The 72089-nt window shown below is 41.1% G+C and overlaps 2 protein-coding genes across 2 annotated transcripts; both read right to left on the bottom strand.

Annotated features, from left to right (window-relative positions):
* Positions 1–29114: 29114 nt before the first annotated feature.
* LOC125891239 (keratin, type I cytoskeletal 18-like) lies at positions 29115–32443 on the bottom strand. Its single transcript, XM_049580323.1, has 7 exons — positions 31935–32443; positions 31162–31244; positions 30927–31083; positions 30385–30549; positions 30153–30278; positions 29700–29923; positions 29115–29300 (listed from the first exon to the last, which is right to left on the bottom strand). Exons 1-7 carry the CDS (start codon positions 32352–32354, stop codon positions 29171–29173), a joined length of 1305 nt encoding a protein of 434 aa, XP_049436280.1. The 5' UTR covers positions 32355–32443; the 3' UTR covers positions 29115–29170.
* Positions 32444–34602: 2159 nt separating this feature from the next.
* Positions 34603–40563, bottom strand: krt18a.1 (keratin 18a, tandem duplicate 1). The gene is made up of 7 exons (XM_049580324.1): positions 40031–40563; positions 37853–37935; positions 37321–37477; positions 36003–36167; positions 35781–35906; positions 35352–35572; positions 34603–35231 (listed from the first exon to the last, which is right to left on the bottom strand). The coding sequence occupies exons 1-7, from the start codon at positions 40451–40453 to the stop codon at positions 35117–35119; spliced, it is 1290 nt and encodes a 429-aa protein (XP_049436281.1). The 5' UTR covers positions 40454–40563; the 3' UTR covers positions 34603–35116.
* Between the last annotated feature and the right edge of the window lie 31526 nt (positions 40564–72089).

Here is a 72089-nt window from a genome sequence, read left to right as displayed (position 1 = left end):
CAGCATTACTGTACAGTTAATAGCAGTTGAGGAAGGTAACAGCACTTTTGTATATTTTAGCACATTTGTTACAGGCCTACTTTTGCATGTGTGTCCTTTCTTTGAACCATTTTCAAAGACGTGTATTGATTCAGATTTTTGCATGTGTTTTCCATTTATGTAACAATGAACTTGTAGAGACTTGAATGATGGATGGTAAAGACAATCCATCACAGTGAACATCATCTTTTTGTCATCAAAGTCAAAATGTCCACAACAATCCCATTCCTGCGAGATGCATTGCCGAGCAAGATGTATATGTTGCCCAGGTATGCAGGATTCTTCAATGTACATCGATACATGAATTCTAAGTAACAAATTATGATCGACTCTTTTTGACAGATCTTTGATGTTGCATCCTGATTTGAGTTAGACAGGAACCCAGTGACACTGAAGGATTGGCCAGAACATAGAATACAGCAAAGAGAGGCTGGGAAAATGTGTACAGTATGTGCTTACAGTGGATCCCGGTGCAGACAGTTGGTCAGTGAAAGAAAAAGAGCTTTCTCTTATCCAGCTTTCAATCACTCAAACAAGTATTTGATGCTCTTCTGTCACACAGCCTGAAGCACTGAGGATCTTGGAATCATGGAAATGGAACCACATGCCTCTATGAATTTAAAAAGGCTACTATGCCACACAGTCCACTGTGGTTTTGCTGATGTTTGAAGGGTGACATTCAATAGGCTGTAGCACAAGATGCCTAAAATATGTGGTAGACCCTTTCCCTGAGTTTCTTCAGTGGAAGAGTAAGTAAGAAATTCCTCACATCCATTTTGGTTAACCCGGGCCACTGTAGAACAGCATCACAAGTTGATTAAGAGGATTTGATCCCTTAAATTCCCATAGCTGTCTCGTGGTATGAGAAAATATTTCTCATAAACATTGTAGATATTCTGAATGGTAAAATTAACATATATCTGCACTTCAGCCCAAGCTCATATAAAAAAGCTCAGGGGAAGTGGCTGTGCACTGCTCAGAGGTTAACCAGACTTCCATTTGTCAAACCAACCAGTTAGTCCTGGCATTCTGTTTACTTGTAAAACTGTAAAAATTTCCTAGAGTACAGTATGAAAAGGCGCAAGCATCAGTCGCACTAATAGTGTCAAACCATTCTGCTCAGCACTCCTGTCATTAAACCAAGACTGTGTTGTTTGGATTTAATGCTGTTGGGATATTCATGCCTGTTATGGTCATTTTCAAACAGCTGGTATTTTAGCTTATTGTTATTTCAGCTCAAAAAGAAACCACAGACCAAGGAAACACAACGAAGAATATTTGTATTGAAAAGACTGTAAGTTTTTAAAAAGAAATATGGCTGTACATAGCTCAAAGAAAAAGAGAACTATAGTATTGACAGGGATAGTTTCTCATAAAGTACATTGTCCTCATCAGTAAATGGTAAAAGGTGATTGATAAGTATTTATGGCACTAGGCATAATCTGTGTCCCCTTTGAAGGATATTGGTGCACTTGAGTGTATTTGAGCTCTGAGAGGAGATGATCTAGGATGGGATTCCAGATTTTAAGAAATAAGCCTCTGATATCCCCGTGGACCGCACTTGTCTTTTCATGAGGCAAAACACTAAAAATCTCCCTGTGGGTGAAGTATTTTTAACCCATTTTAACAGGATGCCATATATGAGCAAGAAGCATCAGTTTGTCCAGAAATTCGTAGTGATTATGGGAAAGTAAAACTTCTTTAGAGGGCAAACCTAGTATGAATAGCTCTGGATACTTCGTTATGGTAGTCTTAAAGGGAAATTTCGGTTTATTTCAACCTGTCTCCTATCGTCCTAAATTTGTTTCAAGTGACTAGTGACATAAAACTAATAGTTAGCATGTTAGCCGTTAGCCTAGATACAGCCGGGGCGCATAGTAGCATCAGTCCTGTTAAAACGTAAGTGAACGGGCATACTTCAAGTGCAAAGTTAGTCCACTAAACAAGCTTTTTTTCCACAAAGACTGCCTCATATCATTAGGATAAATGTCAGAGAACATACAGAAAACGGCATGTAAACGTGTTGTCTTACCTTACTGGTGTGTTTGTTTACCATCTAGCTCTGCTTTCCAAAGCGCGGCCGAAATATATCTCACAAGCTCTAAATAAAACCCAGCGGGTCGCAGGGAGGCTGGAGTCTATCCCAGCCGACATTGGGCGAGTGGCATGGTACACCCTGGACAGGTCGCCACACTATCACAGGGCTGACACATAGAGACAGACAACCATTCACACTTACATTCACACCTACAGACAATTTAGAGTCACCAATTAACCTACCCCCAACCTGCATGTCTTTGGGCTGTGGGAGGAAGCTGGAGTACCTGGAGAAAACATGCCAGAACCATGAGAGAACATGCAAACTCTGCACAGAAGGGCTCCCTCCTGGGATCAAACCAGGATCCCTCTTGCTGTGAGGCAACAGTGCTAACCACCACACCACAAACTCCTAAAACGTCATTATTAGCTTCAGATAAACTCTGGAAGTTTTTGTTGCACAGACAGACCACTGTGGATTTTAACCTCAGTCATTTGGACTGCACATCAGAAGCAATTTTATACAGCATATGTTTACCTTCATTCTTCATTTAAAGGAAGTGAGTACCCGATGGCAGACAGTGAATTATGTGCTGCCTTTAATAAGTAAGGAGTCACATTTTTCAAATATTTTGTTTTGCATTCTGATGATGCTGTGTAATGCATAAAACTCCCCTTTGACAGTCCATGTAAAATAAATCAGTAACCAATAAACAATATGCATGTATTTCTGCCTGCAGGACTATTCTGTATGGAAAGAGCACCACCACGTGGTAGATACCTTTCTCTACAAACTTCACACAGCAGCACTGCACTCGTGCACTGCGTAGGACCAACTAAACAGCTAATTCATCTGATGACAGTCATGTTAAATTGTTATACAAATAAAAAATCTTTCTGTGCACATAATCACCCTTGAAATTATGGTTTATCTCTCCCCTGAGCCAACACTAGTCAGTTTAAACTAATGAGAAAAAGGCCCACTTCTATTGTGAAATGCATCTTGGGTTCTAGCCATACAATGGTCATGGTGACCATTTAATCCCAGTGATTTCTCCAAACAGTTTTAGTAATCTGTTCCTTGCTAACCCCATTTTAATGTAAACAGAAATTTCTAGAATGTAGTAACTGTTAACAACACATTTCAGTGAACAAACCATGGACAAACACACATGTTCACTTTAACTTAGTCACACTTATTATTTGGGAAGATAGACACCTGAACAATACAGTGTGTTGTATATCTAGTGGTTTGACATGATAATAAAGTGTCTCTCTTTTAGACTCCTCTCATCTGATCTCTTCCTTTAGACTGTGCACAGATTTGACCTCACCATGACAACTCCATGTACTAGCTTTCCTGCAGCTTTTGATCATGATCCTCCTTAGCAGATGGAGTTTGCCCAGTTGTCATGAAACTCTTCAAATGTTCCACTGATGTTTGGAGCACATTTCAGTCCACCTGGGCTTAAAAGTGGAGCTTGACAGTTCATTCTTTACCTTGGAAGCAGTATTAGAGAAAACAATCTCCAGCTACAGTTTAGTTACAATTGCAGCTGTTAGTTCATTTGTTGCTTAGTAGAATGACACAAAATGAATTGGTCACTGTTTTGATAACTACTTAGTCATTAGCAGTGACGTAGGGAAGTTAGGATGGGCCCCAGTGCACGCCATCATGCATGTATTGTTTCAACACAAATAGAGACCTGACATTGGACAACATCAACAGACACATTACCCAGCAATCATCACTGCATATCTGACAAAAATATCAAAAAAAGTAAGAAATTAGTATATAGTTTGCAATAGTTTTTATAGTATAGTTATATTTATGGATTTTACTGTTTTTATTTTTTAAAAAAAAAAGGCATATAATTTTATTTTAGATAGATTTAGACTATTTAAAAAAGTAAAAATAAAATCATGATGCACCATTTTTGATAATATGCTTTTTTCTTTTTAAATCATTTATCTTCAAAAACTGGTATATTTCCAAGGTAGCAATCTGATTCACTTGCAAGGGCCCGCTTTGTCCAGTACTCTTATTTACGCCCCTGGTCACTGAAGTAAATGTTTAAGGCAAAAACTCTGGATATCCTTTGATTGCAGCTTCTCAAATGTGAGGATATGCCTCTTTTCTCTGAGTTCAAGGTCCGTAAACAAACTACAATGCATCGCCCAATGATGTGAGAGATGGAGTCACTGATGACGTCAATGAATTTATTGAGTCTTTGATGGATTTAATCTGTAAAAAAACGCAGAGGCAACTTCACCCAAAACTACTGTTAAATCATTCCACAGCTAGAAACCATGGATTACCAGAACCATGTGTGATGCCATAAACACATACTTGAAACATGGAATATGATTAGCAACAGCCAACAAATGTAAAAAAAAAAAAAAAAAAAAAAAAGACAAATTGCAATGCACAATTTGAAGGAGCTGACGGTTGACTGATTGTGAATTGAACTTGATTTACTGATTGATCGATTGATATTCCTTGGGTTAGAATGCTGATTGAACCTAATATCACCCTGTGTTTTGGGAGATTATGATGGCCGTTTACCACTGATTTCTGGTATTTTATAGACTTAATGATTAATAAGAAGAAAATAATCATCAGATCAATTAATTATCAAACAAATTGGTAGTAACAGCATAGGGCAGTCTGCCGAGGATGATGGTGTGATATATTCTGAAGCTCCAAAACAGTACAAACGTGGAGCTTTTGGGAAGACTGTTTTGTCAACTAGTGTTTCAAAGTCTAGAATGAATTCAGTGAATTGATTTTCACTCATGCACATTACCAACAGGCCAGGGCATTTGCTTCTTCCTCACCTACATTACACAGTATACTGAGACCATACAACAGTATGTAACAGTGGCCTCTTGTGGTTGAACCCAACACAATGTCCCTCCTTACCCTCTGATGTCATACATCTATACTGAGACATCACTAGGGGGCAGCACAGGCAAAGAAATCTGAAGAGTTCCTCTTCTGCTGCTTACAATTCAGTTTTTAATGTCTGAATCCACCGCATGAATTCATCATTTCATTCATTCGTATCCAAATAAATCTGTGTCTGCTGTAAGCTTTGCACACAACTGAGTGGCTTGATTTTTTCAAGTTACTTTGACCTATTACATTAATAATGATTCACCACACGTATATTCTATTCTTGTTAAAGGAAATTATGAAATGTTGAAGATTTGTGGTTTTATGTACCCCATGACTGATGTGATATTGAGCTAGTACCAGCTGCTGAGTCACTGTGTCACACGGTTGTCAGGTTCATGTCCCTTTCTGCCACATGATGGTAAGGTTTCTGCCTGCGTGAATGTCACACCACTATTTCATGTGGCCATTGTCACACATCCGTTGCCACATCCACCTGGTTCACTGACTGCTCTGTTTTGCCCAAAACCTAACCATTATCCCTATGGCAACAGCTTCTGCAATTCTTTCAGAAAGACAAGGTGTGTTCATGCAAATGGACGTCTGTCTGAATGGGAAGGTCTACAGAGGTTTGCTTATAGGGGCCAGGAGCTGTGTCAACATGAGGGTAAACCTAAAAGAGGGAGAAGAAAAGTACACCAGCTTGGGAGGTTATTCTTTCTTCTCAGAGATTTTTTCCTGCTGGTCATCAAAACTGAAGCCTGAAAGTCTTAGTAACTCCCAAACAGTTCAATCATTGTTTTGACAACAGTGGCTCCCCCACACATTCCTGCAGTAGCTGCTGGACCTGAACTACTGTAGACAGTTTGATATAGTTTTCATTTATGTAAATTTTCTTTTAACATGACGTTACTGGGCTAACCACTGGGCATTACACTTTCTGTCTGGCTAATCATACACTGGGCACGTCACCAGCTGTCAACAAAAAAAAGGAGAAAAAAGGGAACAAAAAAAAAAATACTGTACTGAGAAAGAAATCCATTATCAGCCTGTTAACCATGTGTTTTTGCAACTGTAGTCAGGACGGTCACATGTACAGTACTTCCCATTCATTCATCATTGTCATGACAACGCTTGAAAGCACAAATGCACGTCAGACTTACTCGTCAGTGCCAGACAGGAAATAAGCTCTAATTATTTGTATGAATGAAACATACAGGGAAAGAAAGGCACAGAGACAGAGCTTTGACTCTGATACAGATTAAATGTGTTTTAATAGGTCAAGACAAACTCATTAATTAGCCTGACAATGCTGTGATTTACACAGCACAGAAGGCGACACAGTGAAGCATGATTGCTCTTTAAACACTGGACTTTGGTCCGATTTCTATGACCAGTCCTGGATCAGTGTGTGTGAAACTTTTGTCGGTGTTTCTGGTGCTAAAAGACACTTTCTTCAAAGCTGCGATGACTCAGAAGACATTTCAACTCTCTGTACATTCTGTACTGTGGTGAAAGTGAACCATACCTAACCACACATACATACATAAGTGTGTGGCATGGTTCACAGACCATTTCTAACTTGACGATCTTAATTTTTTAAATTAATTACAAGGACGATCTTTTTTGCGTCATTACCTCTCATCTGCCAGTAAGTTGTCTTACCAAAAAACACATGGAGCCTGGAAAGACATAAATTATTGTACTATGAATAGACCGTGTGTGTGTGTGTGTGTGTGTGTGTGTGTGTGGAGGCAATGCGTCTACTTTTTTATGGAAATTTTCCCAGAGTGGTTTTGACTCTGTCATTTTTTCCCCTGTGCTTTTTCCCCAAAACTGAACGTTAGAAGAGGCCCGTCCTGTAGTGTGTGTGTCCAGAAACCTTATTTAGATTAACGCAGACTAAACTAAATACTAAAGGCTTCTTTAAAGCAGTAACAGTGATTTCAATTTGCAACCATGCTGTGTTAGTAGCAAAGCTTCAGTCATCGCCTCCTAATTTAATTTTAGCCTGACTTTCAGCAACAGCTCATAATCAGGCTCATATTGAACCTGTTGAGTTTAAATCATCAGCTCGTCTCTATTTAGACCCTCACTTAAAAGCTACACAATAGGCTGCGTGACAGTCTATTATAACAGATGTAATGTTGATGGAAATAAAAAACAATGATAAACAGAGGTGTGTTAGAGGCTGTGAAGGCAGAAGGTGGAACAACTGTCCTCCCACAGTTTCAGCTCTGCTCTGTGTACTCTTAATACACCTTTTCATTTTTTAAAGCAATACTTCACCTCTCAAATGACATTTGGTTTTAGATTACTATGTTGCGTTGAATTCGTGAAGATTTAATGTCGCAGGCCTCCACGGTGAACAGAGAATCCAAAAAAGACTAACCTTCTTCATGAATTGTGGTCATAGGCAACCGTCTTTAACAGCAAAAAACTCTGAGCAACTCGTGCAGTTTAATCTGAGTCTCATTTATCCATTTGTGTCCTCAGTACTGCCTTTACACATGCTTTTTCATCAAAACCTTTGCATTTAAAAGTGAACTGAAACTGAAACTTATCTATGCTCTCTTCAAAGCCAGACTCCATTGACAAAAACAGTAATTTTACCTTGCTGAACATGGGAGCTGCTGGTCTACAGCTGCCTCGACCAGTCAGTATATTTGTGCTATTGTGTGACTTCGCTAAATATGAACTAACTCTTTAAAACATCAAAGTCACACAATAACACAAACTTACTAACTGATACAGGTAGTGGTAGACTAGCAGCTCGTGTGTTCAGCAAGGTAAAAATCGTTATTTTTTTCAATGGAATCTGGCTTTGAAGAGAGCATAGATACATGTCACTTATAGTTTAATTCCTTGTTGGAAAGTGCCAGTCTCTTTGGGAAGTACTGAACATATGACTGAATAAATGAGACGTGGATTATGCTGCATGAGTTGTATGAGAGTTTGTAAACTGATATTTCAATATAGTTTCTTGCTGTTAAGCGTGGACCCCTATGACTTCAAGTCATCAAGAATTTTCTGTTTTTGGATTCTTCATTCACCATAGAGGCATGCGATGACACAAGGTTTTCTTTATAAATTCAGCGTAACGCTGGGTGAGTAATTGTTACACACATAGTCATATGAGGTTTGAAGAATTCCTTTAAAGCTGCACAAATCAATATTGTTTATTGAATCAAATGATTACATTTGTTTTAAGAGGCTTCGCTTCTATCACCCAACTGTCCATTCTTTAGTAGTGTTAGTAGTAGAAGTGCCTCTCAGCTCATTGTTTTGGCAATGTGGCCCAACTTTATTTTACTCTCATTAACCATGTTTCCAGATACAGTATTTTTCAGCAAAACAAACTCTGACAAACCCAAGACACGCTCCCTGCATGGCCCTAAATGAGAGACAAAGTTAACAGCTAACAGCTAATGGGACGAATATTTTACAGGACACACCAACCTTATTTACAGAAATCATGACCTGGTTACTCAAGATAATCCACAGACCTTGTTGTGAACAGTTTCATAGGAACTACTGTCTTTCTGCCAAACTACACCAGCCAATCATATCACTGCACAGAAGGAAGCATGCCTCTACTCAAGGAGGAGAGGCTTGTGCTTGTGACAGCGCTAGATGTAAACATTAATGGCATCCTCCTCGGCTGAGCTGTAATGTTAGCTAGCTTAGTGGTGCTAGGTGAGCTAGCAGCAGAGGCATCCCTTCCTGCAGTAAGCTGATTAGGCAGAGAGTCGGGGCAGTCTGGGATCAAACCCCTAGAGCTAGTGTTTGTGCTGGCTGAATTCAATTTTCTCCCAGCAGAGTTTCCCAACGGAATGAGGCAAAGGGAACTGTAGGTGCCCCTCTCACCCCTGCTGGCATCCAGCACTGACTGCAGATGCCAGTGTGATTATCCCTCTGGAGTGTAACACGACTTGATTTGAGTAAGATCTCTGTGTGGTTCCTGGCAGAATCATCTTTTAGATTCCTCAGCGTGAAAACGTTCAGAAAGACTCTTTGGTGAACTTGAACTAAAGGGCTTTCAGAAATTCAGATTCACCCAACCACATTACCCCCTTTCGGGCAAACCAGGCTGCACTCTGGCCGAGCAGTGAAAGAACTGTATTGTCTGCATCCCTTTGACAGCACGTTCAGAACAAATGAATCAGCTAAATTGTTCTAAAGATTTTATTAAATATCTTGGTATTACAGTTTGGTTGGGAGAGTACAGTATGGTCTTTGTATTAGCTGATTTATGGAGTCAAGGGCTATTAATTATGACCCTGGAAGACTCTTAATGCCATGCTTGTAACCCAACTTCCTGTGTGAATGTGGGAATTCTTGTGTGTGTGTCTGCATGAGACTTTTAAACCGGCAGGTGTCCTACATTCCTTTCAGATGGGATTTATTTGCTGAAGCATCATTGTATGAAAGCATACAGAAAGCTGTATTACATAAGGTAAGGAGCCACGGAGGATGTTTGAGAAAAACTTTCCCCTCCTGCACAGAACAGGCAAAGAAAACCCAGCTGATTTATCACCACATAAAAGTGACTTAAAGAGGCACTCAGTAGTTTTGCAGTCATAAAACAGCCCGTAAGTGCATGAATATGAGTTACTGCAAGTTTTGACTAATGACAAACAAAATGATTACGGTAATGACTTGGCAACTGCACAATGTGGGGAGATGACCTTTTATTTGACTTCTAACATTTTCGCTAACATAGGGTTAACTAAGGACACAATGCCAAAGACAGCAGATTGAAACAATTGTGCTTCATTTCTTGTTAAAGGGAATTATCTGCCTTTTGGGAAAATGTGCTTCCTGTCATGAGTTAGAGGGGAAGACTGATATTGTCTTGTGTGTTGTGTAACTGTAGAACTAGAGCCAACAAGGCCATAAAGTGAGACACAGCGAGCATCGTTGTTGTATTTGGTATTTGTGTATTTAAGAGTCTTGGAGTGAGCTAGACGGACAGCTCCCTGTTTTGATGCTAAGATAAGCTAATCAACCTATGTCTAACTCTATACAGAACTGACACATATGAGAGTGGTATCGATGCTTGTCATCTAACTCTTAGCAGAAAAGCAAGTAAGCATATTTTCTTAAATGTCAAACTTTCAGTCTAATCTAAAAAAGTGTATGGTCAAATACAAGCATGTGATAACCTGGGAACTGGACAAATCTGGGAGCTCAAGTTTTATTTGCTCTAGCAGATGTGTCTGGGCCTCCTGCAGATCAAAAGATTTCAACCCGACCTTGCTGGCTTCAGGCCGACGATGACTGACAACTTTAGGAGCCTTTGCACTTAATGCAAAATTCATGATGACATCATTTTCGGCTCGCGTACCCTTGTGCCGGGGATGCTATGATGAGCATAAACCTATAGCTTATCGAAGAGAACAACTCAACAACCAAATGGCTGCAGCTGCAGTGGATTTTCTGAAGCATTATTTTCAAATTCTGAAGGCAAAAGCAGCAACACTTGTCAGACTGTTCTCATGCACTGTTCAAACATATACCTATTACTATTACTTGTTATTACATATTACTTGTTCCGACAAAAAGTAATGCACCCCAATTTGTATATCACACACATTATCATGAGCCAGTAATTAATGTGTGACCCACGTAATCAGGAGAGCTGCAAGGACATGACAATGCACTGACTGATATAAATTAGACAGTCGTCCACATAAAGAGGAACTTTGAGTTATTTTACAGTATGTCATCACCTTATTTCTTTTCCTAAACCTAACCTACGTAACTTTGCATTAAGTTTGTGGTGTAATTTGTGGGGCATCAATTTATTAGGTATCATATGAACCATTGTAGCCTATGAGGATATGTTGTCCTTGTGCAAAGACAAATTGGTGCCACACCATCACAGCTCATTTCTGCAAGCTGTATTCTTGCTTACATTTGTTTGTTACTCAGTGCTATGACACATTCATTGTTGCTCTGGCTGTTGTAGGTCTATCCAAATGTGCCCGGAGGTATTTTGATCTACAGCTCTTGATAACACCCCTTGCAAATCAAAAATAAACAGAGAGGTTCCAGACTAGTTGGCATTTGCGAATTGGTCCGGCGAAGCCAGGCTTAGTATCTCAGTGTCCACATAACAACATTGCCATAGTGCTGATTGGCTTTACAGTGATTCCCTGCAGAGATAAAACTTGTTTGCCTGTTCATTATGCATCATCTGAAGCAGTTCAAGTGAAAGGCTTACCACGGCACTAAGTCATTTTAATTAGCGGCTACCATAATTATATCTTCCCTTATCTCAACACTTTCTCTCTCCCCACTTTCCTCCTCGCCTCTCTCACCTCTGTCTTTCACTCCCACCCTCTTTCTCTGCTTTTTCTCCCATAAACTTGGCAAGCAAACAGGTCTCATGAGGTTTTCCAGAGGTCTGGCTCACGGAAATGTCAGTTTGGTTCATATTCTGCTTAAAGTGAGGAAAGACATGAATCTGTAAAAGGAGGAATTAGATGTCCCATTTATAACCTCGCATTTATTTATCCTTGATTTAAGTCAGATTCCGACTGTTCCTGACTATGCTCTAAAAAAAGCCCATAACAAATTACAAATTCCTAAAGCAGACAAAACATTCCATCATGCCTAGCAAGGTCAACTTAAAAGGAGCGAGTTTAAATATTTTTACAGCTGATGAAACTATTGCCATGTTTGTGGGTTACATCACCTGTAGACACGAAGCATGTGAACCCCTCTGGTCAAGGAAAGCCTCTGGGATTATAGTATTATACAGTGATGTCATTGGGAGGAAGGTGCTGAGTTATACAAACTGACATCATCCTTTGGGAAGGATTTTCAAAACATTCTTGTTATTGTTTCATTAAGTGGCAAACTAATACTCTGTTTGAGATAGGTGCATGTCATGCAATCCAATTTTATAAAGCGTGGGTACACATAAAACTATGCAGGAATTTTGGAGCAGAAAGGTGAGTGTATTCTTGTCTAAATCCATTATTTGTTGCAATGAGACACAGTAGCTGATTTTGTATCCCTCATTTATTTGACATGTCAGCCGAGGCTTTGGACAGGACTTCTTTTCTGCTGTGGATATGGCAGACGGTGATCTCATCTTAATGTTGGGTCGGCATTATCCAGCTCCCAGTCTCCAGATTATCCTGACATTGGGTGAGGTCCCATAAAACTGTGTGTCTTAGGTTTAGACAAAGGGTCCTTTTGTCTTCACAATTTATGGGATGGTGGAAAGCTGTGAGTTCCAATTTTGGGATTTAAAGGGTTTCCATGTAGGCGTGACTGGTTTGAAAGAAATGTTTTCTGGATAATCCTGTCCTGTAATGAAGATGAATGAGAAAAAGCTAGACATGGTGGTAATACCTATAACATAATAACAACAGTGATGCATGCTGAGGCAAGCAGCATTTCAACAAGGTCTGTGTCACCGCAGTGTGGAGATTGTGTGCAGATGGCTTTCCGCCAGGGGTGCAGATCTTGGTGGTGGTAGCAAATATTCAAACGACAAATCTGAAGGCCAAAATGGCGAAGGGTTCCATGTGAACAGCAGTCGAGCATGGGTCAGTTTCTTGTATGAGACTGCCAAAGATGTGAAACTCATCTCATAATTGCTTCATTATGGGGAGCCTCTGGAGCTGGTGGCACGGGAGCACCTTAACATTCATCTGCGCACATTTCCGACACCACGTTTACACAACCCTGGTTGACAATCAGCAAAGTAGCCCTTTAATTGGCCCTCACCCTTTGTTCAAGCATTTAATACAGAGTATGAGTTCTTGCTATGCCAGTGAGCTGAACAACCAGAAAAGCGATTCGCAATTCACGTCTTCATTAGAAACTAGCTGCCAAACATAATAAAGCATTAAGTGACTACAGTGATTTGCCTCATCCTGCCCTACTGTTGCCCTAATCTAACCACCTCAAATCTCTATGCACCAATCACAGCGCAGTAGGGCGGGACAAGGTGAAACAACCCGTTCAATGATTTGGGGAGACCAAAAACAAAACTAAAAGACAGTGAATATTGGACATAGTGGTTAGGTGGACACAAACACTTCCATCAATGCTTTGTGTCTACTGGGTGAGCAAATAGGCAACTGCTTGCTAACTTGTTCACCGTATCAACTTTTCAAGGTGCATATAAATCAGTGATGCAAGTAAGAATGAAAATCATCAATAAATAGGCTACGGGTTTAAGCACAGCGGTGCTTTGAGCTGAACGTTTAAGTCAGCATGCATTAACAATATTTAACATGGTCACCATCTTAGTTTAGCATGTCAGCAAGCTAGCATTTGCCAATTAGTACTAAACATAATTCATGTCATAGCTGTTGAGATACTGTATTTCACTTAAAACTATAAATGTCAACATCCCAGTGGCGTTGGATGAATGTCAGGGCTTCAATAAATCAAAATCAGACAATCACAAATCATTCTCCGGGGAGATTGTTTGTCCCCAAATTTTAGTCAGTCCATTCAATAGGCCTAGTTATTGAGTTTTTTCGGTCTGGACCAATAGAGTGGTGCAGGAATGAGTCCTAAAACCAGGAATTGAGTTAGCATTTTTGCACTTCTGGTTCTCTCATCACAAAGTCAGTGGGTTTTTTGAATGGATTCTGTCTGTGGTTAACATGAGCTTAAGGGTGTTTTCTGGCCTAGAGTTGTCTTGCTTTGGTCCAAATCAGGGACTGATTTTGTTACAAGGTTGCAGAATTGCCTAGAGTTGGTTCATGTTCTCACAGCAGCATTTACAAGTGGACCAGATCAAATGCCTTGCCCGAGAAAGCTGCTCTTGATTGGTCAGAGTTTCCATGTGGGGAAAATTTAGGAATTTAACAAAACATTGAAGAAGAGTACACTTGCCAGATAAATGTGACACTTTCTAATGTCACAATGGAGGGACAACTATGCAGGTTGATTTTAACGCTGGTCATCGTGTACTATATGACTGTTATTGTTCACTTCAGGCAAACCACACAGTTTGAATATGAGGCGCAGCTCCAACTAGAAAACAATGTTCTGATGCATTGGATGTGCTTAATGTGCATATTAAGGCAGTACAGAAGAAGGCGCGCATTAATAATCCTCCAGGACTGTAACATGCTCATGTTTAACCCAAACAATGTGTCATGTGACTGCAGTTGGTTCGGATCGAGGTCAGAACACACTCTCACCACAAACGAACCGCACCAGAGTTTGTTTGTAACCAGAACAAGACTGTTTTGGTTTGGTTGTTTTGGTGCTCACCCGAGTTGTGGTGGTGTCGTTTAAATCATGACTCATCACGTTAGCTTTCTCCCTCTGGCAACTGCATTCATGCTTCGAAAATCATAAAAGTCTGTTCAGTTGTGAAGATTATTTCGCTGAACAAACATCTAAGTATCATAAACTTTTGTTTGCCACTTAACTTTTTTCTGCAATAATCCAAAAATCCAATGGAAAAATACCCTTGACTTTTCCTTGAGGTCACCAGGGCGACGCTAACTTGCGGGCTGGCCTACAAAAACGTCACCCCTACAGCACTCTTTTGTGGCAGACCAACCGAGGCAGCCATACCATATGTAATGTGGCGATAAGTCTTTTTTCTTCTTCTTTATTGTATGTTTTTGCATCACACATCTGGTTCTGTTTTTTGGGGTTTTGGTGGTTTGAAATGGGTCATGGCGTCTACCGCTGTGCATTGAACTGAAAAGTTGAAATGTCAGTGCCGTCATATCTGTTTCAGTCATATTTTGCGTCAGTAGCGAGGCAAATACAAGCTTATTCCTTTCACGCTCTCCCTGTGGGAAGCACCACCGAGCTGGGCTCTTCTCTCTGCTCTTATAAGGAAGGCTTGTTGTTGACTTAGGCATCCTAAATTGAGCAGAGAGGAGGATGTGATGATCTGTGAGCAGAGCTGAGGTGAGGTGAGCCAACTCTTCACAGGCTCACCAGATTAGGTGAAGTCAGGACAAAACATTAAAGGGTCAATTTAGTGAGCTCACTGAACATGCTTTTAAAATTAGATCACTGCAGGATTCCCCCTTACATAGCCTCAGTCCTTCATGTGTCCAGAGTCATAAAGTTGGCCCCAAAGACCACAGGAAGACCAGAGCCTGCTGACGAAACAACACAGCATTTGGGCCAAGACTAAAAGTCTGATGCTGTTTAAGAGGCTGTGATCATACTGTCTAAAGTCATTTGAATTCATTTCCGTTCACTCTGTCTCAGTTTCTCATACTCTTTTGAAGTTGTTCCTCATTATTTTAAGGACTTGTTTGCACAGTGCGATAAAAGAGAGCACTGACCAGAGGAATACATCAGCGCCTGGTTTTGGCATTACCTCAGTTAAGCCCTCGACTCTCTATGTTACAGCTTCTCTACTGTAGCTGTCATGTCAGGGTAATCTCTAGGGCTGTAAATGTTTGCTAGGACAGATAAAATAACTTGTTTTACAGTCTTTTTGTGCCCACATACCTGCACTGTATCAGGTGCATTTGTTAATAATTACCCAAAATGTGTTTAAGTACCGAAAGGTCTCATCATTTACGTACCTGCTCTCAAAGGTCACACAGACACACACACTGTTACCTTCTGTCCAACCCATTTCATCTCCCTGTTTTGTCACAGTTCTTTCCAAAGCTCCCATGCTGACCTTCAGCAGCATTTTGCAACAACTCCATGTGGGTGAGAGATAAAGGCTGGATTCCCAGTAGCAGCGAGCAGTGAAAAGCCTTTTTTGGTCATATCACAGTAATCGGAGGCCAAATAAGCCAGCTGCTGGGAAGGACTCAGCTGTAGACTCAGCACTGAGCTGCATTATTGCTGCTTGACCTGTCACTGGCAAAATTCATCGGCATGCACTGGCTCGTTGAGAAGGGCTGTTTTGGAGATTTGGATCAAGGAAATAGTTTAGATCCTGATGATTAAATTAGGATTTATAAAACAGTGGATTTTCACTCCCAGGGCATGACTTCTTGAGAATTTTATTTGCTTTCTTGTGTCTTGTGTAATGTCTTTGGCAAATACTGTGAAATAGATATGACCAGACCTTTTGCAGACACAAGAGGGGAGTGAAGTGCTAATATTTGCAGATGACAAGCAACTCTGTAAACTAACTTTTGACTACTGAGTTTTAATTATTCACATATAACCTGTCCATCATCTGTCTTAAAGTCATGCCAGAGAAGAGTGTGCTGCCTTGTAGCACTTGTTGAAATCCAGCAGCACATCCTGTATAGCACTTTCAGAAGAAAGGAGCAGACTGTGGCACTTCCCGTCTGTTAGTCATTGCTAAAAGTGACTCCCTTAGGGACAACACTTCCACTGGAGAGGATGTGCTAAAGAATAGGGGAAAGGGTGGACTTTGCCACAAGATGTTGATATGGATATTAATATTTAACCTAACTGTCCCACGCAAATCACACAAATCTTAAATACAATCCCACGTCATGCTTTCACATATATCCTAGAAATCTGGATAAACTGGGACCCTAATAACAGAAGTTCAAGGCCAGAGGTCTGATGGAGTGATGAAGCTCTCCTGCATGACTGGTCTGCAGAGGACTGTGACAGTTTTGTCACGCCCACACACTTTCTGAGGTTATGAGGAGGTGTCCGTGTGATGACAGACACTGACTGGCCTCTGTTAACACTGTAGATGGACCGTCATGCACAAGTGGATACAAATGCAGACACAAAAAGACAAGAGAGGACACACACATACACTTGAATAGACTCAGTTACATGTATACATATCAAGGATGCATTTGGAAGAGAGATATGACACACAGAACAATAAAATAACAATATTGCATAATTCTTAAAACATCATTATCCACCATTCACCTCTCCATATGCTCTGCACCTGTCAGGCACATGATTTTTCTCTCTGCAAATACTACACAATCCCCAAAAGTCGTTATTTGCTGCAGCACACAATCTAACAGTGTTCTCTTGTCACTGTGTTACCACGGAAACCGAGTAAACACAGAGCAACAGGATCCCTGAATGAACCTAACCTTTGACCCACAACTGTACAAGCAGCAGCCAGTAGATTGATTGCTGCTCTTTTCTCACTGTGTCTTTGAGCTAAAGAGCACTAAGTATGTGCCCAAATACTCCCCAAACATCCTGGGCAAACACGATGTCAGGTGAGGGGCTTTTCTTTTCTGAGAATTTATAGCCAAGTAAAATGTTTGAAAGGGATACCTCTTTAGGAGAGGAATGATGAGGGTTTTTTTTAAAGACTGAAGACTCACAAAGAACAACCAACAACGAGCTGCTCAGAGTGTTTTAATGCTGGGGATCAGATGCCAAACCTACTCTGTAATCCGTCTTGCCCACCAACAACAGCAGCGCCTCATGATGTTTCTCAGGCCTACTGTGTGCTTTGTCATACTGACATGGGGACTGAGTTATTTTTCTGTTTTCACATCCTCAGTGGCACTCCCAAGAGATGGTGGGGTCTCCAGCGGGGGCCACGGCCACCCTGCAGGCAGTTTTAATGGAGCAATCAAAGGTATACCTATGTAAAAATTAATGCACTACAAATCATATACCCCACTATCTAAACTACATTCCCCCAGGTGACTTAATTTGACATTTAGAAGGTAACGTGATGAAGCCCAATCATGTTTCTAACCTACGTACCTTTACTTGCCTAAACCTAACATGACATTAAATATGTAACTTTACCTTAAGTACATAATGTGACGACACCATTCTTGGGGTGCTAATTTGTGAGATATCATGTGAGCCGTTCTATGAAAACACATTTCACCCTTACCTGTTAGCACACAGATACTGTAGCAGTGAAACTACACAACCCATGGCATCTATTGGTAGCAACCATGTCGGCATTAGCGAGAGAAAAACTAGTATGGGCATGTTCAAAGGAGTCCCATTAACTCTCACTTGAAGATATCTGAATAAAAATGGGTACCAACGAATCTTCCCTAAACTTGAGAGGGCTTGTTCCAAGCAAATGTTGTGCTCCTTACAATCAATACATTCAATCAAATGTAATCTGTATGTTTGTCGTTTAAGGAAAGAGGCAACCAGCCTATTACACTATCTATCCTATCTGTATTTAACAGCCTTACCAAAAGACTTAAGGACAAACATTTTTTTTTCCCATGCTAGAAATGTGGCTCTAAGGACGGCTGAGTTGGTCTGTTGGATGTTCAGTTGGTTGGTCTGTCCACCACTTTGGTCCAAACCAAAATATCTCAACAACTATTGGGTGAAATACCATGAAATTGGTACAGACATTGATTGCTCCTTTGGGATTGTTAGGATTGCATTTGGTGAACTTTTCATCCATAGCGCCATCATCAGGTCAAAATTCTGATTTGTCTAAAACTTTGGTTTAAGACGAGATAGCTGTAAAACTAATACATTCCTGTCACCCTCAGGTAAACTTTGTCATTAGTGTTAATTAGCAAATGTTAGCATGCTAATATGCTACCTAAGATGGTGAATGAGGTGAATATTATACCAGTGAAACACAAGCATGTTAGCATTGCATAGCACAAGAAGACAAACTCACAGAAATGCAGTCCTGATAAGCTTATCAAATGGTTTGGCTAACAGGTTAGCAAAACACCACCTACACACACATCTAGCAGAACATTATCATCTATCATGGCGACCTCATGAGTGTAAGTCCAACATTCACCCTTCATGTGGCTCTGGGTTGGTCTCTACCAATAAAACAATAAAATAAAATCTTGTTTTTTCGTGTGCAAATGCTCAACTTTCCCCACCAGCCAATCAGCTTTGCTGTTTAGTGCAGGGCAGGTAGTGTGCACTTGATTAGTCCCACCTTGTTTGCTAGAAGCTTTTGCCTGTTTGTAGGCCGGAGAACCAAAACAATGAGCTGAAAGATTCCATAAACTGTAAAGCTATGGATTTGACCAATTCTACTGAAAGTAAAACAAAATTACGTCAACTCAAATGTGCACATGCAATTATAGACTTTTACAGTTTAAAGCAGGCCTAGTTATCCCTGGATCCAGTGTGATGAAGGAAATCATGACCTTTACCAGTATTGAGTTGCATACATTTAACCATACAATCGGATCAAAAACACTATTAAGAGCAAACAATCAGTTTTCTCATTTAGGTATGAGTACATGAACCAGTGTAAGTTACTTAATGTTTATCCATTCCAACCTTTTATGACCCCTGTGTAAGGACAGAATAAACAAACATTTTCCTACCCAGCCTGTTGGGGATGTATCAGTCTGACAAAAACAAATGTACTTTTCAGTTATTATGTGCGAAACCACCAGATATTAACTGATGATTCACTCTGGGTGTTTTTTGGAGACCTCACACTCCTCTTAAATCCTCCTGGTTTTACTACTAACCATTAGATAGAAGCCTCAGTAGTCTCGCTGCCAAAGACACACCCCTCGTGTTCCTCATTCTGCCTCATTTACTTAGATTTAGATTTCACATGGGGAAACAAGCCAAAGCTTTGTCAAGATTAGGTTACACAGGCCTTTTGTATCCTGGCAAAGCGCAGAAAGATGAAGCATGCAGGTGTGCCTATTTGTGTCTTTGAACTGTGTGTGTGTTTGTGTCACCCCCACGGGCATGCTGGTATGACAGAGGGTCATTCCAACCTTTGCAGCTTTTAAAATGCGGACTCTCCCTTCCTGTGGTGGAATTCCTCCCGTCAAAAAAATTCTGCCAAACAATCTCTATAATTAGAGCTCCCTCTCCAACAGCATCCTGCAGTAAGTGGATTATCTGGGGTTAGATAAAGAGAATTAATAAGGAAACAAAGAGGTCTCTGTCCAAAGTGTGATGGCTGTTGAGAACAAACATTCCCATCAAATCTAATGGTGGTTAAATTTTGTTTTATTTCTTCAACCAAACTTTTTTATGGTCCTGAGTTGGCATTGGGAGAGTATTAAAATAATTAAAAAACCACAGTGGGACTTCCAATTACGTAAAAAAAGAGAATAAGGTTTTTTTTCTTTTATATTTATTTGAGAGAGTGTATGGGAGAGTGGGTTTTTGCCGAAGGCCCTGCCAGATTTACAATCACTGTACCCAACCAAGTGTACTCAAAGAATGTCCCCAAATGACCCTGAATTTATTTGCCTCATAACTTATTAGTCTTTTTCTCCAACACAAAGCAATTTTTGATAACACAGTGAACAACAGATTACATATTTATGTATTTCCATATGTTTCTATCAGTGGTATTGGGGCAGCAGTCGCTCAGTCTGTAGGGACTTGGTTACGAGCTGGAGTCTGGAGTAGTGGTTGGGCAATGCCGAGGTGCCACAGAATGCCCAACTGCTCACCCTTAACAGTGCTAAACAACAGCCTCCCAGGTAAAAGTTGGTGCTTGTTGGACCCCTCCTAATCGCCCATAACAGTGACTGGCCGCATGTCATCCCAATGTAAAAGGACAGCATTTTTTTCCATCTGTGACTGACACCGGAAGTCACTGCCCAAGCGCTGGTATTCTACGACTTCAAAGTGAGACCGGGTTGCTATTGTCAGTCTGTCTCTCTGTCCCGCCTCTCCAGCCCCATCCCTTATTCCCCAGACCCCTTTATTGCCATTTTCCATTCATCTGCCTGGTGACCTTGAACTTTATCTTTTTTCCCTATCACCTGAATGCCCCACCTATCTACACACCTGCTCCCACACACACCCTCAACTCATCTGAAGTTACAGTCTACGTGCTTACCTGCATCTGATTCCCTCATTAGATTCTCAGAACATTCCTTTTTTCTTCCAGACCATCAAAGTTGTCATGTTCCTTCATGACTTTGCTGTCAAGCCTTTAGAACTGCCTTAATACATGACATGTTTCGCAATGTCAATACAGCGACTTCTTGCTAAGGTGGACTAGCTGACAAAGTTGGCCCCAACACTGATACAGCAGACAGCCAACATTATACTTAAGGACCAACATTAGTGCTGTTGTTTAACATGTTTGACAGAAGCAGCCCATTGTAGCTAGTGGAACTGTGGCTAATGTTAACTCATTAACTGACCAATTTCTTTCTTTCATCTGTCATATGCTGGCAGTGCTGGCTCCTCACCTCGCCAGTGTACTCACCCAGGGCTGGAGTGGGACTCATTTTCAGCCCTGGAGTTTCATGCCTCAGGACGGGCCACTTTAGATCACAACCTATTATAACCTTACATGTTAAGTCTACAATAGCGCACTGTTCTCTAAAGCCTTGTAATTCAATGTATTTTTCTAAAATATTTCCAATTCAGTGCAAGTAAGGGTTGCTTCACAATGTAGATTTATTTCAACATGAGTGCACAGCTCCGACATTATTCTTTACAGCACAACATCCTTTTCAACAATATCAGAATCTATATTCTGATCAAATAGCCTGTGTGTTCACAGATATACATCCTGACAGCTGAGAATATTACTGTCAGGTATTGTCCCCGCTCTATTAAATATGAAAGGAGGCTGAAAATCACAGGACATGTCTGTTCTGATTATACAAGTCAGCGGTCCTGAAATGTGTGTTTCTCTTCTATAATACACATTCTACATCTAGGAGGCGACGTCTTTCCACATACAGGCTTCCTTTGCCTTTCAAATGGGGCAGAGCGTGGAGCGTTCTGACACAACACTGGAGGGAGAAGCAGGTCCTTGGAGCTGTGTGCCGGACGAAAAAACAAGCGCGTCACACCGAATGCACGCCGCTACGGCTTCACTTTGGGCGCATGACATGCGTCTGCATTGAAAGTAATGGGTTTGTGCACGCAAAAGACGCTACCCCTGCACGCCCCGCATGCGCACACGTCAGGGTGCATCTGCAACAAAAAAAAAAGAGCTGCCAGTGGAGGCAGCGCAGTTATACCCAGTGCCATGACTGAACACCGGCCCAATAAAAAGAAATAACTGAACACCAGCCCTCACGGCCCAAACGTCAGACTGGTCCAGCGGGAATTGTCCTGATCCTCCCGATTAGCCACTCCGGGCCTGGACTCACCTCTTTGTCAAGATGGACCCGCAAAGGCGCAGGCCTCATGGGAAACGGTGGTGAAGACAGCTAAAAGCATACATATTGAATAACCTACAATTTTAGATTTTTTGTAAAAACATTACCATCCTTTTCATATCCTCATCTATATGGAGAGAACAACGCTGTATACAGTTGAGTGAGGTGAGAGTTTTAGTAATTTGTCTTATTACGAATGTCGGTGGAAGGTTAAATAAGATTTTCCTGCTTCTGGAAAAAAGCTGGGACCTGCTAAATCCCCCCCCACTCACCCACACACATGCTCACACACAAATTATAGCTATGAATTATAGCTGCAAAAATGGTAATAAAGTCAAAGACATTAGTTGCTTGTGCACTTATGGGTAAATCTTGTCATTCCATACATTTTGCACCAATGAATGAACTTCTGTGGTCAGCATTTTTTCCATGGTGTTACAATATTCTAGGCTATGCAATAAAACGGCCAAGCCTAACCAGATATAGAGCCAATTACTGTACAGTTGCTAGTAAACAGCCAAGGTATTTTAACTGGGTAGATAACTTTGTGATGGCAGCTTGACAAACCAGATCTCTGACTTAGCTGATAGCTAAGCTTGTAGCATATTACACCATGATGTTATCAACATGTATACACAAACAGTTTGTCGTGTGGAAATGCAGGATGGTACGCTCTGTCACTCAAATGCCACAAAACTACCGGCCACCCTGGATCTTGTGGATGGGAGGGTGTGTGAGGGAGGCTGGAGGGAAAAGTTAGGGTGGAGCTGGGTCTGTGGTGGAAGTTTATAGTTCCTACTGGCCACTGTGTGCTGCTAAAAACTCCACATGGCTGAGTTTACACCTTTCACTTGTGATAGTGAAAGTTTGCTTACTCTTTATTTCCTGCAAGAAAAAGACTTTGTAACCCTTGTGTTTAAACGAAATTAGAGTTTTGCACAAAAGGTCCTTTGTCTACAGTATTATGCAATCGTTAAAGCATGGAAATGTAATGAAGCATTCCCTCCTGTATGGATTGGTAGTATAAGCCCATATGAGCTGTGCCTTGGCCTGCATGACAGATGAATAGAAAGCTTTTGTTACTCTATCCTCTAAACTTTCCAATCATTTACCTCAGAACAGAGCAGCACAGTTCCAGTTGCAGTTTTAATCATTTACCCTCTGCTCTGGAATGTGAGTTAGTTACTCATTGAAAAAAATGTCAAGGTTAATGAAACTTCTTTGGATAACGTGAATCAAAAAAGTTCACTTGTCTGAAAGGGGAAAAAGAACTCTGCTACTTCATAAAGGTTTTGCTTCATCACAGACAAAGCTGGACGCTTTTAACTTGTTGCCCTCAGCGCTGGAAGAAAAATTCTGCAGGAGTTGTTTCAGCCTTGATTCATCCACACCAGAGCTGCACCGCTGTATTTTTAGCAGAGCACAGGCCGTAATCATCTTACTCCTTTGGGTGTAGAGCTCGCGACTTTCTGGTCACAAAGTTCTTTTTGGTTAGTTTCCACGGAAACCAGACGAATGAGTCATTCAACAAGTTCAGCCAATTCAGCTCCTCAGTTTGGATTTCCAGCTTACTCTCTCTCTCCCCATGCAACTGGACTGGAAAATGAAAATGGGGGAGAGAAAACAGTGGCTGGATGGTGGCATACTGCCCAGTTCTGTTCTTACTTAATCTGCCCTCTGCTCCTTCTCTGCCTCCTCCACATCTCTGCTCTCCCACACTTCAGTTTTCCCTTCATCACTTGCTTTCAATTTCTCCCTCACATTTTTCTCCTCCACTGCCCACAAACTCCGAAACTATTAACTGGCAGCTCAAAATAGTGGCGAGACTTCCAGTAACTGTTTAAAAAAAACGTCTGTTCCCAGAAGTCATTTAAGGTGAGATTAGTTTGTTTACTAATCTGTCGTGTCTGCGATGTTGTTAGAGGCCAACAATCTCATTTTGGTGAGTCAAGATGTCAGTAAGCAGAGCATTTACTCGCCACTGTTTGGATTTTGATTGCAGCTTTTGATCTCAAACACTTCCTCTGGGCACTCTGTTACGTGTATCCAGCGTTGAGTGTTTATTCTACCAATTAGAGTGAATCTACTACAGCTTTCATCAATTATTTGTTTTTCCACCAGTGTACTTCCTTTGTCCTGTCACAGCTTCCATTGCTCCCCGCTTACTTTCCCATCACTTTATCCCACCCCTCAGTCTCGATGTCCTTATGTCTCTCTGAACTTCTCCTGTGACACAAACACACACAGACACACACCACACCCTTCTCCTTCCACCACCGGCCCTTCACTTTTCCCCCACTTTTGCTCCCATTGGGAGGAGGCCCAGCGAGTTGGGAGCACTGGATGACTGACTGACTCACACCCTGACACACCCAACAGATGTGTGGGATTGAGGGAAACATCCAGAATGTGTGTTTATTTGTGTGACAGAGAGTGAGAGATGATTCACGGTTTATCTATGTTAGGCCTGTTAACTGTTTTACAAGAGAAAAGGGGAGCAAAGATGAAACAGTGGCCTGTCTGACTCATGCACGGCTTGGAGAAGGTTCTGAATAAACTCCTGCGTTCCATCTAAGTGTTTATCTCAACTCATGATAGCTGCTGATAACCCTTTACAGGCCTCTTCTCGTTAACATTAAATAACAGGATCTACGTTTCTGTCAAAGGAAAAAGGAGGCAGTTCATGAATTACTACACTCAGGGTGATGCAATGTGCTTGCAACACTCGGTATGTGGAGTTCATGTTTAACATGTCAAATGTATTCACATTTTTGGGGGATTGCGACATTTATCTGAGACTTGGCTGCAGACACTCAGGGACAAACACATGGGCGGCACATGAAGAATCACATGTCACCACCCTTACAGATTATAAGATTACTGTCCTTTTTAATAGGAGAGTTAGGATTGGTTTGGGATTTTTTTTTGTCTTTTGATGAGAGCTTTTAATGATAAAGTTCATTTTTAGACACGACTGTGGAATTTGTCCCCCATCTTTTACAGTGTAGGGATCACTTCAGGACGAGTCTAGAGAGGAGGAACAACTGCAGTATCATACATTTTAACATATACAGTAGTAAATTTTGTTATTGCATTTAGTGGACCATCACCTAAAGTTATGGATGAGAGGTAGATGTTATAGAACAGAATACCATAAGAGATTTGAAATACAATTATAGGTGCTGTATGTAACTCTGGAGAAGTTGATCTTGTAGGATGTCGACTGTTTGGGTTGGTGGTCGGACCAAACTACAAACCAAAGTGTTAGTATTTGATGCTCTGGGAATGAGACTTAACAATCAACTTTATTTCTCCCGAGTTACACACTCAACTTTTACTGTATGTGCAATTAGGTTGCTATGAATTCACTTTGACATAGTACTGTAGGGACTTTTTGGGCAAGTAATTATTTTTAATATGATTAAAGTATTCCTCACACTCTACAGAGTTGAAGTGCATTTAGTGGACATGTTTCCCCTAAACAATTCTTGGACTCTCTGAGACATCTTCAAAAGCTTTTTTTTAGGATTGCATTCACAACACCAATACAACCTGGCCCCACTCCCATCTCATCAAATACTGATGCTTGGTTGATGGCCTGTTGGTGTCAGATGCCAACACACTGAGGCATCCTTTAGTGGCGGTAAGAAATGAACTGGGCAGCTACATTTTATAATGCTCCAGCCAACTATCACAGTATAAAGAGCGAGGATGTCTGCATAGGGTGGGCAGTACAGGTGGTGGATAGGTCCAACAAACTCCAGACTTTAGCCCACTGTTCATGTTGCATGTAAAACCAACTTACTCACTTACTCAACATAGTGTGCTAGTACATGTAGCGTGCTAGTGAAGTCATGTGACTGTAACAAATGTAGTTATTTTAAGCCAAACCATGATGATTTCTTCTAAACCTAACCACTTACTTTTGTGCTTAAACCCAAGGAAGTAAACCTAAAAATGTGAAAAAAGTGTTTTACCTACATTGTATGTTTATTTTGAAAAAACTGCATTAACAAGTAGAAACTGTACATTTCCTGTGAAAACAGAATCATAGTTTGAAAAGACACAATGCATGCAGTGAGCATAAACTGAAATGCCGTCCCTGTGCGTCCAAAACTGACCCAAGAGGGGTACCTAGCGCATCATATTTTGATGTGTAGTACCACTAACCAAGCGTTTATATTTGACAAGTTGCGAGTGAGAATGTGCTCACCAGTAGTAATGCTAAAGTGACATAAATCATCGTACATCTATCAAAATTGTCAGTGTATTAATGTAATTGTGATGTATTTCCTCTATGCTGGAAATTAAAAAGATTCCTCTACAATGTGAAAAAGAATCAATGGGCAGGGCAGCGAGGGAGGGCTAAGACATGCCCAGTAACTCTTTGTTGCTGCAGAGGAGAAGAGGAGTGGGTTTTGGTTTGTGATGAAAGCTACCACCATACGCCACTTACCACCAGATCAGCCAACAGAAATATTCAATTGCAATAGCCAAGTTTCAGTCAGTAGTACCACAATATGTAGAGTTCAAATACTTTGTACTAAAATGTTGGGATTTGGACGTGAATCAATTGACGACATTACTAAATAACCATACACACTGTTTTGTTGTTGTTGTTTTTTTAGTATGTAACAGAATCACACGAATAAATTTGCTTCTCAGGAACAAAGTAAATCTGCAAATTACGTATGTTGAGTGAATGCTAAGCTAGCTTGTCAAAAATGGAGGAAGCCCTTACTTAGGTTACTCAGATTTTTTGGTGTTAAATAACTATGTGAATCCTCAGAGGGCCTCCTCTCCCATGCAAAGAGAAAGATATTGTTCTGCAAGCTATCCGTGGGGCCCAGGAATTATAGGCATGCAGCAGAGACATGCACTTGTGTCCTTCTTTCCCCATATCTATCCCCCATCTTTCTCCTATGTCTGTCAGTCTCACCACCCCCTCTTTTTTCCACTCTTTCTATGAAATCTGTGCCTCTGGTCAGTCTGCCCAGCATCTGTCAGCGAGGCCAGAATACGATGGTTCCGGCTGCAGAGGGTGGTAGAAACCAGCTGCAACAAAGACTCTGAGTGTGAGGGAGGACAGCTTAACGACTCCACCCACGACAACAGATAGCTAGACTGGCACGAGGAGTCGCTCACAGCAGACACACTGTCACACACACTTTACACAATAACAGCTGTAGGGCATACAAATTGTACTGGAAACTGGCACAAATTAGGAAACTATTGCTTGTTGTCAGATGGGGTTGGGAAACCAGTCATGATTTGAATTCGGCTGATTGATAAATGGTGCTGTCTGTTGAATGTTGCAATTGAAATATTTCCGAAAAACACGACAGTGTGATGATGAATGGTGGATTGATTAGTAAAAGTTCAAGTTGTATAATCATCCCCAACTGTCCAGAAATGTCCCAGCCAATTACCAAAATCTGCTGCTCCCCACATCTGTATTAACAACACATGTAAGGCCTATTAACATAAAGTTATGTAATGAGTCAACTGAAACCAAAAGAGGTCAGCTTGTATCAACGAGCATACAGGACACAGACTGACTAATGTGTACATAAACAGAAAGCAGAGATGCAGTACTGCTTGAACATGGCATGGGAATAGGCGCCCTCTGCCTATTATGGGACAAGGCTAAAGAGCTACAGGTCAGGATGTGAATTTCTCAGAAGCTGGAAGAATTTCCCGCACACACAGCAGACATGGGTGTGTGGGGGGGATGATGGCAGGAGGCCAGACAGACATCTCAGTGTATGTGCATAACAGAGCAGTTGGTGTGTGCAAGTTGAATCTTTAGAATGATATGTTATCATTGTCAGTATTTGTATTTTTGTGTTTTATTATCAGAGTCTATCCAAATTCAAGGAGTATTATATTTGGAAATCATTTCCCACCAATTTGGGAAAACAGGCTTATTTGCTTTTTTTAAACCAAGAATTAGATGAGAAGACTCTGCTGCTAGCAGCTAGTTAGCAAAGCCTAGCATAAAGACTGGGAGCAGTGGAAGCAACTAGCTTGACTGCAGTGTAAAAACAGTGAATAGTGGTTTTACTCAGTGTTATGCATGGGACTATTTCTTCCTTGGGTCTTGTGAGATAGTCAGGCAACCAGCAAAGACTCCAATAAATAGTCCAGCACATAACTTTTTAACACAATTTATGTGTTACCCTTTGTTTATAAGCTTTGGAGGCAATGGTAGGCACATTTTGTTAGCTTTGGACAGCTAGCTAGCTAGCTGTTTCCCCATTTCCAATGTTTATGTAGAGTAAATGGACCCGCTAAATGGACTTGCATTTTTATAGTGCCCTTCTGGTCTTCCAACTACTCAAAGTGCTTTTACACTGTGTCACATTCACCCATTCACACACACATTCCTATGGTGGTGGCTGCGGCTACCGTACAAAGTTCCATCTTTCACACACATTCACACACTCACTATGGCACAACCATTGGGAGCAATTATGGGTTCAGTATCTTGCCCAAGGACACTGCAAACAGGAGGAGCTGAAGAATGAACCGCCCATGTAGGCCTACTGATTAGTGGATGACCTGTTCTAACTCCTGAGCCACAGCCACCCCAAAGCTAAGCTAACTGCTTACTGTAGCTTCATATCTTATGTAGAGGCACAAGAGTGGTATGAATCCTCTCATCTAATGTTCAAAACCGAAGCAAATAAGCATATTTGCCAAAAATGCAGGCTAGGCTATGGTCCTGTTAAAGAATCAAAGGCCCAGTCTGTAGGATTGGTGGCATCTTGTGGTAAGTTGTGCCAAGCATATAGGAGAACTACAGAGGCAAATGTGAAATGCGACTGGCCTTATCTAGAGCCAGTGTTTGATTTGTCTGTTCTGTGCTTCTGTAAAAACAACATGGTGGACTCCGTGGAAGGGGACCTGCTCCGTATTTAGATATGAATAGCTTATTCATTGGTAACAAAAACCCAGAAAGTCTTAATTTTAGGTGATAATAAACTCATGGAAACACAGTTAAACATAGTGTGCCAGTAGATACCCCTAAATCCTACACACTGGAAATTTCAATGCATAATTTATGCCTAATATTCAGCAGATAGGCTATGAATGCATAACTGTTTTTGTAATGATTGTTTGGCTCCTTAACACGAAGTTAAAAAACAGTCACAGGCATGACGGTACACTTTTTGTTGTTCATTTTATTTTTGTTACAAAGGGTTTTTCCTGCCCTTTGTTTTTAATTAATAGCCAGCTTTTCGCTGGATTTGACGTCCTTGCTCTCTGACACCACTTTTCCATCCACCAGAGTCTGAGTGACTGTCACCACTTTGGTCTGGACTGTCTTCGAATCAACTGCATCCTCTAGTCTGGAAAAATGAACAAGAAGAGAAAAGACGAGGTTAATATGAGTCAGACTACAGTTAGTCCTTGATTATACACTGGAATTATTTTTGGCATGGAATACACTAAATTGTGTCTTGAAGTGATCTTGTAACCACGTGCTGAAATTCAGCAGTTGAAATGAAAATGATGCAAGAGTATTGTATTGACATAGGCGCGCTACTTTTACTTTCCATATCAATGTCACGTCATGTTTGCATGACGCTAATTTGAATCAAATTTGCAAAAGCTTGAGATGAACAAAGCTGTAATATCATTCAGCTCACAATGCAGAGCTTTGAATGTCTGGCGCTCAGCATGCTGCATTTTTACAAGCAGCTTTTTAGCCTTAACCTAAACTTCTGGCCTTGTCTCCTCATACTTACCTCAAGTCTGCCTCTCCGTCCAGCAGCCTCCTGTACTCAGCGATCTCTGCCTCCAGTTTCACCTTGATGTTGAGCAGGTGTTCGTACTCTCTTGTGTTGTGCTGGATGTCTGTGCGGATCTGACTGAGCTCCTCCTGCAGCTTCAGGATGGTCGCGTTGTATTTCTCCATCTCCATGTTGTAACGCATCTCAATGTCACGCAAGGTTGCCTCCAGGGATGCTTTCTGCAAAGAGGCGAAGAAAGAGTTTGATTACCTATGTGACTGATGCAGAAGAGAAACATTATGACTTTTCTTGGCTTTCTTGACGAGAGTTGGATGAAAAGGTTGTCATATCTGTAAATGTGAAATGTTTGTAGTGTAGAGGATGCTGATAAAGGCTTCAATCTGAAATCAGTGGTGAGGCTATGAGAGTTTATATTGCACCACTGTAAAGCAGCACAAATGTTCTTACCAGACTTAACGCAGACTGCAGTTCAATGTCCAGGTGCTGATACCTCCTCCTAGTTTCAGACATCACAGTTGTGGCTTCCTTCAGAGCTGTTGTGCTCTCAGTCACTTGGACCTGCACCTCTGTGATCTGGATACAAGAAAAAAAAATACATATAGTACATAGATAAGGTACTTAGGAAACACAACAGTCGACCAAAAAATGTGTTTGGCGAATATCGACATTGACGAATTACCTGAGATTCATGCCATGCTTTGAGCTCCTCCTGGTTCTTCAGTGCTATCTTCTCATACTTGGCCCTCATCTCCTCCATGATCCTGGCCAGGTCTTGTCCTTTAGGAGCATCAACATCCACATGGACGCCAAACTGACTTATCTGGGCTCGCAACTCAGCAACATCCTGTTGAGGGGGAAATAGACAGGGAGTGATTTCCTGAGCTAGGTTAGTGGGGCTATCCTGTGCAAAGAGGTTCAGAGATAAAGTGACTGCCATGATGGTGGGTATTTACGGTAGTCTTGTGATTGCTGAATAGGTTTTTCTCTTTGAATTACTATCCCATTGTAAGCCATGTTTCCATTCAACTGTCAAAAAATTTGAAGCAATCCATCAACATCAGCTGGTTTACACTGAATAAACTGGGCTCGGCAAAGAAGTTGGTGATATAGGCTATGCTGTATGCATGGCTGCTTTATCGAATATTTTGGTTTCCATACAACTTAGAATTAGGCCTGATGCCATTGTCTTCATACAGATAATTTCTGACCATTGTCCCTCACCGTCTGATGGGTCTTCTTCAGGCTGATCAACTCTTCCCTCAGAGACTCAATATCGCTCTCCATGTGCAAGCGAATTACATTGGTGTCATCCAGGAGCTTCCTCAGTCCGGCCACATCAGCCTCCACCGTCTGACGCATGGACAACTCATATTCCATCCTAATGAAACATTATGTCAGATATGTTCATTTGGGAAGGAGACCCTTTTGCATTTTGTATACAAAGATGAACACTCACTTGACTCTGAAGTCATCTGAAGCCAGTCTTGCATTGTCAAGCTGGATAGCAAGCTGTGCATTGCCCTTGTGCATGTCAAATATCTGAAAGAAATTAAATAGTTTTTGTCACTTTCAGTGTGTAAAATACAGACTGCATATGGCACTCGGTGTTTTCTGTTCTCCCACAGTCAATTTGATGGACGGCAGACTGTAATTTTCTCTTTGATATATTTTGCAGATAAAAGAACTGCCTTTGATAACACGCTGTAGGTCATAAAAAAACAGAGCAGGTTATCTTTCAGAGCCCTGACATGGAGGTAAAGATAAGAGTCAGACTACAGGTACGAGAGATACATAACCACTTTGGCGAGCAGGAGGTATGATGATAAAAAAGTGTCTCTGCCCCACCATTATGTGACATTTACGAGGGAAGGAAAGTGGACTGAGATCTTGTTCGAGCATTCTTTTAAAAAACACAATGTAACAGACATTTTTGAGCAATAGTTTGTAGTAGCTACCTCACCCAGTACCATATCAGAAAAATATTTTGTGCACCAGTGTGAAACCTTATATTCATGCTATATGACCATTTCATTCAATTGAAGACACTGCAGAGACCCAGATTTATCACTCGGCCATCTTTTTTATGTGCTTCCTTTTCATGTTTTGGCATTATGTTGTAAAATACTATGATATAAAGAAATCTTTTTGCTTTCTTTTTTTTGTTTTCCATTAAGTGACGAGACTAAACAAGACACATTATTATTAAGACTCACTGACTGATTGACTCACCTTGGCTCTCAGATCCTCGATGATGGCCTCGTACTTGCTGTAATCCTTTCCCTCCAAGGGGCCTCTCTTTTCAATGGCCTCTCTGATCTTGATCTCCAGATGGTTGTTGGCCTTCTCCAGACTTCTCACAGTCTCCAGGTAGCTTGCCAGGCGGTCATTCAGGTGCTGCATGGTTGTCTTCTCGTTCGTGATGGCAAGGGACCCAGAAGTGGACCCAGAGGACAGGGACTGGTAGTCATACCCACCCCCGATGCCGCTGCCAACCCGCACGCCATAAGCAGTTGAGATCCTGGTCCCATGGCCACCTGCCCCTCCGCTGACACTGTGGGCATAGGCTCTATCCATCTGTAGAGGTCTGTGAATTGGTGTTGAATGGCCACCAAGAATTTGAGAACTCTGGCGTCTAATCAGGGGCTCCATTGCTGAAAGTAGTGTGCTGATCAATCAGAGGAAGAAGCAGTGCGTCCTGGCACAGAAGGGGTCGGCAGCCGAGAGTGAAGAAGGGAGAAGAGTCCTCAGGTCTTATATATCACTCTGAAAGATAATATCCCTCCCTGCCACTCCTCTCATATCTATGTTACATTTTTACCTTTAGCCTTCTTGCTTAGACTTTGTCCCCAGAACACCCATTATGAACAAAAAGGTATGCTGACATTTCTATATTGATAGTGTGTAGTAAATAAGCTGTCTCTATGGTAACCGTGATATCAACAGAAGCTTAATGATGAGGCCAATCATGCTCTATATTTCTCTTACTGTCAACAAACTCATAAAACAGAAAAAGAGCCTGTTAACAAGTATTGTCTTCTTGAGCTCCATTGTTGTCCAAATACTATACTCATACTGAGCATGGTTGGCACTGGATTTTTTTTTTTTTTTTGCAATTTTGAGTCAGCACATACACCATCCTGATACTGTCAATACTCACCAGAGCACTAAATGTTAATTAATCCGCAGCTGAAAATAGTCCCCAACAAATTCACTATTTACTCAGGTTTACATAAAGTGTACTGAAAAATACAGATTTATGTATTGGAACCAACAGGCTGAGAGCCACAGGCAGGTTAGGGGATGTCAGAAAGTACTGAGTGCCAGACTGGTTTTGTTTTTGTTTTTTCACAGAATTTGTTGGCAGTAAGAGAAATACAGAATTACACCAGCCTTATCCTTTAACTGGGTGTTGACACAAACATGCAAGAGGAAGGGGCGTGTTGCTTCACGTAGGATACCTGTGAGACTAACATGATCCAGTGACAGGAGTAATAAATAGGGCCTATCAGACATTAAACTATTTCACAGTGGTTTATGATAGTATGAGGAAGTATGGAAAGTTATCAAGGCATCATTTTAACCTTCATTCAACTGCAAGGTAAACAGCCCTGTTCAGCTTGCAAAATAATCTACCAGGAATGTGCACTTGCATGTAGTTGGCTGGTCTACACACTGATCCTGCAATGGCACCAAGCGGCAACCTCCAGGGCTGAAAAATGAAGCCAACACAAGTGAAGTGCCTAAAACTGCAGTTCCTCTAATGGCCACTTGAAGCTGCATCCAGAAGCGAGTCAGTCCCCACAGACTCTCATGTTAAAATACAGCAGGCATAAATATGTTAGCAGGATGGTACAAATACGAAATACAAACAATTGTTTCTGGTGTCTATAGCTAATTTCCCGTTTATGATAACTTTACGGGGGGGATTTTTGTATTCTATTTAAATGTTATTAAGGCTTAAAGCTTTGCATAATTAAGGGTGTAGTCGCTTTAAGTGACAGGTGGGATCCATCCATTGACAAGTTGCTACCAACCTTTGTAACGTAATATGACAATGATGAAACCCCAGATTCACAGAGGTGTAGCCATAGCTGTTGCTACTTTAGTGTGTTTTCAATTCATGAAAGTAAACTGTAATGTTTTGGTTGCCGAAAAAGTCTTGTTCAGAATTTGGTTGCACTCTAAGGAGTTAGATATTACACTTTTCAATGTAAGTAAATATGGTTTTAGTGGGTTTCAACCTGTTTTTGCTAGCAAAAATTAGCATTAGCATTTGTATTGTCACAGTTGACCAGAGCTCTAAATGCACAGTAGTAACCAAGCTAGCAGCTAGCGTTAGGTTGACGGCCAAATGTCAAACCCGAAGCTTCAAAGCGTGAGCCCACAAACCAATGGGTGACATCAGGGTGGCTACATGTATTATTTTATACAGTCTATAACTGGCACAACCACTCTGCCAAAGAACTGGTCACACTGAAATGAATGAGGAGGCTACATTTTTGTACAAGTTGTTAATGTTGGCCTGAGCTCTGCAGGGAGGTAGCAGTGCACCTTTAAAAGTTGAAAGATAGATGGCTGCAACCCAGAGCTGCCAACTGATAAAGAATGAAGGATGCTAATGCTCATCATACATGACCTCTGAGGCCTAATTTAGTCACAGGGTTAAGTGTTCCTGTTATTTATAGCTGTCAGTGTGTCATAAACTTTATTATTCAAAAGAATACATATTTTGCTATTGGGAGGAAAAGCATTCACTATTTATAATTTGCTGTCATAATGTGCTTGATGTATTCATTTGTTCATTTTATTCCTCCTTTGTCATGTTATGATGGTATAATCTAACATATCTGACAAAAAAAATTGTAGTTTGAAAGAAAACACCACCTTTACACCATGATGAATTTCTTGCATGGACTTTATTGAAATATCTGAACATCACAGCGCAAGAAAAAGAAAGAAAAACTGAACATGATGAAATATGTTAAAAAAAATTGTTTTGGACTCTTTTATCACTTTGAAATATTCAATGTCTTCAGTTAGTTTGTCTCCGAAATAAGCTCACAGTTCCCCAATTCTGAACTTTTGTAAACATCTGCAGGTCAACATACAAACACATAAATAAATCATGATGAAATAAATAAAAAGATGATTTAGTTTTCCTTCTGATCCAGTTTATTTTTCATTAGCCTGTGGAACAGCTGCATACCCAGGAAGTCAAACTACTTGGAGCATCAGCTGAGACTCAGATGGTTAGTGCTGTATGACTAAGCAGAAAGGGGAACCCACAGTGTGTGTGTGTGTGTGTGTGTGTGTGGGGGGGGGGGGGGGGGGGATTTTTTTGCCAATCAGATGTTAGTGTTAGGATGCAGTGACAGTGATAGTTGGGAGTGTCAGATGGCTGCTTCTTGTGTTCAAACGTTCTTGGTTTCTGTGCTGGAGGAAACCACCTTGCCGTCCACCAGGGTCTGTGTGACAGTCGTCACTTTGGTCTTCACTGTTTTCTGGTCTTCCAGAGCGCTCTGGAGCCTGGACAGAAATATCAAGAACAGATTAACTGACAGGTAGTTTCTATGAACAGATTTAATAATGTGCTTTGTCTTCGCAGGTTTGACAACTCTGTCATGATAGAATCATAAATCTACACACGAGAAGTCTTCCCCGTCCAGCAGGCGTCTGTACTGGGCGATCTCGGCCTCCAGCTTCATCTTAATGTTGAGCAGGGACTCGTACTCCTGCGTCTGGAGCTGGATGTTGTTACGCAGCTGTGTGAGCTCTGCCTCCAGACCCAGGATGATGTTGTTGAGAGACTCGATCTCCATGTTGTAGCGCATTTCTGTGTCCCTCAGTGTGCCCTCCAGTGAGGCTTTCTATGAGCCAACAATGGGAGAGAAAAGAATGGGTTAAAATTTGACAGTGAACCCAGTTCGCTGATGACGGCTCCATAGCAAGGGGTCACCGGAGTGTAAAGCTTGAGTCAACAAAGTAAATGCGAGAGACTTGAAGTGAGAGTGCTGAGTTAGGCACTGCAGCGTGTGTTGAGGTAAATGAAGTGTGCGCTGACTGAGTGCTTCTCACCAGGCTCCTCTGTGACTCCAGCTCGATCTCCAGGGTCTGTAACTGTCTGCGCAGGTCGTTCATTTCTGTCTGGGCACCCTTCAGGCCCTCTTGGCTCTGGGTGACCTGTGTCTGCACTTCCGTTATCTGAAATAAGGATTAAAAGATAAGTAAAAATAAATCAAAGACTTCACCAATTTTTTATTTTTCTTTGCAGATGATAGCTTCTTGTTAACCCTTTACCTGTGATTCGTGCCATGCTTTGAGTTCTTCCTGGTTCTTCAGTGCCATCTTCTCATACTTGGCCCTTATTTCTGCCATGATCTGAGCCAGGTCCTGTCCTTTAGGAGCGTCGACATCCACGTGGACTCCTGACTGGGCAATCTGGTTGCGGAGCTCCATAACTTCCTGAAGAAATAATAACAAATAGGAGAGTTAATAGATGTAATCACAGATCTTAACTTTAATTTCGTCGTCTAACTGAACACTAATGAGAAAAGGAGCCTTTGTGCAGATTCTGGTGCACTTCAGTCAAACAAGCGGATCAAGAACAGCTTACATCTTATGTTTTATTGAGCTGTGACCTCCTCTGACTCCTAGTTTCTTCCAACCATAATCACGTCACGGTCAGCTAAATATATGAGAGGCTGTATCTTAACCTGTATCTGGGGATCTAAACACTTAATTCCTTCAGTAAACAAATGGTTGTGTTTTGGCCTCTGCATTTAAATCATAGTCATTTGAATTCTTTGGTGTCGCCAAATATGGATGGGAACCATTTTTAACGATGAGGCTTCCCACAAAATTCACATGCAGATATTTCAGATTTCTTAACAAACCTCCCTCTCCCCGCTCAAGTGTGTTTTTTAAAAAACGCCCTGCAGCCTGACAGGATGTGTCGGCTGCAGTCGTGGCGTAGTGTGTAACATACATATGTTGGTGATGATGTTGAAGGAGATTATGGAGAGTTAAGTCAATATTTTCTCAGGTCTTATAAAGGTGTGGCTGTTTGTACAAATAATGTCCAGAGGTCTTTTGAAAGTCGCTTTTGTTTGAGATTCATTCGAGCTTGTTGAAAGTAGCATTAAAAATGTCAACACAGAAGCAGAACAGACACAACTAATCTTTGAATTTCAGGAAAAATGTACAAAACCAGAGCTTAAGCTTATGTTAAAGGCCCTGAGAACCTATTTTCTAAATCAGGTTACTAATGTTGGAAGAGTTGTGGTTATTTTACAGAAGAGATTTCTGCATTTCTGTATTTTTCCCATTGATTTCTGAAGTAGACAACTGGCAAAATGTGATGCCACAATGTGCCAATTACTGTAGGTTAACACCATGTGAATCAACATGTGACGATGTGGCATCGGTCAAATGTGATTAAACCACACAGTCCTGACAAAGCAGATTAGCTATGATTTTGAAAGTAAAACTCTTTATAAGTGATACCTCAAGATGATTTTTCCTCTCAACTTTACCAAGGGTTGTTAGGGTTACACTTAAGATTTCAAACTCAGGGGCTTTAAAGTCGAGGCTTGGATTTGAACGCTATCTTACTCACATTTTCATGGTTCTTCTTGAGGTGGATGAGCTCCTCTTTCAGGGATTCGATCTCGCTCTCCAGGTTCATGCGGCTCATGTTGGTGTCGTCGATAAGCTTCCTCAGACCGACGATGTCTGCCTCCACAGACTGGCGGATGGCCAGCTCGGACTCGTACCTACACAGCACAGGGTACGGCAGTTAGACTTGTTCAAACTGAATATCTCAATGACTAAAGTTACTGAATGGACCTAATCACCAACAATTTTTTTTAAGGTGTCTTTCCTTTAGGTTTAAATATACATGGCCAGTATTTGGTCAGCTTAGAATATTCTACTCAGTATTTGCCAGCTGTGTTTTCTATGACATGAACTTTATGGCCCTACTGAAACGTCTCCACCAGCTATGATGCAAAGGTGCTGATTTATGACTACAACACAGATCATGACACTGTGTGTTCATCCTGCAAACCATTCAGCAATAAAACAGGGTGTGTCCGCAGCTGTCCGGCTTAGTGTTTGACACCCTTAACAGGGCAGCGGATGGAACTTACTTCACTCTGAAGTCATCGGCTGCCAGACGAGCGTTGTCAATGTTCAGAACCAGGCGGGCGTTGTCGGTGGTGGCATCAAACACCTTAAACAGATTGACAAAAGGAAAAGATTATTCACATTGCAAAGTTGGAAAGATGGATAATCAACAGTTGGGTGGACATTTATACTGAAGAGCTGTAAAAAATGTTGAACTATTCCTTTAATGGAAGTCTACTAGCTTTTAAAAAAAATTGCGCCACTGTTTGAAAAATTAAAAGTTCAGATTTGGTTAAACATGTTTTTTAAAGTGCACGCACAGTTCACTGACACATGCATATAGTGGGTGTTTATTACAGTGTGATAAGCAGTAACAGTTTTACTGTCAGAGTGAAAGTGTTAATGTCTTTGTGTGAAGACAGTGCCAGCGGTCTGCTTCAAAAAAGACAGGCGGTTGCTGTATTTGCTTTAGCGGTCACAGTAGGGTAGATAAGGGCAGGGATAGGTGGTGGGGAAGGCATCCAGGTGGCAAAGTCCATGAGCCAATCAGTGGCTGCCAGGCGGCAACTGTCCTGTCGCTGCTAAGGAACAGGAACTAACCTGTCAGCAGGGCCGAGGCAGGTGATTTGCATGAGGATGGTGGTTGTGTTTGCGTGGTCATGCAAGTGCATGTGTGCTTTTGCATGGGTAGTTGACTGTGCGGGCTGTACCGGATCGGGCTGTTTTAACGTTCGCCTGAGAGTCTGTGTTTCCTCAGATGGGGGGTTTTGGCAGACAGCGTCATTTGAGTGATTTTTGCATCATGCCAGAAGAAAAATGAGGCTGCTCTGACCCTGGACTGTTTGGATGAACTCAGGCCGTCGGCTGTTAGTAGAATAAACAAAACCTCATTTCAAAGAGTTTTTGCGTAATGTCTTATATAATGTTTTGAGAATGATAAGATATTGGGAAATAGATGATAAACTCCCTCTTCCTCTTTGTTTGCCTCCCATTTTGCCCATTTCATTTGTGTTATCATTTCAAAGAAGGGTGAGCTGACATTGATGCTGATATCTGTGCAGCTCCCACAAATAAAAAAAAAAAGTTAAAAAAAAAAGACGTGCTCTTTGTGGCCACTTTCCCACAAGGACAGCATGCAAAAATAACAGTTTTCTAATGTTGAACTGCTACAGTAGACACACAGTATTGAGAGTTTATCCAGTTGCTCCACTGGGCCCAACTGGAATGTTCCGTTTGGAAACTGCACCTGACTTAATTATCTGAAAAGAAAAATGTAGCCTTGAATGAAGAATGGGAGCAGGGTGAGGGTTACACAGTTCACTTCTCTTTCAGTCAACCCTGTTCTTTTTTGTTTTTGTCCTTGCCATTCAGTGGGGCAAAACCTGGAGTGAATGATTTACAAAATCTTCCTGGTTGTGTAATGTCTCCATTTACTTTCAGTTCTAAAATATTCCTGCACTAGTTGACTGTGCTGGATGTGTTTGTGTGGGGTGTATCAGGAAAGTGTGAAATTAATCAAATTAATTACTTAAAAAGTGAAGAAAAAAAGAAAAAATAAGCTCCACCTTGACAGGTCCTATTCACATTAAGTGAGTTTTCTCTTTAACTCCTTCACTTCCTTATCAGCTTCTGTTTTATGTATACACAGTTGTAATGACTGTACTGTGGGTTCAGTCCCATTGTCCTGCGAACAACACACTGTTTGTGTTACATTAAACAAAAAGGAAAAAGGCAGTTAAAGTCATGATGTGTGGACCTGTAAGTTCAGCCTGTAAAGTCCCTGGACTATTGTTTTTTGTTTTTTTCTCTGCTTTCCTGTCTCTCTGACCCCCGATGCTCCAACATTCCTCCACCATACTGTTTCCGGTCCAGCCCAGGGCCCCCGGAGTAGCAGCAGGCACTGCCATGCAAGAGCCCTTAGTACTGATGGGATTTCCTTCAGGTCAGGGGGTGCAGATTATATTGCTTTGAACACAGTGTTCAGGATATATTGTGCCTTAGTCTGTCTGGAACATATTTCTTGTTTAGTCACACTTCCATCTCAATTTCTCAAAACATGTATCACTCATAACTCTCTGGGTTTCATCTTTTATCCACATTACCTCCCTCCCTTCATTCAACTTCCCCCTCACACCTAATAAGTCAACACATGCACATTTCCCCATCTGCTCCCACCATCCCCCTCCCAGTCCCCTCCTTACCTTCCTCCTCAGGTCATCCAGGATGGCCTGGTACTTGCTGTAGTCTCTGAAGTCAGGTCCGCTCTTCTCCAGGGCCTCCTTGATCTTAATCTCCAGCTTGTGGTTGGCCTGCTCCAGGTTCCTCACTGTCTCCAGGTAGTTGGCCAGGCGGTCATTCAGGTTCTGCATGGCAAACTTCTCATTGCCCATGATGTCGCTGCCTTTCCCACTCACCTGGACGCTGCTGCTGAAGCCCCCTGCTCCAGAGCCCACTCCCATACCGGCTCCCAACCTGGAGCCAGAGGAGACGCTGATTTTGTACCCACTGGCCCCACCATGGATAGTGGAGGCCCTGTAGACAGGAGCTGAGGTACGGCTGACTGATACAAGAGGAACTCTGCTGCTAGTGGAGGACTGCATTTGGAATGATTGCTTGACGCTCATTGTGGCTGGAGAGAGTAAGACTCAGTGAGAGAGACTGTGAGTAAGAGAGACCGGCACAGGCTAGGCAGGCAAATATGGGAGCTCACAGACACAAGGCAGGACGAGAAGGGAAGCTGCTAAACTATATAAACCTTGTGGGCCCTCAGGTCCGCCCCTAAAACCACTCCCCCTCACACTGAGTCACCTCCTTCTTTTCCACAGGCCGAAACCACAGGCCCTGCTCACAGCATGCCTTTGTCCTTCACAACCTTCCTAAGTTGGTAAATTCTGCGGGCTGGGTGGAATTCAATAACTTGAAGATTTGCAGAATTTGGAAAATAAAAGCAGACATTTTTTTATTAGACATGAGTAATACTAAATATTACTGGGACTCTACTGTAAAGTCCATGAAAATCATTTTATTTTTGTTTTTTTAATTTCAACATTTCCCCCAGAGACATTAAAAAAAACAAAACAGTTTTTCCTCTATGTGTTTTGATCATTTTTGGACAACAGAGGAGCTGTGTGACACTGAAGCATAAATTATATCAGCTACACAGATGATAACTGTTGGTGGGATGAATTTATTATCCGTTTTCTTGTAGGGAAAAAAGTCAGCTATAATCTTTCAGGATTGTTACCTAAATATGAAGCTATACTGTGAGAATAGATTTTTTTTTGGTTACAGATGGGCGAGGTATCCAACATCAAAATTAAGTTGCATAAACAAATATTTGTTTTGTCACATCACATTAGACTCATCATAAGACATTGCGTCACGCTTCCCATCCCTAAACACTGTGACATCTCAATGACACGTCATCACTTTAGAGAATGTCTCGGGTTCAATTCAATCAGTTTACTCAAATTGTTTAATCATTGTCTTTAGTCAGTTTGGGTGGGTGAGATCAGGGTCGAGACGTGTCACAACTGGAGAGACAGGACATGTCATTTCACTGTCGTCGGTTGATGAAATAATTAGTTGCATCATCAGCATACTGTATTCCGGTAGTCTGGTCGTGGTGGTTGCAACATGAATTTCAGCTTCTATATGTATCAGCACTGTCAGGTTAATCATGGTCAAAATACTTTGTAGATACACTTTGTGTGAAAAAGAAACATCTGCACTCACAGATAATGTTTTTATGGGCAATAATGAGTGCTTACATATTTGAGCCAAGGCATCCATTGGTTTCCACTCATTGTACAACATGAAAATGTGTCCAGAGATGAATGGAAACTAATGGCTTCCTGGGATTGTAGGTAAAGTACATCTAAAGATCTGAAACAAGAAGCACGTACAGTGGAAACCTGTTAGAGTGAGACGTCTGTCTGGGTCACATTGATCACCATGAGCACATGATTTGTTTGTTTCTTTGTCTTCATTTCTCATGCAGATTACCATCTTACAATTTAATTGATATTTGTACGTTTATTACATGAATATAAAGTTCATGATTAACTGAATTTTATGAATTGTGTCAAAATAAAATACAGCTGTTTCAAACGCTTTTCAAATTACTGTACTGTGTTTAATTCAAATGCACTAAATAAAAAATGCTTATTGAAATTCAAATATCCCTTGCCTGTGGAGTGCTTAGTGGAGTATTAAATGCACCAACATTATCAGTCCACTTAGCGAGGACATTTGAGTAGACTATACTAGGTAGCCTGACGAACACCAAGTTTCACTGCTTCATCTCGTTGGCTCTTTTTTTGGTAGTTCGTCATAAGCTTCGAGGAAACGTCTTTCTCACTGAGAGAAAATGGCTTCCTTTTCCCCGTCATGATTTCAATGTGCACGTAGCATGGATGTATAAAGAGAACTGGATACGGTATCCCTGGAAGGGCCCTGTTCATTCCTTTGAAACTAGCTCAGTGGCACTGGAGACTTCGCTGATTGAGCAGCTAACTTCCAGTTTAGCCCTCCGTCAATTTGAATGGTTATAAAATGATTTATAAGGGAAGCTTCTTTAGATGTTAGAAATGTTATCGGACTAAATGGATTAAATCCTGAGATTGAAATTACTCTTTTCATATGGATTGTTACACTCAAAAAAATGTATCCACTGATTTCCAGAAGTCTCTTTCCCAATCTAAGTCAATAGGAAAAAGTCTTTTTGGGCCAAATGGCATAACCTGATGGACCATGGAAATTGCACTTTCTTGGGGCCTGGCGCACAGCACCGGACTCAGGTAGCAAGCCGAAAGCAGACGGGTTTCCATGAAGCAAATAGCACATAGAATTAAATGGTAAATGGACCTGCACTTGTATGGCACCTTTCTAGTCTTCCAACTAAGCAAAGCGCTTTTTACACTACGAGTCACATTCACACATACACTGGTAGCTGAGGCTACTGTACAAGGTGCCACCTGCTGCACAGTTTGTAACACACTCGTACACCAATGGAACAGCCATTGCCATGCCCAAGGATACTTCGACGTGCGGACTGGAGGAGCTGGGGATCGAACTACTGATCTTAGTGGACGACCTGCTCTACCTCCTTTATTTTTTTTTCATATGTTGTCATGTATGAAAAGACCCAAAATAAACACTACCTGATAACCACACTATAACTGAACTCTTTAAACAGCATTTGCGTAGGAATGATTCTGTCCCGAGCTGTTTTATCCACATAAGCAGTTCATCACTGTAACTGTGATACCTATAAGCACTGTATTTAAAGGATTAGTAAACACGTAAGGTGCATGATTTGCAGTTAAGCACATAAACTCGGACCAAGCATAGACTTAAATCAGATAAGGGTTTTTAAGGCGTTATGTAGTTCCAGATGTTATGTACTGTACAGTATGTTATCTATCCTACGTAGCCGGATGTGTGTGTGATTGTCCCACTCCCATAAAGGATATGGTCAAACAAAGGAACAATTCCACAGTCTCCTTAGTAGATCTGTAGGAACAATAAACCATCCAAACCAGTAAACATATTCCAGAAGCCCCCCTGCAGGTTTTTTACACAAGCACATTCCTCTTAACTTTAGAGGTGGAATGAGCCAATAACCAGAAGCTTTGGAGTCTAAAACTACTTGTTACTGGCATATTACAAGGACAGAAAACCAGCTTTTCTTTTATGTTGGTTTCTTTGTGGTTTAATGTTTTCTTTTGTTCATCATTTGAAGTATAAGAAATAAAGGTATGAAAGCTTGTCTGTCATTAAAGCTTACAGTTCTGTTTTCCAGGGAACAAACTATTAAGCAACAACCACCAAATCCCATTTACAAATCTTATTTTATCTTCCCACCCACAGTTATCTGTACCAGCACTGACTTGTTTGCAGATAGAATTCTTGGTCATCCGTTTGTCTGTAGTCTTGTTCAGTCTCATCTTCACTCCAAGTTCTTTGTTTGTTTTTCAGGAAGGAACATGCAACAGGATATTAAAGTATAAAGAGCTCCTGATGTAAAAACAACTCGTGTACTGTCACTGAGCTTGCAAACAAAGGGGATTCCTGCTAATCATAGCAATAAAGTGGCCTCATAAGAGGTTGCCTCAAAACATGTGTTTATGTATGTATTGGCTTGGCAGCCAATTATTAAATCCAAAACAATTTGCAACTTCTCAGTCTATATCCATAAGGCAGATGTTTTATCTGCATAAATCTAGACAGAGAAAAAGCGATAGGGAAAGGAGAAGACATAAATAAAGAGAAACAGAGATAAAACTCAAGATGGAGTGACAGACAGAACACAGAAAGTATTTTGACTGCATTTAAAAGGAGATAAAAATCAGACATCCTGAGTATTTTTCCAAAAGTGAGTAATCCCAAATATAGACAAAAACAGCGCCGCAAACACAGAGCCTTTTTATGGTTGACCAGTTGTGGAGTTTTCGTTTGTCTAGCAGCTGCAGTGATGACTGGAGTGTTTTGTCTGACTCTGGTGTTGATGGCCGCCACACCCGGCAGAGAAAACAAGGATTAAGGTACAGAGGTGATGGCCATATAGATAAAGGTTTAGAGTTTAAAACTCACGCAAGATAAATGATGGAGATTACTGCGGGCTACAGTCTAAATGCGTTGCCATGCTTTCCCAACAACAAAGACTGAGGGCCCTATTTAAATGATCCAAAGGTGAATGGTGCAAGTACGTTTAGGGTGTATCCAACCATTTCTGCTGGTTGAATGGCACATTATCTTGCCGCAAAGTAAGGCGCAAGGGGCAAAGAGGTTGTAGGTTGTATTTAGTTCCTGAATTAATCATAAGTGTGTTTTGGGCATAACTTGAATTCAAGTAATCAGAGTGTCATCTCTCATTCCCCTTAAAAGCCAGCACCTGGTGGATTTGGAAATTGGAGAATGAAGAAGTTTTCTGCTGAGAGTAATACAGTAAGAGCAGTAATGCTCTGCTCTCTGCTATGTTCACATTTTAGAGAATGTGATTAATATTTTCCTCAATAATGTTTTTTTTTTTTGTGAACCTGCCTATGCAGGCGCATCTTACAATCTGAATAATGAACTCTTTAAATAGCAGGAATACTATACTGCACCATTCTGACTTTATACCAGGTATTTATTGGTCAGTGGTGCAGTCGCTTTTGCAGCCTCAAGGTAATGCATCTGACCACGCCTCATTTTAAGACCTACTCTAATGGATGCAGAGATATGATCTATTTTCAAAACATGGCCACTGGCTGTGAAATCAGTCTCAAACTGTCAATGACAGTTGTCCTGCACTGTGTGCTGCTTTGCTTTGTTTATTGCTAACATGAGGTTAGTTATAATGAAAGTGATTATTTTGAAGGAACAGTTCCACATTTTGTGATAATAGCCTACTCTCATTTCACGTCACGTATTAAGTAGTGAGCTGGAGCAGGAACATGGCTAGCTTCACTCAGCTTAGCGCTAAGACTGGGGGTCTGGTGGGAAGAGCTAGCCTTTCTATATGTTGTCACAGTGCGGCTGCCAGGTATGATGTCATTGTGCCTGTGGAGTCCTATACTTAAGTCTGAGCTCACTAAATTCTTTTGGAAACCAGCTGTTCTAATAAGTGGGCTTTAGCTGTGTTGTAAGGCGCATTATTAAACTTTGGATAAAGTCACGCTAGCTGTTTTCCCCAGCTTCCAGTCAGTTGCTGCTAATTGCTAAGCTATCCACATTCCTACTCCTGCTCAGTTGTATTAGAGGTATTCAGTGTTGTGAAGATGGTCTTTTTAATAAAACAGGACTGTATATGAAGTAGAAAGACGCAAATACTTATGAAATTGGTGCTGCATGACCAGAGAAAACAGAGGAAAAGGGCTACGGCATTCACTTTTGCTGAAGAACTAGAAAATCTAAAGCTACCAGAATGTACTGTGCCACGCCGGACTAGTAAATGCTCCCGCTGGTGGTGAAATAGTGCGAGTTGCTTGTGTGTTAACTAACAATCTTGTATTACCGTTAAACAGTAAGCTAAAATATGTTTCTGAAGACAATTCAGGCGAGAAATTCAATTTAACAACGGATCAATTGGTGCCTACTTTTAGTGTTTGGTCTGAGTCTGAGAGCAAGAGACAGGGGTGGCTCTTTATCTCGATCCCCTTCTACTCTTTATGTCTGCGGTGGCGACAGACATACAAGAAAATCAGAAAGTAATTTGCAGTTCGAGCAACAGCTCTAGAGCCAGCAAACAAGAAGGGACATCTGGGAGCTGGCAGATGATGGGAAGGGAAGGTGTGATAACATGAGCACCTTTGATCGAGGTGTGTGAATTAAAATAATATTTTCCCTCTCTGTTAGTGTTTTATCTTGGTTGGACATATGTCAGATGTCAGTGAAGCATTCATTCCACTGAAAACCAACATGGTCACAGTGTTGAGAAAATTAAATATGGACTAAGATGTGCGGGTCTGTTTCATAACCTTTTAACTTGAATTTCATTTGCATAATAGTATTAAATGGTACTATTTGATATGAATGGTAACTAACTACCATTACTTCTAAACTGGCAGAGATCTGTTCACTTCTTGAGCTGACTCTTGATGGATTTCCTTAGTTTAAACTCCATATTTCGGTAATGATTTTAAAATACAAAAGGGAGAAATACCTGTTTTTGCAGACATCCTACTGAATGGTTTGATGTAAAACTGTCCCTTGTCACAAGTTTTGGCAAGCTGCAGTGCCACCTAAGACTCACCTCAAAGGTTCTGGCTCAATATCAAGAATTTTTGTCTGTCATTACTGTGATAGTCATCACCCACCATGAATGATTCCCCTCCCAGCTACAGTCTAATCTCTGATCTTTCAGGGGAAAAACACAGCTTGTTTCCATATGTATTAACAAACTGTAGAAGGCTTCAAATTTAATTAAAGTGTTCTAAATTTGTCTTTATATTTTCATAGGTTTTTGAATATAAAAGACCTAGATTATAAAAAGACTGTAGACAACACCTTTAATTGTCTTTTTTTTTGACATTCTTTGAGGGGCTTTTGGGAATAATCAGCAAACTTTATTTTCTCTTTCGTTTACTGCAAACATTTTGTCAGCTGTCTTCACTTCATTTTCTGTAAACTGTAATGAACAACAGGAAACACAACTTGCGGCAGAGGAAAAAAAAAAACATCCGATGTCAGGTGTTAGGGGAAATCAAATCTGTGTGAAAATCAGTTTATACTGAAAAATATGGGCACATTTTGAAATTACTATTAGAAAAGACTGAAATATTGAGACAAGTTTACAAAAACAAATGAAACCAAGTTATTATTGAGGGCATTAAAATTATCAAAAATTATGAATGTTTAATTAAATATCTGTCTTGTGGAAATGGGGATTTCCATATGGAAGTGAACCTTTAACTCTGATAAAACCTCACCACTCTTATCAACTCCATGTAATAAGGCCATTGACCGCGATACACGCTGAGTCTGGGAAGTCACATGACAGTCACACCTACAGTATGACAAATGTCTGTCAGGCGATACTTTTACTTTTGGTAGATATGTGGGCTGGTTAAAGGGTCAGATGTGAACGTCTACATAAGGTATTTGTGCCGTCAGTGTGAAAGCCTCCAAAAAAAGTCCTTATCTTTCTGTTTGGTCAGTGCTTTGTTTGGTTTCAAGGGTTGTATTTGTTGTTAATGCTGAATTAAATCACTCATGACTTTGACTCATGCTCATCTGATTATGTGGTGAAACTCTCCTTTACTGGGATAAAGAGCTTAACTTTGGCTGGCTGGAGCTGTTCACTGAAACTGTGGCGTTCTTGTTCAGCCGGACCATCCTTGCTCTGTTCTGACCTCAGGGGTCAGAACACCCACAGAAAGTGCTAAATCAGAGCTTCCCTGACAGAAGCAGAGGACGACCACTGAGAAGTCCCATTTACGGGCCTGACCATGGGATCATCCAGTATCTGACCTCAGGTCAGATATTGACCAAGCCCTTGGCTATTTATCAGTCATTCAGTAGGCGGACAAACCACCATAGATGATTTCAGTGGAACTCCCATTAAAACTCGTGCTAATACAAGGACCTCCAGTCACAGCTTACTCACACATTACTCTCAGTGTACAGATATCTGATAGCACTCTATCTGCTGTATGTGACACCTCTGACTGAATGTGAGAATCTGCAGCACTGTCCATACAGCTCATAATGCCATTGTGAGATTGTAACATCAGAAGCTCACAATGACTCACTGGGGGCACACAGATGGAAAACACTTGCGTGCAGACAATTTACAGGTGTGTGGAACATTCCTGCCAGGTGCAGTGGCCCATTGCAGACACTGCTGAATCACAGATCTTGTGTGAAGCAACGTGATATTGGGAAATGTCAGGGTTCCAGTCTAAGTGTGAGAAAATGACAACAGCAGACGTAACATCAGAGGGTGTTTTCTTATGTTCCTGTTAAACCAAAACAATGTGCAATGAGTGTGCTCATGATTAAAGGAATGCCTGCTGCTGATTCCAGGAAGCCAGACATGTAATTGTTCAGGTCTGCAGGGGGCGGATAAGGCAGCAGATGGTCAAGATGAGGCAGAAGAACTTATGAGGGTTTTAATCAAAGTTATACGTGAAGAGGCTGCAAATAAAATGAGATGTACAAATGTTTTTGAGGGCTGAAATATGAGTTAAGTATAACAGTAAAACCAAATAAGTGCATTGGTGCCACAGGTAGGGGTGGGGCAAGAGTCAGAGATACACAACAACCAAAAAGAAATGCAAAACATTTACATGCAAAACAACAATAACGACAATCAAAACAACAACAGAGAGATGCAAAACAACCACAAAGACATGTGTAAAAACTACAAAGACATGTGTAACAACCACAAAATGATGTGTAACAACCACAAAATGACGTGTAACAACTACAGAGACATGTGTAACGACTACAAAGACATGTGTAACAACTACAAAATGATGTGTAACAACCACAAAATGATGTGTAACAACTACAAAGACATGTGTAACGACTACAAAGACATGTGTAACAACTACAAAGAAATGTGTGACAACCACAAAGATGTTTAACAACTACAAAGAGATGTGTAACAACTACAAAGAGATGTGTAAAAACTACAAAGAGATGTGTAACAACCACAAAGATGTTTAACAACTACAAAGAGATGTGTAACAACTACAAAGACATGTGTAACGACTACAAAGACATGTGTAACAACTACAAAGACATGTGTAACAACTAGAAAGACGTGTAACAACCACAAAGAAATGTGTGACAACCACAAAGATGTTTAACAACTATAAAGAGATGTGTAACAACTACAAAGAGATGTGTAACAACTACAAGGAGATGTGTAACAACTACAAAGGGATGCAAAACAACCACAGAGAGATGCTAAACAAAAAGCAAGGAGACATAAAACAACCACAAAAAGATGCACAACAAACACAAAGAAATGCAAAGCATCTACAAACACATGCAAAACCACTATAAAGACAGTCAAAACAACTACACAGAGATTCAACACAACAACAGAGAGATGGAAAAAAATTACAAATAAATTCAAAACAACCTCAAAGAGATGTGTAACAACTGCAAAGACACACAAAACACCCACAGAGAGATGCAACTGCAACTACAGAGAGACATAATTACTACATGTCTGTATCCAGGGGTCTGTAGTCTTCTATTCTATATTATTTTACATTATATTATTTTGTAGTAGATTAAAATGTTTATTTGTACATTAAATTACTTTACATTACTATCAGTAATGTACAGTGGAAGTGTAGTCTCAAAATATTTCTGCTCATTTAGAAATGTTTCCCCCTTTTTGATACAGTGCCCCAGTCTTACTCCCACATTGAAACGTTTCTGTTAGTCACAGGTCACATCAGGCTGTCATCACTGCTGACAGGCTCTAGGTTTACTGGACGGGAGGGGTGGATAGTTTCACTGATGGAAGGTGAGGCCAGAGGTCACTGGCCTGGGTGGAGTGAGATCAGATATTGGGTATATGGTCTTCAGGGTGGAGCACTGGAAAAAAAAACTAAATTAAAAGGTGCAAATGGTGTGTCATATGTTGTGTGTAACAAGGTTGTGTTGCTAACAGCTGAGCTGAATATTGCAACAAAGAAAATAAAGAAAAAACAAATAAAATGTAGAGCATAAACAAACCTTTAACATCTGAAATGTGAACAGACTGAACGTTCTGACTGAATGAAGACTTGGCATCAGAAAGGGACGCTCCATCAGGAAGAGTGTTATGAATATGTATCCCTTGTGTTTTTCAACCGTCTGAAGAGGAAGTACAACTTGTCCAAAAGCATTTTGTTTTCTGCAACTCAGATCCTATGATAGAGCCACCCTGTGACCTGACTTTACCTGTGCTGACTGACATGGAGAAGACACGGAAGTTCTATATGTAGATTTATTTTAAGAATGTACTCTTTATTTGTGAAAGTCAAACAATAGCCAGACTTGTGTAATATAAGAGGAGATTACAATCATACATAAATGTCACAACTGACGCATAACTTTGAGAGGTGAGCCAGTTTGTCAGGTACTAACCACAGTTTTTGCCATCAGTTCTATCTCATACCACAACGTTACCAGCATGCTAAACTGAACTATAAGACATCTTGTAAATTACTTTTGTCTCCAAACAATTAATACCAACCAAGTGTGCCAAATACATTTTTCAAGGTAGATGGTAAGTGTGCAAAGCACAAGATTTGACACTGGAAATGTGAGTTCTGCCCATGGGTTTAGTCAATAAAAGCATTTAGGCTACGGATCACAGAGATCATGGTTCAACCCAGTCTCACTTCAAAGTCAATGAAAACTGGTGCTTGTTCAGTGACTTCCGGCGCCAGACACTGAAGAAAAAGATATATTTTGATGTCGGCAAAATACATGGCCTGTTGCCATTATTGTTTGATGATGCCCAGCAGTGTCAGGAGGAAACATGGCAGGACAACAACTAAAAGTCTGAGTGGGTGGGTGGGAGGGGTGGTCGACGGGACCAACAACCACTGACTTTCACCCAGGAGACTGGTGTTTGCTTCCCGTTTTAAAAGCTAAACCAAGTTTTTTTTTCTTAAACCCAACCACGTGTGTGTGTTGGCTATATGTTACCACGTGCATTTGTTGTTAAAAATAAAAAACGTCAATTAGCGGTGTTGTATGGACATAGTGCATTTATTTTGAAAGAGACTGTATGCAAACAGTACATTTCCTGTGAAAATGGAAGTGTATTTTGAAAACAGACAATGCATGTAACAGGCAAAAGTTGACACAGCGTCCCAGCAAGACAACCAACGCAGCATGTCATATGTCAACGTGAAAAGTCCATGACCAAAAGTTGATATGTGACGAGGTCAGAGTGAGAATGTGTTACGTGGTTTGGTCCATTTGAAATAACAAACACTTCCTGCCTGAACTTCAAGCAAGCGTTGATTCTTTAAATACCTTAAACTACCTTTCCTTATTTTCAACCAAGCGCCTTAAGTTGCCTAACAAAACTATAAACATGCTATTGTGCTTTAGTTCCTGTGAGCAGTTAATGTAGGAAAACAAATTAAATATGTTGTAAATGAACATTTTGCAGGGGAACACACTTTGCGGATACGTTCAAAACTCATGTTTCTTACAAATAAACATAATGTTCAGGAAACAAGTTCCAAAAGTGAGCTTTGTCTTTCAGGAAATTCTTCAGCTGCTTGTACATGTTTGTGTGTGTGTGTGTTTATGCTGACTATTAAACCAGAAATTTGCCATTTTTCATAAATGATTGTAAATTCATGTCAGCAGGGAGGACACACAGTATATTGTTTCACTAATGAATCAAGGTGGAGAGTCAGGTTGTACAGTGTATTTGAAGGTTAGAAGAGTTCAGAGTAGACACCGGGTGGAGTGGAGTGATTAACATGTCAAGGATGGGAGTGTGTTGAGCAGCTGTGAAGACATTCTACAGAGGAAGACTGATTCATGTGGAGGATACTGGGTGGAGAGGGGAAAGGTTAATTTATGTAACTTTAAGGGAGGAAGAGTTCTGAGTAGGAAATTTATGTTTTCCTTGTGCGGATTGTTCCTCTTCATAGTATTAGTTCATTCAAGTTGATGTGTGTAATGTAGATTTACATGTAAATGTATGGAACTTTTTGAGTTTTTAGACCTCTTGCTAAATATAGTGTCATTTTTTCTTTGATACTCTGTGATAGTACATGCATGTTTGACAGCTAGTGCTGCCCGCCCCACAAACCTTCTCTTCGATGTATTACCCGTCATATTGTTTACGTCTACAGCAATAAAGATAAAAATATTCCTTTTGATGCACTGATTCAGTATCCCACTTGTATGTAGTTAGGCTATGATCACTGACCAATGATCTATAGTTCTTTGAGGGGAAGAAGCTGACGTCCCAGTTACCCCAGGAGCCTTGTGCTGCATTCATATGCTGCCGGAATTATCTGAAAAATGAGTTCCCAATCATATGTCATGGCTCACCTAAGCCCTTCCCTTTGCTCTTCATTAACAATGTGCTGTTTATACACTCGGAGGCAGAAAAAATACAACACATCTTCTTTCCACAGTACAACTTAAAGCTCATGAACACACCAAACTCTGAAGAATGACCATCGAAGGAGCACATGAGTGCATGACTGACCGTGGTTGGCAGAGGTCTCGACTTGCTTCTGATTTAATAGGTCCCTGCTCACTCACCGCAGCTGGCAACGTGAGCAGTACTCTACATTAAGTAAGAGGGTGAGGAGGAAAAGCATGGAAAAGAGTCATTCGAAAAAATGTATTGATTCATTTTTGTCCATCACTATTTCCTTGCAGTGTGCAGACCTGTTGGTAAAAGGACTTGCAAGGATGCTGCATGAAAGGGCTATAGGCATTGTGACAGGGGGCCCCTGGGCACAGATATACAGTGAGACACACAGTCTTTGTGGTAGTTTTGCCTCTTTTTTTATTGCTTTGTGTCTCTTTGTAGTTGTTATGTGGCTTTTGAGGTCATTGTGCGTCTCTTTCAGGTAATTCTGTATCTTCTTTTGGTTGTATTGTGCCTCTTTGTGGTTATTTCACCTGGTTTTGTAGTTATTTTGTGTCTCTCTGCAGTTCCCTTGCATCTCTTTGTGGTCATTTTGAGTCTCCTCCTGGCAGGTATGTGATCATTTCAGTGACATATTTGCAGGTTAAGGCCAGGGTGGCCCCTGACACTTTGGGCCCCTGGCCCTTGGCCCAGTAGGCCCTTTCAGTAATCCATCCATGGCTATAGGTTGGAGGTGAGTTCAGTGAAGATGATCATTATATCAGCAAGTTTCAAAATAAGTTTCAAAATAAGGCAGTTCCACATTATGATTATGATTTTATGAAATGAAACTTACAGCAGATGTAATATCTTGCTTTCTTTCTTACATGCACACACACACACACACAGTGGTGCGTACACACACTGTCTGAATCACGTTCTTTTTCACTCCCTCCGTTCCTTTTTTTCACACACTTAGACATTCTTAGCCGCTGTGTCTCCTCCTTCTCTTCCCCATCGCAACCCACACTCCCGCTCAGTAATTGCTCCCAGAATCCCTCCCTCTGACGCAGAGCGCTGCGAGGGAAAGAAAGTTCCAAACTGGACTCTTACCACATTACCATGGCGACGAAAAACAAATTTGCAGACTTCATTTTGGGAAACTGCTACGCTCAGGCCGTTATTTTATAGCCCCGCTGGGCATGCATGGTGGGCCTGAATAGAGGCCTCTTGGCAAATCCCTGGTGGAGTCGACACACCACATTTCACAAGCGTGTGCAAGAACAGTGCAGCAGCCAGGGTCCAGTTTTTCAGAGCTGTTCCCTGCTCCCCTCTGTGTCTGAGCTGCTGTGCTGGATGTTTTCAGACACAATGGGCTCATTTGAGTGGACAGGCACAGTGTGAAAAAAGTTCTCCAAAGCGGTCTCAGTCCCAGTCAAGGATAAAAAGAATGAGAAGAAGGGGGAGTGAAAGAATGATCACTGTCTGGTCTCAAGGAATGTAAGAACGGGCCAAGTTTGATTGTTAGAAGAATCAGCCATTGATTGAGACGTGTGTGTGAGAATCAAGTGTTCCTGTTCACAGCACAGGCCTTTAATGTGAAGCCAGTGACATGCTTTTATCCATGTTGGACCACTTGGGGTTATCCTGTAAATGATAGCGAGATTATGTAACTTTTGTAACAAGGAATAACAACATTCTTCCTCTACTGTAAATGTTGAATGTGTAAGCAACAAAATGCACCTGAGTCAGACCTGTTCTTCCTGTCCTGACCCTAGCAAACTGACTGTGATTGCCACTTGTGGTACAAATGGTTACTTTCAGCAAAAGTTACACAGGCTCCTTTCAAAGTGACCACAGGTGGTAATTATAGGACAACAGTGACTGCAAAAACCAAAATTATCAGGAGCTGAAGTACGGGAAAGTCATAAAATCAGCAGAATGACTCAGTAATATCGTTAATACAGCACTACCTGTATACAACGTACAATGGTTAGCCACCATAAGCTACCACACCAAGACAGATGTTTTGAACAGAGAGTGTATGCTTTAATGCTTATGAAGTTAATTTTAAATTTGGGAGAGGTAGAATGTGCTACATATTCTGCAGAAGTTACTAAAAGTTACACAGCCTTTCTTTGTCTAGAAAATATTTAAATTGAAATATTATTGCTCAAAGTCAAAACGAGCAGCTGTCTGACATCATTACAAGAGGTGTGGACTCAAGTCACATGACTTGGACTCGAGTCAGATTGTGGTCAGAAATTTGACTTTAAACTCAACTCGACTTAAACACCAGTGACTCCTGACCTCACCCGGACCTGAGCCTTTTGACTCAGAAGTCGCACAGAAGGTCAAAAGGTTGCTGTAAATTTTACAGTAACTTCATGACAGCTTAACGCCAGTAAGTTACTTTAAAGGTTTTTTACAGTATCATTACTTTATTTTAATTTAACAGTGTCATCACTGTGTTTTCATTTACAGTATCATTACAGTATTTTTATTTACAGTATCATTGCAGTATTCTTCCAGTTTTTAAAACTGCAGTATTATTACTTTTCTAAATTTACGATTAGTTTCATTACTTCGCAACAAATTTATAGTACGTGACTGAAATCACAATTTCTGCTGAGGAATTATTACTAGCAATATGGTCCTTTAAAATAAAATAAAATAAAATGAACAATTGCAACAGTCTCAATAATACATAAAATGATAACAGAAATAATATACTTATGGTTTTTGTTGAGGTAGGTTGACATAATGCTTGGCTGCTCCTCCACCACAATGGTTAAAAAAAATGTCATCAAATTGTTTTTGCCATTGAGCTTTTTCACAGCAGATATTTAGACTTGTCATAGTAGAAAAAGCACAGGTGAAATCAGTAACATTAACGATGGCTCAGTTCCATTAAGTTTCCCAGTAAGGTATTTCAGTGAGCCAGCATGGGCAATATCAGGGCCTCCCCTAAGTGGAATGTGGCAATCATTAATGTTATTGAATACACCTGTACTTTTCCTACTGTGACATGTTAAAAAATCTGCTTGGTTAGTTTCTTATAGGCAGGCATACCACTGTAAATTTAGATTTAGATTTATTTTTGCAAGTTTTAAAAGACACAAAATGGCAATAAAAAAAATGCAGTATACAGTACAGGGAGAGGCGAAAAAGCAAATGGACTTTTTTGAAGTCTTCATCCAAACATTAAGATTTTGTCACTAAGTATTTTCCCACAATGTTTCGCTATACACAGTGACATACTGTCTGCAACGTTCACAGTATCTTACTATACATATTACAGTAAAATACTGCTCAGAATACAAAATATGGTTACAGTGCAGTTAATGCCCTAGATCCGCTTTATTTGAACCAATCAGACAGCATCCAAACAAGCTGCAGCCAGGAGATAACCATGAACGTTACATTACTGAGCGCCAGTTGGAACAAATGATGCCAAACATAATTTAATTTGCATACAAAAACTATGCGGTGGTCAACAAAAAAATGAACTGCAGTATGCAAAACACTGAGTGGAAAATTACAGACACAGACAACAACTTTCAACTACGTTTGACATTTAAAGTTGCACAAAGAACCGTGAAGTGGAGGGTAAGATTAACATAGTTAGCAAGCTAATGCTAAGCTAATGTTATTATTCTGTTTATAAAATGGTACAACACTTTGTGAAGAGCACATTATGACTTGTTTGGGGCTTGAAACTCAAAGTTCAGGACTTGGGACTAGAGTGCAAAGACTTATAGCTGACTTGTGACTTGTGACCTCTGATGAAACTATTTGTACAGACAGTCAGTTTTGAGAAACAGATTGATTCTATCCCCTTAAATACTTTCCTCTCTTCTTATTGGCCCTCAAAGCCTGCAGTTATATCTGTCCCATCTGTTAACATCGTTTTTCAAGCTGTGTCTATTTCAGGTACAGTAGCTGACTCATTCGTCCCGTGTAATTACGTCCTGGCTGCCGCCTTGTTGATTGTACAGTAAATGGAACTTGCAGTGAGGGAGGCCACTTCAGGGAAATCCCTCTTAAAAGGGGGTATCCCCATACCAAGGAAACCCTCTATATCCCCTCCTCCCCTTCCTCCTCCCCCTCAAACGACCATAATGAAACCATACCATTTTCCTACAGCTTTCCACTCCATTTCTGTCAGTCTTTCCATCCTTTTTTTCCATGCCACGCCACTGTGGCCACGTATGGTTTCAATTCACTCCAAATGGCGGGAAAAGTATTGCTCTCTCCTCCCCCACTATTCCTCTTGCTGTGGCCTTTGTCACCTCTGTAATTTGCAGGCAAACACATTCAAGTGCACGTCCACACGCTTACTCACTTAGACACACACATAGATAGACCGTGAGAAGAAAAGAGGGGGCAGCGGAAAGAAACAAAGCTGGAGTGAAAGATAGGAAGAGCCAATTTGGGGAGCTGAAAAATTTTGCATATGTTCACTAACTGCAGCATGTGAGTATGAAAATGCAGGATGACAATCTGCAGCCACCTCAGTGCCCCTTGGGTGGTGCTAATGTCTGGTCTGAGAGGAATTTGACTGTCTGGCAGCCATATGTTGGCATGTTGGGAAGTCAGCCAGTAGGCCATTCACTGACCTTTCCAGTCGCCCCTCCCTGCTCGCAAGAGTTATGGAAACACTTTGTGGCTCAATAAGATGTGACGTCATCATTGAATGCTGAATATTTAATGTGAAGGCAATGCTTTACTCATGATTTTCTTCAAAGTAAAACTTTAATATCTCTCATTCTCAGTGTAGAAAAAGCACAGTGGCTCCATTATAGTCAAGTGTCTCACTGAGACTGTCAGTCAGTCAGCATGCACAATACCAGGACATCAAAGAATTCAGCCACCATTAATTTCATTATTTACACCTCTGCTTTTCCTACTGTAACATGCCAAAATGTCCTCTATGAAAAAGGCCTATTGTGCATATTTTTCCATTTTTAAAAAGAGGATGAAACCATGTCTTGACTTAGTAGAAGCAGCGTCTGAGCTTCAAGCACATGCGTGGGTGTTTCCCATGGCAGTGGTTAACAGACACTTGGATTACAGAAGATCATAACCCTGTTGCCTACGAATGTTGATACAAAATGTTTTTCCCATGTAATGTTGGTCATGTGCCTTCGGTAATTTAGGATGTATGTCCTTTAACATTTAACATTTGGAAAGACCCGTGGTCCCTGTAGTCATTTAGAAAGTGGAAACTAGTTTGCTTAACTTGCAAACATTAGCCTCAATGACTTCCAGTAACAAAATACTTATTAATGCACTACATGATTACAATTTGAAATTTAGGCATAACAATACAATTTTTAATCCCAGTAACACTTTGTCAGTCAGACATTTTGCGAGGTTGGCTTGTTCACCTCCACAAAAAAAGGAGCTTCTGTAGTTTTATTACAACCCCTATTCCAACATGTCAGGACACTGTGGAAAACATTAATAAAAACAGAATGCAATGACTTGTAAATCCTTTTTGACCTACATTCAATTGAACAAAACACAAGATATTAAATATCAAATGTTGAAAGTGATAGACTTTATTGTTTTTTGTAAATATATATACTAGGGATGTAACGATTACCGATATTACGGTAAATTTTGGTTAATTTTTACATGGTAAGAATTACTGTTTATGTTTAAATTAATTGCATTATCGCGGTGGATTATCAGGATATGTAATAACAGCCTCATTCAAGTCTCGCGATGCAGACGCTGGGTGAATGCGTACCATGTGTAAACACAAAGAATGAAAACATGGCGGAAGGTGGTGATAGCAGCACTCAGGACGTCCCCCCCCCCCCCAACTAAACGCACAGAGTCTGAGGTCTGGGCGTACTTTGGGTTTCTGAAGAATGCCGACGGACAGCTGGTGGAGGACAACTAGCCTGTGTGCAGAACATGCAGAAAGAAAGTTGCTGCGAAGGGTAGCAACACTACAAATCTACTGGCTCACCTCCGCGACCATCATCCACAGCTTTACAGCCAATGCAAGTTATGCTATGCAATCATCAGTTATTGTGTGAGGGACTTCGGTTTTACTAAGATTGTCATAAGGTGTAACTCTCGACGTATACGAGACATTTGAGCTGTATCTGTCCTCCTAAACGGCGACTAGATTTTCCGCATTAGCTCCTAAGATACTTAGGAGCTAATGCTAGCTGAGTAGCGAATAGCTGTATTAGCAGCTATGTTGCTAAGTGTTTCAAAACGAAACAGAGCTGTAAACATTGAGCGGAGCCGACAGAATATAAACCGACGTAACGTAATGCTAACTGAGATCAACTATGATTTAATCACTATGATTATGGTTATTGTATGGCGAGCTAGAATCGATACAGACGGCCAGTTATGCTTTCTCGACATCAGCTCAAGGAAACAACATAAAACCTTAGACCTTAACCTTTGACCGAGAGCCTTAATGGGGGCTCTCGGTTTTATAAGGTTGATTAAATTCACTGCTCATAGTCTTGACCTAACACACACACACACACACACACACACACGAGAACATGAACTCCTTTTCTCATACAGGCACTGACTCCTCTCACTCACATGCTCACATGCACACTTCTAATGTGTGAATTATTCTGTGTAATGATGACCATTGCCCTTAGGGTTTTTTTGGTTTCTCCTGCACATTTGTGACATCTATTCTATATATTGTATGTTTTTTGTTCTACTCTTGCATTGTTTTGTTTAATATATATTTTTCCTCTCGTGCTATATAAATTGTTTACGTATTTTGCTGACTGTTAAAATGCACCAGACAAATAAGCTTTGTTCCTGTAATTTGTTTACATATTTTGTTCATTTAAAATTTTCTGTTGCTGTGCCAATCCCTTGCCACTTTAATGTGAAAGTTTCATTTTAATATAAGATTTTGGCTGTTAACATTTTAGTATGATAAGGAAGTTACAAGATTTAGTGAAGTTATTTCAATATATCTATTTTTTGGACATTTTACAGCGCTTGAAAAAATATCGTGATATTATCGTTTACCGTGATAATTTGGTCACTATAATTGAGATATCAAATTTTCCATATCGTTACATCCCTAATATATACCCATTCTGAATTTGATGCCTCAAACACGTTTCAGAAAAGCTGTGACAGAGGAATGTTAACCACCATGTGACATCATCTTATCTTTTATCAACACATGGTCAGTATTTGGGAACTAAGGACACTCCATCCATCCATCCATTTTCATCCGCTTATCCGGGGCCAGGTCACAGGGGCAGCAGGCCAAGCAAGGCACCCCAGACATCTCTCTACCCAGCAACACTTTCCAGCTCCTCCTGGGGGACCCCAAGGCGTTCCCAGGCCAGACAAGTTATGTAATCGCTCCAGTGTGTTCTGGGTCTGCCCCAGGGCCTCCTACCAGTGGGATGTGCCCGGAACACCTCCAGTGGGAGGCGCCCAGGAGGCATCCTGATCAGATGCCCGAGCCACCTCAACTGACCCCTTTCAATGCAAAGGAGCAGCGGCTCTACTCCGAGCTCCCTCCGGATGTCCGTGCTCCACATCCTATCTCTAAGGCTGAGCCCAGCCAGACTTTCATCCCAACTGCTTCACACTCGGCAGCAAAACACTCCAGTGCATGCTGGAGGTCATGGTGTGATGGAGCCAGCAGAACCACATCATCTGTGAAAAGCAGGGATACAATTCTGAGGTCCCCAAACCAGACCCCTTCCTCCCCACGGCTGTGTCTCAAGATTGAGGACACTAATTGTTGAAATTTTGAAAACGAAATTCTTTCCCATTCTTGCTTGATATATGATTGTAATTATCATTCAAGGTCTCAGTTGTCTAATTTTGGGCTTCATAATGTACCATACATTTTCAGTGGGAGACAGGTCTGGACTGAAGGCAGGCCAGTCTAGTACCTGTACTCTTTTATTACAAAGCCACACTGTTGTAACACGTGCAGAATGTGGCTTGGCATTGTCTTGTTGGAATAAGCAGGGACAAAAATATGTTGTCTGGATGGCAGCATATGTTGCTCCAAAACCTGTATGTATCCCTCAACATTCAGGGTACCTTCACACATCCATCATTTCCAAAAAACTTTGTGAAATATGGACTCATCAGACCATACTTCACTTTTCCACTCTGTGCTAGTCCTCAGATGGGCTCGGGCCCGGAGAAGTTGGTGGTTATTCTGCATGGTCGAGTCTTAACCTGCATTTGTAGATGCAGCTATGAACTTTGTTTACTCACCATGGTTTTCAAAAGTGTTCTTGAGCCCATGTAGTAATATCCTTGATACAATCATGTTTTATAATGCAGTGCAGCCTGAGGAGTCAAAGGTCACTGCCATTTAATGTTGGTTTTCAACCTTGTCCCTTGCATGCTGAGATTCCTCCAGATTCTCTGAATCTTTTGATGATGTTATAGATTGTAGATGGTGAAATCCAATAATTCCTTGCAACTGTTCATTGAGAAACGTTGCTCTCAAACTGTTGGACTGTTTGCCCACAGTGTTAGTAAGTAGTAAGTAACCGTTCTTGCTTGTGAACAACTGAGCCTTTGGAGAATGCCTTTTTCAGCCCCAGTCATGGTATTTAAACCTGTGAACAATTAACCTGTTTGCCTGTAAAATGTTCCACACAGGTGTTGTTTGAGTGTGTTGTTGCCCCAAGCCCAACATTTTTGAAACCTGTTGCAGGCATCAAATTCAGAATAAGTGTACATTAACACAAGTCAAAAAGGACTTGCAAATTATTGCATTCTGTTTTCATTACATTTACACAATGTCCAAAGTGTTTTTTAGAATTGGGGTTGTCTGTATTTATCTGTTTAATACCAGCTGCGACAACACTGTGATAGCTGGCATTGTTTTCATCTTGTGAGTTTGTGTGTGTGTGTGTGTGTGTGTGTGTGTGTGTGTGGTCATGGCAAAATGTGGTCCAGGTGACACCAACGGCAGCTGGAACTTCCACAGAAGCTCTTTTGATTATTTTGCCAGGTGTTTTAGCTCTGTCTGTGGACAGAATTTGTCAACACGATAGCACCACAACCATGCAAGATACACTCACAAAACTTTACAGGTGAGTAGTTGAGATCAGAATGACGGTAGAGTTTGAAGACGGGTGTGTTTTGGGCAGGGGTGCTGAAAGTAGGGAAGGGGCCACTGGCTGGCCCAATTTAGTCTTAAGGCTGCTTGAGTTGGCTTTGGTTTGATGTTTCCTCATCTCAATGATTGACACATCTGGGTGATGTCATCAAATGTGCGTTGGCATGTTGGATGTTTTTCTATTCACATCACCTACAACAGTGGAGCAATTTCTCCTTCTTAAAGGGCCAGTGTGTAATATTTGGCATGGTTTAGTGTCAATCTGAATCTGAATCTGAATATTCTACCCATTAATATGTTTATACAAGTGTATAATCGCTATAAAATAAAATTCGTTTGGTTTTTGTAGCCTTATAATTATGCTTATATATATATATATATATATAGCAAGGGCCTTGCTTTAGAGAGGTCGCCATCTTGCGCTGCCATGTATGTACGGCAGACCGAGCGGACAATCCAGCCAACCAGAGAACGCGTTTCGTGTGTATAAATAAACCAACGAAGACAGCGGAAGGAAGGAAGGAAGAAGGAGGACACAACAGAGAGTGTTAGTAGTTTGTCGATAGAGAGTAGTGAAAAGTTTTTTTAGTTATAAAATTTGCGAATGGACCACACTTACCATGCAACAGGAGAGAATGAACCCGAGCCGTCATCTGCGAGGAAAAGAAGAAGACTCTCTGTGGCGCTTTTCCTCCTGATGATATATCTCCCCAACGATGGTAGCAGTAGCACCGAATCCCATTCTGTGCATTCAGCCTCTCTTCTCGCCCGTTCAGCATCAAACACATGGAGTTCCTCATCTGTATGGAACACCTGTATCAAACAGGTATGGCTCTGGGTCTGTGTCCACTACAAGAAACTCTTCAAAATCGCATTCAAAGTCTTCCATTGCAGCTACTATAGTCCGGAGATATTGCTAGGCTAAATAAACAGCTGAGCTCTGTTTACAGGCTACGCTGTCAGTCAGTGTGCGGGCTGGAGATTGGTGGAGCAGAGAGGGGAGGGGGGTCCCCACTCAGTATGGTAAACGAGTATGTGTGTAAAGTTATGAAGTGTGTGTGTTACGCTAGAAGAGTCAGAGTTTGGGATGGAGTCTTTTACCCCCTGGAGTGTTACCGGAGTTTTTGGAGTACTCAAATAAATGGACCTTTTTCCTGAACGCTCCTCTGGACTCCTGCTCGTGAGGGATTCATTACAATATCGTAACATGGCTTAGATTTCTAAATAAACATTCACCTCGTCGCTAGATAGACCTACTCCTGAAAAACTTGTGCGCAAGGCTTTTTGTCCCTACGAGGCCACCGTCATTTACCCGACGGGAGGGGTGAGTGAGTGAGCCCTGCAATCTAGAATTTGACCATTGATGTCACTGTTTTCAACCCATTTTACACACTGGCCCTTTAAGGCGGATTTATGCTTGTGCGTCATCTCTATGCAAAGTCTATGCAGAGCCTATACACGTGGCCTATGCCGTTGTGAGCATTAATACTTGTGCGGTGGTGTGTCACTCTGCAGTTACACCTCTAAAACACTGCAATGGGGTTTTTGTGAAGTGCTGTAAAAGTTTAGTTGATTCAAAACACACTTTAAACATGGCTTAATAGAGACAGTTTCAATTACAAGTACACAAATCGGCTTTATTATAACTCGCAGCAATCACAAACAAAACACTTGTCTTTATCTGGACACATTTTCCCCTCAAATACAACATGCTAATGTTATTATCACAAGCCTATGGCATTTTACATTGTATAAATTAGGGATGCACCAAAATGAAAATTTGTGGCCGAAGCCGAAGCCGAATATTATTAAGCGCTTGGCCGAATACCGAGTACCAAATACGGAATATCATTGTTTAGTTTTTCATTAGTTTTTGCAGATGAGCCCCCTCCAGATTAGTGTTGTCACGGTACCAAAATTGGGACCCACTGTACGATACCAATGAAAATATCATGGTTCTGAGTAGTATCACGATACCACAGTGAAAATGAGACAGATGTGCCTTTTGTCATTTATAAAAAGATAAATCACTTTTCTATAATACATCACTGATATTTCAATGGAATAAATTACTTATTGACTTATTTCAAAAACAGCATCAATCAGTGATTAACACAGGGGGGATCAAAATAAAATAAATAAACAAAATAAGAATCAACCAGCCACCCTCCTCCCCTGACAAGTCCCTTCATAAGTAACGAACAGTCCCTAAAGTGCGGTGAGGTTTGTGGACTGTTACTGACACAAAGACAGAAATGTGAAAGGCTCGTTTCTCCTCTGACACATCACATACCTCTGTTTGGCTTGCTCGGCTGTTCAGGTACTTCTGGGCAGTCATGACACCAAGAAGAGGATATTATTGGAACCGACTTCTCCGTCGCCGGGTAAGCCGATGGCCGCCGTATTTGACAGGAATGCATTACTGTCTGTGTCTGTGACCCCCGTTCAACCCACAATCGGTGGGATTCGCCTTTCGTTTCTGCTGCTGGTTGAAATCTGGAGGCTGCTCGCACAGCGTGCTGAATGATTTAAGCCTATTTTGCTCGCTCAAAACTATTTTTAGTCGCAAATGCGAGTGTCGTGACGGGCGGATCGCCACACTACCAACATTTTATTCCGCCCGTCACGGCACGCTGTTTGATTGTGTTATCAAAACACGCCGCTATTATTCGGCCTTGCTTTTAACTTATTCCACCAAATACAGAATGTGTGTTTTTTTGTAATATTCGGCCAAATATATTCGGTTACCGAATATATTCGGTGCATCCCTAGTATAAATTAGCCAAGTGGCTGGCGGACTTTTTCTCTATTCATTTAAAGCCAGGGACAACAGTGACATTTAGGTAATGTTACAAAATTTGGCTCAATTACAACTCACAGGGTTCAGCAGCAAAACAACTGTCTTATACTAAACATGTTTTCCAAACAAAGATAACATGCTAGCATTATTAGCACAAGTTTGTGGCATTTTACATTGTATAAATTTGCTGAGATTTCCTCTTCATATGAAGCCAGGATAAAATACACACAAGACTTTTTTGTGGAGGCTTTATTGTCTTCACAATTCATTTTTTCTCACTCGTGAAATAAAAGTAAATAAAAACGTAATTTCCACTGAGGGAAATGGTTTTCAGCTTACAAAAACAGACAGGAGGTCTCTTTTGGGAGGTGCACGTCAGGCGCAGAAGTATAAATCCGCTTTATACACAACTCTCTCTGGTGCTGCTGTAGCTGACTGGCACACTGGGAACCCACAGGTAGATCTTCTAGTTCTGGTCGATTTATTTGTGCTCGTAACTGACTTGCACGCCAATTGGCTTTTGTTGTGCTAACCTCACCATTTGTCTATTGTGTTTCATATAATAGGCCTCCAAATATTTATTCATAACACATAATTTATTAGACTGTGCTCCTTTGTCTGCATGCCCGTCCCGGTGTCCAGGGCTTTTTGTTTATTTAAAAAGGGCTATTTAATTGTTCTGCGCCATCACACTATTGTTAATAAAGGAGGGTGAATTTGATACAAAGTAGTGGGCATTGCACATGAGTGCATAAATGGGCCAGACCTTCATTAGACTGTACAGTATCCTCCACCCATAGAAATAAACCATCACTTTTTTAAATGAGCTGCAATAAACTTAAGCTTTCTGTGCTTTGATTACCTGCTGTAAAACTACATTAGCGTCATCCATTTGAACTGCCTCGTGATACCGCATTACACAGACAGTTATACTGTAGTGCTGCAGTAATAATATAGTAATATGTAATGTATTAAATCTTGAAATTAACTTGCCCAGTGCTGTACAGTAAACTGTACAGGTGTCTATTGGTCTGGGTGCTTGTGAGTTAACTCCTGTGTGTTCATGTGTGAGTGGCTGTCATCATGCATACGCAAACAGCCCTGCATTCATGTTTGCATGGGTGCATCATTTGTGTTCATTTTTGCACGTGTGTGCGCTCCTCTTCCTGATTGTATGTGTAACTTCTGGGTGTGGAGTTGATGTCAATTTGTCTCTTCTCTTGACCTTTGACCTGGGAGTGGCAGATGATGACCAGAGACTACGTGGAAGAATGCAGAAGTTACTGCACTTGGGCCTCCCTCCTCCCTTTCCCTCCTGAAACTGTCTCACTTCCCCCATGCTTGAAACTCTCTTTTTTTCTGTAGGATCTTTTTCAGTCGTTGTACTGTTGGATCTTTTCCTGTACTGAGACTGTCATCTTATTTGTGTCCTCTGTCATCTGCTAGTTGTAATTCTGGCCTCTTCTTCGTCCTTGGCCTTGTTTGATTCCGACTTACAATCTCCTGTCTGCAAAGTTTTTCTCCTTCTCTCCCATCAAGCTATCTATCTTTTAACCACCCTGTGTGTTACTCCCACTTTTCCACCCCCCTTCATCCCAGCCAGATCTTGTGTGCAGTATTGTGAGTCCTCTAATCACTTTCTGGCTTTTAATGTTTTCTTTTTCTCTCTCCTTCCATCTCTTCCTGACCCTCCAGCTGCAGCGCTGTGCTCCGAGCCGGCTCTGCACACCCGTCTCCCCCACAGGAATGTGCTGTTTGTACATAAACATAACAAGAGGACTGATAAGAACGTGTCTGCACAAGGACAACTCTCTGACCAGTAACACAAAACTATCAGGGGAATTGTGGAGGAAGGAAGGCAAGATTAGTCATTAAATTCTAGGTTTGAGTTCAGCAGGGGGGAATTCCTGCTTATTGAATGATGCACTCAGTGAGCAGGCCCCAAATATAGGGGTTCAAATGATCATCATGTGGTTACTATTTCAAGAAGAACTGATTCACAAAACTTAATGAAGTATCTGTCTGGTGATAGTTCAAAGCTGTTTAAATTCAATTCAATTTGACATAAGACATTTTAATAGTATTTGAAGTGCTTTTGTAGACTAAAATCCCTGACTCAAGATGAGACACACGCCATGCTGGATTAACATAACCAAGCATCAAGTTTTATCTCAATTACCTGATTCAGAGTTTGGGCCAAGATTGACCTGCACATGGCTCTCAAGATAGAGATCGCTGAGCCGGCACCGAGCAGTTAATGGTGCTAACAGCAAGATGGTTATGCTATGCTATGCTTTTGTGCTGCCACTGTCCTGATAACATCTGTATGAGCACAGTGCAGAGTGTTAGCAATTTGGTAGCCATTGTGACACACACACAGGGACTCACATGCACTATCATGCATTCGCAACCACAAAGAAAAGAGAAGCTCGGGATACAACACAGACAAGGATAACATGACTTAATTTTCAGCTCTGGACATCAGTACTCCACTGCATCTTTACATAGCAAACAGTGTTTTGCTGCTATATTAATGCTCGGAATGTCACATACAACTCCTTTAAAAATGAATGCATTTTCATCCATCACTTTTTATATGCATTTTCAATTTGTGCAGAAATGTACCTGAGTGGAGACACAGATAAATTAGACAAATATTACAAAAACACTTTTACGTTTGGCCGACGTGAGAAAGTTGTTGTGTCGATATAAGCAAAATGCACAACACATTCTCACTCTGACCTCGACACATTAACGACATTTGGTCATGGACTTACACGTACAGATGCAATGTGAAAGGTACCTGTTACATGCAATGTCTTGTTTCAAAATAAACTTCCGTTTTTACAGGAAATGTACCGTTTACTTGCAGTCTCTTTAAAAAAAAAAAATGCACTATGTACATAGTACAGCAACCCGACCTGATGTTTTGTTACTCCAAAAACTAATGCATGTGGTTGGGTTTAGGCAACAAAAACACATGATTAGGTTTAGGGAAAAAGAACAGGGTTTGGCTTTATAATCTTACAGGACATGAACACCGCTTTCCTGGGTGAAAGTCCATGGTTGTTGGACCCATCATCCACCCCTCCCACCCGCCCTACTCTGACTTTTAACACCTAAAATTTTGTTCTTGTCCTGTTGTGTTTTCATAATGGCACATCATTTGATCGGTGTTCTTAATTGCACCATTTCATCACGTCCCTTACTCTGGCAACTTTTTATCTTGATGCACCAACTCCTAATATTCACATAACAGGCAATAATTACAGTACATTTAGATGAAAACCTGGCCACTGTCAGACACACCATGTATTGTAAGTTGTACAAAATGATGTGCATATGAAATAACTTTTAAAAGAGCTAGAGTATATTATAACAGTTCATAACCATACTTTATTTTAGTTTGGGTAAACTACCAAAGAGTAATATAAAAAGAAACACCATGTCATGTGTTCTACTCTTGGGTATTGGGTAAAATTAGCCCACTATTGCACTGATGTCATACTTACCCATTGTGGGCCAAAAAAGCAAATTGGGTCAATGTTGACCCACTGATTTTTGGTATGTAGCTGTTCAGTTTGTGGATAATTATTGCAAGACCAGCAGGTTTCCCTAAAATGATGTCAGTCATATGATGGTCATTTGTTTGCCCTGTCTGCACTCAACAGAGACAACACACAACCCTTACTCCTTCATTATTGACCAATGGTTTACTGAGTAACGAACAGAGAGACCCTGGGTCAGACTGAGCAGCAGCTTGGATGTAACCACTTAGTCATGGATGCCTGCGTCAATCTTCCGTGAAACGACAGGTGGGGACGCACCAGTCTCCATGGAAACAGGACGTAGCAGCTGACTCATTGACCAAAATTGGTAATCCTTCAACTTCCCTTCAAAATAGGAAATGTCCCTCATTGTTGTAAACATCCAGCCTATTCTCCTGTTGATAGACTTAACATCCCCAGGATCTTGTTCCCCCGATGCACACATCTCCCAAGCAAGGCATTACATAACGGTGTCAGGTTACATGCAAACACATGCAGCCAGACCTCACAATGGCTGTATTTTCTTTTGCTGCTCGGCTGAACAGACAGCTGGTCATTACCGTACCATGAAATAATTGAAGAACAGCACTTTTTATTTTTGATATCTGCAACATTTAACTGAAATCAGCGCAAGATTTTTGTTCAGAATGCAACTGTGCTGGTTCACTGACAGCTTTTCATGACAAAACCTCAGAGTTCCCACTTTTCTGTGGCTTCCTGTTTTATAAGACCAGCTGCAGCAGAAGGGGGCAGTATAGTGCAGGTGTTTGGTGCACAGGTAGAGGCTGCAGGTAAAGTGTCAGGTGAGGGACATGATGATCTGCCCCACTTTAATCTTTCCAGACCTTTGCACTCCTCCCCACAGTATAGGTTTGACCAGTTCCTGTCCTTTATTGTGTAATGTTCCGCTCCACTTCGAGTGCCTCTGTGGGCTTATCTGGTGTGGGTTAGTTTTAGGTGATTGAATCTGTTTGTGTGTGTGTAGGTATGTATGTGGTGTGTGTGTGTGTGTGTGTGAGGGGGAGCGAGAGAGAGACATCCAGTGAAGGACGGAAAGTACATCTGTGGGAATTCAAAAGTGTGGGCGTGGGTGTGTGTGGGTGTATGTGTATGTGTGTGTGTTCTTGGACTCAGAGTTCTTATCAGCGGCAGGGGAGCCAGCAACATTAAAGGTGTTGTGACTGGTTTCCAAAACAATGCCTTTCAGAGAAAATAAACCCCGCACAGAAAAAAAAAGTGTCCAACTGTTATCTCAACACAGCATACTGACTGGGTAGGAAATAACAGGTCTGCATGCTGCACCCCTCCCTGCTGTAGCAGACTGTTAGCTTCCCCTAACTTTGCGTGGAGTCACACCTTTACACCTCTTTCTCTCCCTTTGGTTCGACTCTAATGGTTGTTTTTCTTTTGTCCAGAAGAAGTACCAGTTTCTCTGTGTGTAACAATCAGTAGGAGATTCCTCCCCCTCTGTCTGATCTGCAGGTATTCTCCCTGAGGACATAACCCCCGTTGCTAAACCTGTCGACCTGCTTTAACGTAAAGCAGGTCGACGCCGCTCATGGCTGCTGCGGCATTTGGCTGTCACCAGGTCATTTTTGCAGTTTTGGTAAGGAGGTGCAGTGCTGGGGCAGCTGAGTACAGTGGGGGAAAAAAGGGTCAAAGCAGGATAAATATACTGTTGAGCAGAGACTGCATCAGTAGGTGGAGTCAGCGGAGGTGGAGTTAATATTGGCGAATCACATCATCATCTTAAAGAGCTGCAGTAAGCTAAATGGACCGTGAAGTGAGTTCTTTGAGGAGAAAACTAGAAGAACAAAGTCACAAACAGAAACACACAATATGATATTAAAGTACTTCATGTCATATATTTGTAAAGTGAAAATAGTTCCTTTTGACTTCAATTCACAATTGAGAGAACACTGAATCATTTCCATATATTTGAATATATACAAATCATCCATGAACATAACACTAACGACACCCACAACATCCTTGTTTAATGCTGCATGTTATTCATGTCTTTAATCCCTGCACTGCTTGGCTTGCTTCACAGTCCCAGCCATCACTGCTCTCTCCACCATATCTGAGGGAAGCTGGAAAGATAAAGTAAAGAAAGACAAACGTTAAGTAATGCTACAGCCCTGCCTCAGTTTGGCAAACATCAGCAAGGGACTGCTAACAAAGATAACTGTAGATATAGCTACTGAAGGCGGCTGGACATGTAGACTATGTCTGCTGTGCTGTACAAAGGCAAAGGGTACTCTCAGCATGAAGTCTAACAAGCCTAACATCAGTAGCATTAGCTAATATTAGCTGTGTACGAAATCACTACTTTTATACTATATAGTGCCCTATTTACTGCCTGAATTAAATTCATTCACTATAGTACCTTCACAGAAATGGAAAATGAGGACCAGGGAGGCCACAACGCCCCCTCTTCCTCGCGAAAATAATCAGAACTAATTGTTAGTGCTTTAGCATTAGCAAGTTTTGGTGTGTTGGCCCAAGATTTTCAGGGGCTCATCTGGTCACTATCATGAAAAATTACTCAGGGGCACCACTGTTTATGGCATGTATACTAGTTGTGATGTGAAAATTACAGCCATGAGACACTTTGCTATGTAAAAGGCACACTACTTCACGCATTGGACATAAATCGTGAGGTGTGGAATCATCCACCATGGAAGTGATCCCCAGGATACTGGGCTGTGAAAACTGCCCCTTGAATGTTTACTTGAGATTAAAAGCCTGGTGGAATAGCCGGCTATTGTCATGCCAGTATTTGTACAAAAATTGCACTGTGCCAAATATGTTCATAAACACTGCAGCTGCTCCCTGTCAGAGCCACAAAATAACAAAATAGGAGCAAACCCAGATAAGTCTTGTCCAGCTATTGCACTGTGACTGCACTACAGGGCTATCAGTACTGGTGATAGCATCAGCTTCACACTGATATGACGACGTACACAATGAATCTTGAATGAATCCAAATACTACAACAACAGCAGCAGCATCTGCAGAACTCTGATCAATGAGAAAGCACCACTAAAAAAGTGTCCTTGTATATGGTTACGGTTTTCTGGTTACAGGTTCTTTAACCAGGGTGTGTACTCCATCTTAGCAAACCCTCATACATTTTAAGATAAGGTTGAAATGCAAAGTTGTGAAATACACTTTAATGTGTTGCGGGCTGGGCGTGAACGCAGTGACCAGGTGTAGACCCGTATCAATAATTGACACTTTCAGTAGAGGAACCACAAAAGGTGTTGAAGTATCAGCAGCAGTCATATGATAGTTTACACAGTACACTCTCTCACGGAAGGGTGCATGCGCACAGGCATGCAAAGACTCATTCAACCACCAAACACACACAGTGCTCAATCCACTTCATTCACCATCACTGCAGAGGCCTTGTTGTTGTCACAGAACAGACGATTATTTATGTAAATAAATTGAAATGAAATTCATGCAAATGGGACTGAAGTCAAATCAGCTGCTCATCAGGTTTCCTTTAAAGTCTCTAACATGATGAGCAACATTTTCAGGTTATACAGACAGAATGGCATCGTTTTGTTACACAGCAAAATCCAGCCTCTTGAGCTGGCTCACTTTAAAACCCCCAAAACATGATTACTCTCCTCTTTTGGAAAATAACCCAGCATCGACAAATCTGAATCCTGCAGGGAGAGCAAATGTGGAGCTTGTCTTGTCTTGTATGTCAGTTTTCTAAACACTCTTCAAGTCACCTGATCAACAAAGAGAATATCTCTGAATGTCAACAAATTGATCCTGGATGTTAAACTTTTACCTTTGACACACACTGACACAAACACACACAGAGACACACACTTTTCAGTTGCTAATTCAATGTTGACCCAATTCAGACATCTGGTTTAACCTGTTAGTTGAAAGACTTATACAACATCTATCATCATCCACTGTCACAGGACAATCATTTGCGTGTGGGTGTTTTTCATTTATACCTGTGTGACCGGATGTGACAGGTTTCACAAACAACGCACATGGGCGCACACAAATGGACTGGTGGTGCATTCCATTTACATAGGAAAGTCTGAATTTCTAAGTTCCCAGGCTGAAATTTCAACTTGAACTTCCCTGAAGTCAGATTTCCAGCTCAGAAGGTCAGAGGAACCTCAACGATCCTGACCTCAAAATCCAAGATGGCTGCTCTTCGTATCAACAGCAGTGAGAGCTGTCTTAACACAGTTTACTTCTCTCTGTGGACATTGCTACAGTGTTTGTATTCACA

Source organism: Epinephelus fuscoguttatus, linkage group LG7 (genome assembly GCF_011397635.1).
Source record: "Epinephelus fuscoguttatus linkage group LG7, E.fuscoguttatus.final_Chr_v1".
Lineage (NCBI taxonomy): Eukaryota > Metazoa > Chordata > Actinopteri > Perciformes > Serranidae > Epinephelus > Epinephelus fuscoguttatus.
Note: the sequence above shows the minus strand (reverse complement) of the source record. Positions and strands in the feature narration are given on the sequence as shown.

What these genes read in the sequence shown, in the direction of transcription:
- LOC125891239 (XM_049580323.1), bottom strand. Translation starts at nt 32,354, where the DNA reads ATGGAGCCCCTGATTAGACGCCAGAGTTCTCAAATTCTTGGTGGCCAT. An exon ending in AAGCATGGCATGAATCTCAG is followed by an intron (nt 30,279 to 30,384) that starts GTAATTCGTCAA and finishes TCTTGTATCCAG; the next exon opens with ATCACAGAGGTGCAGGTCCA. An exon ending in GACGGAGAGGCAGACTTGAG is followed by an intron (nt 29,301 to 29,699) that starts GTAAGTATGAGG and finishes TCATTTTTCCAG; the next exon opens with ACTAGAGGATGCAGTTGATT.
- krt18a.1 (XM_049580324.1), bottom strand. Translation starts at nt 40,453, where the DNA reads ATGAGCGTCAAGCAATCATTCCAAATGCAGTCCTCCACTAGCAGCAGA. An exon ending in TGGATGACCTGAGGAGGAAG is followed by an intron (nt 37,936 to 40,030) that starts GTAAGGAGGGGA and finishes AATCTGTTTAAG; the next exon opens with GTGTTTGATGCCACCACCGA. An exon ending in TCAAGAAGAACCATGAAAAT is followed by an intron (nt 36,168 to 37,320) that starts GTGAGTAAGATA and finishes TTATTTCTTCAG; the next exon opens with GAAGTTATGGAGCTCCGCAA.